Source organism: Dipteris shenzhenensis, chromosome 12, assembly GCF_047967505.1.
Source record: "Dipteris shenzhenensis isolate YYH24624 ecotype China chromosome 12, Dip_SZ_1.0, whole genome shotgun sequence".
NCBI classification, from domain to species: Eukaryota; Viridiplantae; Streptophyta; class Polypodiopsida; order Gleicheniales; family Dipteridaceae; genus Dipteris; species Dipteris shenzhenensis.
Genome location: NC_141607.1, coordinates 2,930,412 through 3,002,500, shown reverse-complemented (window position 1 = coordinate 3,002,500; position 72,089 = coordinate 2,930,412). Strand labels below are relative to the sequence as shown.

The window sequence follows — 72,089 nt, the reverse complement described above, 5'->3', positions numbered from 1 at the left end:
CTCATTTCATATTCCATTCAAACAATGTCGTCTCTAGAATTTTGACAATGTATGATTTTTGTGAGTTTTATGGGTTCACGCATTGTTATTTTTTCTTCAAATTATGGATTATCAAATGTACTATAACTAATTTTCTTTTTAATTTGTGGCTTGGTGAAGCCTTTTAATTTCTTCTCTATATTTATGTTGACACATCTATTGTTACTGTAATATGATATGTATTGTTATTGTAATATGATATGATAGGATGGCAGCGTCATTTACATTCACCACCGAGACAACTGTACAGGTAGCAGGTACATAATTGTGTAGTAGTCAGTTGCTAAGTTGACTTATTTAATAGTATAGTCATTTACCTTTAGGAATATACAGATCCCGATGGTTGGAGAGCTGGGGTGCGCGCCCAGCTATTGGTTGACATCTTGGAGTTGGAGAGCTTTATTGGGTAGATAACCTATATATATATTTATTTATTTATTATTTTTTTTCATATAGGTGAAAGCTACTTAGGTTACATATATAAGTGAATAAACATGATATTATTTTCCTTTAGGGCGGTTCCCGACTCAAGTTTTGCAATGAATCTCCTCGGTCCAGCGTATGATGGGGTGGAACGTCTCAATCTTGGATATTTTGCCGTGAGTTCTCAGCGTCTTGCTGGGAATAATAGTCCCCAGACCATCTATGTGCGCTTCATTGGGTACCTGGAGCCGATGGGAACAGATGTATTTTATCGAGGGGCGAACGGAGACTTTGTATATGCATTTATGTACCACATACACACTCCTGTGCGCCAGCGTAAGTATTCTAATTAATGTGGAGTATTATTAAGACACAATTCTAAATTTTCCTTGATTTAATGATTATAATTCTTAAATGACCTTTTTGCCTTGCGTAGGTCGACGCCGCGCACGTGTGGTGGTGCGTGGGGTGGGACATAGACGTAGTCTATTTTCTTAGGGGACCTGATATAGACACTCTGTATGTAGATATATGAATTTGTAAGATTTTGTAGTACTCTTTTATAGAGCGTATATTTTGTTAGGTATGCTAATTTTAAGTAAATCTTATTTTGTTGTGTTTATTGAAGCATGCACATATACGTTTATACTCAAACAAATTCATAAATTCTATTTATTTATACTCAAACACGTTTATTTCAAAAAAAATCATGAATTCTATTTATTTATACTCAAACTAATGTATCCCCATAGACCAAGATTGATTGTGTTACAATCTAGCACTACATTGGCATACAATGCATTACGCACATAATCTTGCAAAATTCCATATATGAAAGCAAAGAGGGGATATGCATACAAACATGTTTAATACAAACAAATTCATGAATTTTATTTATTTATACTTAAACTAATGTATCCCATAAACCAACATTCATTGTGTTGCAATCTAGCACTACATTGGCATACAATGCATTACGCACGTAATCTTGCAAAGTTCCATGTATGAAAGCAGAGAGAGGATATGCATACAAACGTGTTTAATTCAAATAAATTCATGAATTTTATTTATTTACACTGAAACTAATGTATCCCATAAACCAAAATTGATTGTGTTGCAATCTAGCACTACATTGGCATACAATGCATTACGCACGTAATCTTGCAAAATTCCATGTATGAAAGCAGAGAGGGGATATGCATACAAACATGTTTAATTCAAACAAATTCATGAATTTTATGCACTTAATCTTGCAAATTTTTATGTATGAAAGCAGAGAGGGGGTTTTAGGAAAGCTGTTCGACAAAATTACACTGAGTGAGCCAAGCCAAGCGGTTCCAGTGTTGGAACTTCAGAATTTCTCTTTTGAAATTAAAGATCCCACCTTGAGACCCAGCAGAGCGGGTCTCCAACCCGTCGTAGACGGGTCAGGCTACTCGTGTTTTCAAGGGACAGACAGACACACTGCAGCTCACAGACTGCGTCTCAGAAACCCAAGGGCAAGCACGTTGGATAAGAACAAGCCAGGATGATAGTCCTACGTGTAAATATCTTTTGAGGCGGTGGGCAGTGTGCCCTCCTATCTAATATCGACTCTTTTAAGGTAAGGATCAAATTTTTATTACTGACTTTAAGCACGCAGTTTGCCAAAATACCTCAAGATGCCAACATCGTCAAACACCTCTTCAAGAGTGAGGTGAGGTCTATCATCAAACACGTCTTCAAGAGTGAGGTCTCCATAAACTCCTTTGTCAATGGGACCCCGTAAAGGGGGCCCTAACGTTCCAAAAAGAAATTCAATTAATTAGTTTGGGGGACTCCCTCAAGGGGGATGGGGAGGCACGTAGGACATTTAAAATTGCATCATGTATATTTCTTCCATTTATGAAACCAGATTGTTGCGGATGAATAATTCTTCCAAGAATGAACTTTGTTCTGTTTGCCATGGTTTTGGCCATGATCTCGTATGCGCAATTCAGCATTGACAATGATCTCCACTAATGTGGCAGTAATTTATTTGGAGACTTTGGGATGAACTTGATTACACCAATGTTCATGCTGTAGGGAAGGCATCCTGCTAGACAACAAGCATTCAAAAATGTGATCAAGATCTGTCCCATAGATAGACTAGAAGTGCTAAAAAAATTCTATGGAGAAGTCGTCTTGCCCAGGAGCCTTATCCTTTGCAACGGCTCGTTAAGATTTGGGTATTGCACCTATATTGGGCATTTACGCGGGCATTTACGCTAGAGAACTCCCTCTGGAGAGAATGTAGCATTCCAAGGAAAATGATAAACCAAACTCCCTTTGAATCCAACAACACTCGACACCAATCAGTCATGCTTAGCCGAACAATTACCAGATTCTTGGTAGAAGCCTTTACCAATGAAACGGTAATCAACCAGCTTGCATTTTTCATGATATGTGCTTCTAAACCACATTGGGAATTTGTCTACTATTGGAATCTTGCCCATGAAGAGCATCTAGAGCCACAATCTTAGAGTCTGTTGTATTATTTGCAAAGGTCTCTTGGTTGAATATCAATTGCGACATGAACCACTACATCTGCTGCTTGAGCTTTTGGAGGTTGATCTTACGCAAATAATTCTCCAGACAAGCAACGTCCCAGCCACCTCCCTCTCTTATTGATTTGAATAGACCGCCTCAACCAATTAATTAAGCACTTTTAACTCACGTTAGTCAACATTAGAACACGTGCAATTACTTGAATTCAATTTTGGGAACATTAGAGAGATAAAACGCAGAAGGGGGGCAGAGGTTTAGTGGTAGGAATTTTACAAAGAAAATTAGGAGGCAATTGCAAGTGATTCGAGTTGAAGATCAATAGTAGTTATGAGCCAATATGTGAAATAGATCATAAGAAGGGCACCATTTTCTTCAAGAGTCGATATTAGATTTGAATGGTAGTGCGTAACTAAAGATGTGTAACTAAAGAGTAATGAGCTTGGAAGCACTAGGAATGAACTGAGCAAGGCTAGAGGGAGCTGAGTGTTCACGGGGGTTTTGCAAGCATGCTTGCCGATAAAAGGAGGTCACATTGCTCACAACATAGTTCTCTAATTGATGAGACTTATAGGAAGATGCTGAGAACATCTGACAGTGGCAAGGATCCAGAGATGCCAGAGATTTTTGACTCATATGCCGATGCAGTTAAAAGCGGTCATTTCAACATCATATTCACCTAGTACACTCAAAAATGGATGTTTCTAGAGTAGTATAGTATTATGCATATTCGACATAAAAAAATGAACTCATTGTCCCTTTTCCACTCGTTTTGACTACAAACATGACTACATTTTCAAATTTCTAGTGAAAGTTTTGATGAGAAAAGGGGAAGGTAAAAATTTGAGGGCCCTAGGTTATTATTAAAATATAACCAAAAATGACAAAGTCCAATCATAATGGACCTTGTGTTCTGTCTTGTGTCCATGATTTCCATTTGTTCTTTTTTTATTTAGAAAAAGACCTAGGTCGATTTTTGTGTATGCGGTTATGTTCTCCAAGGAAAAGTGGGGTTCATTCGATAATTGAATACAACAAGCTGCATATCTATCAAGTGCTACAAGTAAGAAGACATTGCAAAAAATTTACATGCTATGTAGACTCTCCATCAAAGATTCTAAATGAAAACTATGGCTTCCCTACCCACCCTATTTTAATATTTTTGGAGTGAGTCACCCAATCTCTTTTTTCATTAGATGTAGATCAATATATGCCCCTACTCCACGTTAATTCATATTTCCTATAGCTTCCCTTCCTTCAAATAAAATTTAATCAATTAACCTAACTTACAAGAGTCTCCAAATGATTAAATCAATTTAAGCTAAGTCAAAGTGTAAATTAGTAGATTAGATTAAACGCTTCCCCCTCCCCCTAGCCGACTTTCCTATATATGTCCCTACTCAAGTTTAATTCATATTTCCTATTAATTAGTTCCCTCCTTCCACAAAAGTTAATCAATTAACCTAACTTACAATAGGCCCCAAATAATTAAATCAAATTAAGCTAATTCAAAGGTAATTCAAATTTTATTTTTTGTGCATCAATGGGGTATTAAGTTCTCAATTGTGCTAGCTGTAACAAAGTCTAATGACTCTGAAAGGGATTTAGAGGCATAAGAGAAGATATCTTATGCGTCGTTTTCAAAAAATGGTGTATCTTTACACCACCTCTATAGTCCTACATGCAATTCCTCCATGTAGAGAGAGAAAGTCTTCCAATTCCTACATGCAGAGAGAGAATATATCCAAACTTGTATAGATATTCATTATGTAATGAAGCCAACAATCTTGGGGGAGTTATGGTCAGTTCAAATTTGGTGTTCTTGCGCAATTGCCTCCAAGTTCCCATGCTCCCTTGCACTATCAACATCCAATAGCATGTCCTACCCTTGTCTCCTACTCCCCCCTTCCAACCTTGCAACCCCTCCTCTCCCTCTCTTCCTCCCTTCTCCTTATTTCTCTTCCCAAACCCTTGCTCTTACACATTCCTTCTCTCCCACTCCTACCCTTCTTCTGAATCCTTACGATGTTGGACTAGTTTCTCAACCCTTATCCTCCAAGACCTATGAGGGAGATGAGTTCTCCACCATGTACTCTATTCTTAATCCTAGAACCTCTTTCTAAACCCTAAAACCTTCTTCCAAACCTTGGAACCTCCTTCTAAACCTTAAACTCACAATGGAGGTGAACGCCTTCATTACCCCAACCGTGTTGATGAATGATTCTATCATGCAAGCATGCACAACACCGACTTTACACAATTGAGCCTACATCTCTCACTGGGATACGACTCGAGGTACTCATATACTACAATGACAATGACACCAATATATCTGTAGGAGACAAAAATCCTCAGAACGAGGCATAGATGGGGGCACTCTGGCACTCGAGATGTGTGATGACATGCTAAGATGGCAATGCACGAGGAGGAGACATGGAAATCGAGACAGACGGATTACAAGGCTCGCATGGCGGGTGAGTTTTGATGGACTTCAATCCTAAAGGCTAAGTTCTCTTCACACTAAGTCTTAAATCTAAAGTCTTTTACATATAAACTTGAAAGCCCAAAAGACACTAATTGCACCCTAACTTTAACGAATCATAACTCACTCAATTAATCTTCAAACTGAATGTCGTTTTAACCCTCATTTCACCCACAAAAACACCATACTACAAGGTATTTTTCTAGCATATTATGCACTATTTCATCCCAAAAATAACTCGACTAATTTGCACTCCTATGTGAGCTATTTCACACTAAGTCACTCATAACTTTTGCTCAGGGCCTCCGATTCATGATCTGTTTGCACGCCCACATTCTCAAGGCAGATGATCTTGGGAATCCCTAATACACTAACATAGATCTAATACCACAAATAATACACAAAAGTTAACTTCTTAACATGAGGAGAAGTCCAATTGACCTCTCGACAAGCATGCATACAACTTGGCTGATGTCTATGACAATCTACTCCCCAAATTCCCCTCTTGTTATTAATTAATCTATCTTACTCCTCAATCTATAACATGTAAGAGCACCATTCGTGAGATGATGGTGGCCTTGAGCTAGAAGCATATGGAGACTACTTATATATCCTCCACAACTTCAATGAATTGCAAAGATGCTCCCTCTTGCAGTCCTAAGGTCGCTTGCCAAGCTCCTACTCCACTTAGGGTGCAAAAATATATGACAATAATTAAATACTACCAGACAAGGTTTGTGTTGTGTGAGCAAGCCGTATGAAGATGGGTGATAAATCAGTCAAGTGCAATGCAAATAGGATGGAAAGATGCAATACAATCCAAGTATGAAAATGTATTGCTCTAATCAAAAAATTCTGACGTTAATACAAATGGATCGTGGCTGCAGAACCAAAACACCAGACTCAATCGCTCATTCTCACTCACCTCAACTGAGGCATAAGACTCTATGATGAGTGCAATAACTCAGACTCAATCCACCTAGCCTCTACACCACAAGACTAGTCTAAGGTGAGAAAGAGCCTGTTACAAGTCACACTATCCTATATACTAAGACACTCTACTTAGATTGATGTGGTTGAGCTAACAATTTTCCTAATTTCTTCTACCAATTTTCTAAACAAGTCTTGATGATTTGCCCATTCTTCCTCGTGTCTCTAAGAAGCCTCGAGGCACACCTCGTGCCCATTGGTGTCTTCCAAATCCAAACATCACTTGCCTACATGGTCTTGACCCAAGCTAGCACAACTTGAGTCCTACTTACCTCACTAGAGTCAATTGTTAATTGGGGTTAACATACCCCTTGGTTAATAAGGTGTCAATGTCTTATGTACTATCTCAAGTTGTCACATTAACTCTTATATCACTTCATTGAGAAAATTTGTACCCCCTATCCTTCATCAATTAAATGGACACATAAAATAGAACTGATTTGCTCATATAGAAATGTAGCCACAACGTGGGCTAAGCATGTCATAGGAGCATGTCCCTTCACCTATTTGGTGACATTATCTATTGCCATTAGGATATGCTTATTTTCCTTCCTTGTGCTTTGGTTGATGAGGCCCATCAAGACATGTCCCTATCCATAAAAGGGTGGAATAGAATGAATGGTTGAGAGGGAGGAAATCCTACTTGCTATCTTCAAGAGCTCTATGTTGACATGCATTGCATCTGTGAACAAGTGAATGACAATTTTTGAGGAACGACCACCCCAATCTCATGACTTTCTTGGCTTTGGATTTAGAGCCACGTCCACCATACAAACCAATATGCAATCAACATGAAATGTGTGACTTGGATGATTCTCTTTTTTCCTTTAGTGGTTGACAACTCCTCTAAAAGGTGTCTTGTGGACAACAGTTGAACCACATCTTCATAACATGGTGGACAAAATTCCATAGAAAATAAGAATTCATCTAGATATATTGTGACCTTAAGCAAGTTTGCATGAGGTAACCCCATTTTTGCAACTATCTTTTTCTTTAAGTTTTAAAAAAACTTAGAGTTTTTTTTTTGGGGGGGGGTGAGTCAAGCAAGGAGCTTTTAAATATTCTCATATGTATAGCGATCATACAAACCCTTGTTCTTTGCATTCTAGATTTGCTCAATTTTAAATTTTTCATTTTGTACACATATATACTTTATATTTTTTCTACAATGTTACGACAAGGCTATGGAAATGGATATTCTTAACAACCCATGCACACTTTTATTAGAATCTATAAATAAGTACTAAAAAAGGTTCTCAATAGATTGCAAATATCGCTCATACATTGGGAAATCTCATAGAGTTTAACACAACTTCCCATAAAAGCTATGGTAGAGAATAGAAAAGCTCCAAGTCCCTCAAAGCACTCAGAGAGGAAACATTTCAACTATATGAGAGGGCATTGGTTGAAGCCTCTAATGGATAGATCATGCTCCAAGGAAAAGGTCATTAGAAGCATTGACATAGGGGTCAAGCAAAGATGCCCTCACAGCAACTCTTTTTGGTCTTTTTATTGGTAAACTAGAAGAACTAGAATAATGGAAGATAAGCTTTATTTTTGTCTTCTGGATCAAAGTCAAAATTGGTGCCATTTAGTCGTGGTGGAAGTCACTAATAGAGGGACAACTTTTTGTATTATGGGAGATAGGAAACTAGAGAAGCAACCTTTATATGTTGCAACAGTAGCTTCACCTTTGCCTAACACTTTGCAAAATGAGGTCATTCTTCTTCTACAATAGCAAGTTCTCCTTCTCAAAAAGAACATTGAGTTGAGGCACAAGTTCCAGGAGCTTGAAGAGAGAGTAAAAGTGGTTGAGAGTAAACTAGAAAAGGCAAGTCCCAATGTAGCTTTGAACAGGAGAAGCTCAAAGAAGTAAAGAGCTCTTTAGGTGAAAAGATGTCTACTCGCCTGCAAAAGGAAGTTAAAGAGCAAGCTTGTAGATTGTGCAACTCAAGAATGCTCATGATCGGAGGTTTACTAGACAAAATTGGTACATAGCTAAAGACTCTTACGAAGAGACTCATTATAAAATTAGCAAAGCTTTATTAGGAGTTAAATGGAAGATTCAGAGTTTAATATTGGTCAAGAAGGAGCCCATGCAATCCTTACTTTCAAGACAACAGCTAAAAGAACTCAAGTTGGAAAGGATTATGAGTGTGGATGGAAGAGGAACTAACAAAATCTCAGCTAAAGACTAAGACCTTGGAGCTTGCAAAGGTAAAGGCAAATCGGCCATCTTTCGAGATGGCAAGGCTTTGATCAAAGACTTCAAAGCCAAGTCCAAAGGCTCTCAGTCTATAACTGATGTATGATCTATGCTTTTTTTTTCCTTAGTTCTTTTTGTTAATCTTTATTAGTTGAACAAGTTGTATACACTAGAAGTAATATAATTCAACCTTCTTTCTTCATAAAAAATAAAATACTGGATGGGATTACATAGCAAATATCCTGTAAATAGGGAGTTCAGGTCACATAGTATGTCCTATTATCGCTCATTTGTGCAAATGACATAGCACTCTTTGCAAAAGATAAGAGGGTCATGCAAGAATGGTTGGTTACATTGAGCAGCTTTTGTGGATACTCCAGCATGATGCTTAACACTGCAAAAACCAAATTGATGGGGGTTTATGGAACTTGAAATAAATAGATATTCTTTACATTCAAAGAGGAGCTTTTGGAAGTAGTGACATCATACAAATACTTGGGGCTAAATTTTAAAGACAACTAGAAGTGGAATGCATGCGTAGAAAGGATAATAATCAGAGTTTTGAAAGGACTATACCACTTCCAAAATAAGTGCTACAAAGCACACCTATGGAATTGGGAAATAAGGAAGCTCTTGTACACCATGCTTGTGCAAACAATGGCCCTCTATGATGCCCACTTTGGACAATTGGGTTTCTACGATGGGGGTTTGCATAACTTCATGCTCTATCTTGAGCTCTTCTTATGCTATCTTTAGCTAACTTAAGCATTTGATTCATATCCTCAAGAAAGTCTTTGGCCACTTGAACCTTCTCTTTTTCAAGTCCCACTGTCATTGGGGCTCTAGGTTGAAATCCATACATCATCATGAATGGACTGAAACCTGTAGCTAAATGTTTGACACTGTTATATGCAAATTCTAATATGGGCAAATACTGCTCCCAATTAGTTTGCCGTTTACTTACATATGCTCGAAGCATATCCTCAATGATTTGATTGACCCTTTCAGTTTGACCATCACTCTGTGGATGATCCGCGGTGCTCATATTCAATGAAGTTTCCAACCTCTTAAACACAGCCCTCCAAAAATGGCTGTTAAATTTGCTATCCCGGTCACTAATAATACCAGTGGGTAGCCCATACAGTCCATAGCTAGTGTCATTGGTGTTGTGCTTGATTATTGTGCTTTGAGTGCGGTTATGTTGGGATCGGTTGATTTGGTGTATTTCCCCATCATATCAACATATATTTGGGCATACTTAATGGCTTCCTCAAAGGTTTTTGGAGAATTTCTTTTCACCTCAAACTTATAAGTGTCTTTGAGACCTCTCACGAAACCCCTTATCTTTTGGAATTCATCAATTCCCTTCAGCTTAAGGACTGCCTCCCTATAATTCGCTATGTACTGGACTAGAGTGTTTTTACCCATAATGCAATTGTCCCAAGCCTCCCATGCTCTTTCTAATTCATTTTCTAGTATAAACTCCTTTAGGAAGGCTTGTTCAAACTCAGTCCAATATCTAAGAATTTTATCACTCTCCCTGAGGCTCATCCACCATTTATAGGATTTATTTCCAAGGGAAAGACTTGCTTCCATGACTTGATTTTCAGGAGGTGTATTCCTGAGTCGATGAAAGTCTTGCCATTTTTGCAAGAACATATTAATCGCATCTTTATCACGCTCCTTTTCTTCCCCATTGAAAATTGGTGGTTTCAAGTCCTTAAGGATGTTCGAGGTTTCTCTAAGTCGAGAGGTAGACCTCTCAACTTGATTAGGAGGAATCGATGATTTTTCAGTAATAGATACCGATTGAGAATCAACTATCTTAGTTATAGCTTCAACTAGGGTTTTTAATGTTTCACTGATAACCCCTAACTGTGTTTCTATATTTTGCATTCGAGTTTCACGTTTAGTGAATTTCGCATACGGAATTCCATAATCACCATAATCAATATCCTCCATTTCTACATTATCCTCTTGAGTTTTAGTTTGTACCTCCTCATGTATTTCCTCTCCAACTATCGCTTTTCCCTTTCTAGCCCTTTCCTCGGCCTCCCTATTCATACCATCTCTTTCTGGAGTTGTCATTTTAAAAATGTATATTTTCTAGAAAATGTAAAGCAAAGCGCTTTATGTCAGAGAGAAAAATATGATGCCCACTTCCCTGGTATTTGTTCGATGGTCTTGAATTCGTCTTTACACTTTCTTCGATCCATGATTCTTCAATCCCGCTTCTTCCATTTCCCTCGATGTGGAAATTTGAAATCCTCGATACCTTCTTCTTCTTTCAATTTGGCAAGGCTAAGGAGTTTTGGAAGAAGAAGAGGGTGAAAAGACTTTGAAAAGAGGGTTTAGACTTTAGAAAGGGGTATAAAGAGAAAGGCGAGATGGTTTTTTTTTCTTTTTTAAAGAACCTTTGCATGATGTGACCTTCTCAAAACTCTGGCAAAGCTACAAGATAAAGATGATGAATGGACGAAACTATGGGCAGAGTCTTCTATCGAGTCGCTGAAGCCACGTGCGGTCTTCCAACCCATTCTAGTCTCTGTGCCATCACTTAGAACAAGAGGCTCTATGTAGTCCTCTAGAGCTCTAACTCTGATTCTGCAAGAATGATGACGACGATTAGCTCCCTCATGGTAATTACTTCAATTTCGTTTCAAGTCGCTTGGTTGCGTCGTTGCAATAACTGATAGCCACACAGCTCTCCACAGAAAGATCAAAACTCGCACCTGCATGACTCTGCACACTTTCACTTTCATATTCTATGCCACACAAAAATACGCTTCGCAAAGCGTGCGACCATCCATTTTGGCTGTCAGCTAAGTGTCGGTTCTTCATCAATTACGAATCTCAACTTGGCTCTGATACCAATTTGACACCACCGTAAAGAGGGCCCCATTCGAGTTCTCCACCCAGCCACGACTTTTTTTGAGTGCTCCCTTGTTTCTTATCTTTTCTTTTTGGAGCCTCTCTCTGGAAGCCTCCTCTGAACCCAGTGCATGCCATGTGGTCTTCCTATGATGCCAAGTGTCATTTCCAAGGTCCTCACCATTTTAACCCCTCTTGGCATCCCTCTTAATGCTAGATCTATTTTGCCTAGGCATTAATTTGTGTGTCCATCGTTGCACTATCAAGCCCTCTAGCTTCCCGCCTTATACCATGGTCACACAGTATTATAGTTGACGTAACAGTGAGCTATGTCAAGATTTCTTCTCAAAATTTTTTATTTTAAATAACCACTATGATTAAGAGTGGATAACAATCCCATGGATCTTCAAGGGTCTCAAAAATACTTCAATATGATCACCTCTCTCTCTCTCTCTCTCTCTCTCTCTCTCTCTCTCTCTCTCTCTCTCTCTCTCTCTAGCCGAGATCTCTCCACCATCAAGGCCACAAATGGTATCGTCTCACAAAAAATGAATAGAGAGGAGATAAAGAAATTAGCAAAGGGAAGGCTCCCTGCTCACAATGCCTAATACTGGAGATGTCAAAATGGGCCATATGGTTCTCAATGGGGAGGCTAGGCCTTGCCTTCTAATGAGACTATGGAGTTAATAGGTGGAAAGGATGGTATTATGGGAGGAGAAAGGCGAGTGGATGACAAGGACAATGAGACTATATAGAGCTTCATGAGAAGGCACCATGTATTAGGTAGGTAGGGACGTCAAAGGTAAAGTGTGTGATGCATGAGTAACAGCTCTACGAGATCTCTAGAGCTCTTGAAAATATTCGAATGGAGAGGCACACCACATGAGTAACTATGCAACCATTAGGGGAGAATTGGGGTCTCAAAAGGGCCTCATAAGGAATGGACTAGGGAATGCTTAGTGGGCTAATGCAAGGGGCTTGGAGGGTCCCAAAGAGGCCTAACCAGCCCAACCTAGGTGGGTTGAGCCCACCTCTCCCCCCATCAATGAGGGGAGGGGGCCACTTTTTGAAATTTGAATTTCAAATTTTGAATATCCCTTCCTCCCTCTCTCTCTCTCTCTCTCCCTCCCTCCCTCTCTCTCCCTCCCTCCCTACCTCCCTCCCTCCTCCTCCTCCCTCTCCCTCTCCCTCTCCCTCCCTCCCCCTCCCTCCTCCTCTCCCCTCCTCCGTCTTGCTCCTCCTCCTCCCTCCTCCCTCTCCCCTCCTCCTCCTTCTGGCTCCTCCTCCCTCCTTCCTCTCCCCTCCTTCTCCAGCCACCCAGGATCCCTCTCCTCTGCTCCTCCCTCTTGCAGAATCTCTCCCCTCCTCCTCCCTCTTGTAGCATCTCTCCCCTCCTCCTCCCTTCTACAGCAGCTCCTTCCCTCCCTTCTACACTTGTCGCCCTACTCTTCTTCTCCTTTTCCTCTTGCCCTCATCTGCTTCTCCTCCTCCCTCTTCCTTGCTACTCTCTCCCTCTCACTGCTCCATCTTTGCCAGCTCTCCCCTACATTTTAGCCTGCATCACTGATACCTCTCTTTAAGTACTCATGGCACCATTCGAGGACATATCCAACAAGTACCATGTGAACCTACAACTGGAGGCAGAATATGCAAGCACACATTCTTTGGGATATAGTGGAACTCCTCAAAGTGTGCTCCACAGTCTTCGATCACAAGGGAAGAAGCATCTTGACCTTTGGGTGGATGGAAACTTGTATCCTTTAGACCCTGCCACCCAAAAGAGTCCTCCTTTTCATACAGTGCATGATGTTGTTTGGTTTGTTGGCAAGGGACATGCTGGATTGCTCGGTTATTGCAATCAATTGAATCATTCTCAGACATTGGCTATGCAAGCAAGCGAGGTGCAGAGAGCCCAAGCAGAAGAACTTGCACATTTGGGAAATATTACTATTGTGGCAATGCATAATAGTATGCAGGATCTCCAATTGCAAAACAAAGAACTCAGTGACAAAGCATATGCACTGGACTATCTTCCACCCTCTATAGCGATTAAGAAAGGACATGTTATGTTATCCCTTCTAATTCCAGGGAAACATAAAGTCAAAAATTCTGATGAGCTTGCTGAAAGCAAACAAGATTTCGAAAGGTCTATCTATGGCCAAGTTCAACGTGCTATGGAGAAGGAACGAGAGAAGTCGATAGAACGAGTACAAAAGTTAAAGGGAACACCTTTGGGACTGAAGGAGAGGAAAAGACAATTGCAATCTATCGATGCATTGTCAACCAATAGTGGTGCCCAAAAGAGGAGAATATGGGCTGCAAGGTTAGTTCCCCAAATTTTCAATGAAATTTCTTACCCCAAAATATTTGTGGTATTGCATTCTTTCCACTAAGACTCATTTGTACTCTAAGAATTTCATGGAGGATGTGATGGGAACAATGGATATGGATGATAGTGATACTTCATATGTTCTAAGAAGTTTAATAAAGCCAAGTGATGTCATGGAAGTGTTGAAGGACCCTAGATAAAAAGGGCTACGTAAACAAGTTGCTAGAGAGGTAATGAAGGATTTCAAGGGCCTCGTCCAAGCAAAGGAGGTGCTTGGAGCTTGTGATGCTACTGGTGTAAGTCGTGAAGCTTACAACTCTATTTTTAAAATTCTCAAGTCTACTATGGAGGAAAAATATAAGATATCTACAATGCCATTGCCAACACCGTGGTCTGTAAGGCTTGCACGTCAAGAAACAAACCAATGTGCTAGAGAAAAGCTTGGAGGATACCATTGTGTAAGTGGCACAATGACTTGGAAGAGTAAAAAGAAATTTGGCATCCAAATGTTTGAGATGAATGCTTTCAATAATGTTTACGTGGATGTAGAGAGTTTGCAGAGCGCCATGGTCAAATTCTATGGGATGAGAGAAGAAGTTAAGAGAAATTCCCTCTTCACATTCAACTTTATTTCTTCTGATTTCTATATCCTTACTGAATTTCTCTTTCATTGTACAGATGGCAAGCTAGTATTTGTTATAAAAATGGATGAAAGCTCAATTGGTAAAAGAGCACAAGCTAGAGAGCGTGAGCATTTGTATTATGAACGACGCCTTGCATTTTGCTCAAGGGGATGAGGAAGTTGAGTAGGGTTTCTCAGTCCAATCTGAGAAGGACATATGGTGGCTTGTAGCCTTTGAGACCCCAAAGGAGTGCCACAAGACATTGAAGTGGGTTTTGGAGAGAACCAACATCCCGTCGATTATTCAAAGACAAGAGGCAAGGCAAACATTAATTGTGGATGGGCATGGAACGTTTCAAGTTGAATGGCATCTAGCTGGTGATTTGAAGACCCTCAAGTGCTTGTATGGTTGTGATACAGGTGCAGATGCAAAATGGACATGCTTGTATTGCACCCACTCTCAGAAGATGCAAAAGGGAAGCCTACAGTGGGAAAATGGCATCCTTTCTTGCAACCAAAGTGCAGCTCTTAATCGTCATAAAAAGGATCCTAAGTGGGACCCCATTCTACCAATTCCATTGGAGCACGTACACATGTGTACTTTGCATGTTGAACTACGTATACTTGATAAGTTTATCTCCATCTAGTTTATGCTTGGAATTTGAGGCCACAGCAAGTATCTGCACAATGCATTGCAAAAGCTGAAGAACTATTCTCACTAATGGGACTTCAGGAGGCAATGTGAAGCTTAAGCAGGACAAGAAACAATCAAGAAAGACACAAAATCTTCCTGCTAAAGTGTCCATGGGTGGAGGATTGTCCAACCACAATGCTGATAAAGAAAAACATACATTGGCTCAAAGCACCCTAGGTTGGGAGTACTGGAAAGATTTGTGTGAGTGCACCACAAATCAAGCTTCACATCCGCGAATTGCTACTTTGAGAGCAAAACTGTGGACAAAGCTTGATGCATTTATAAAGTTGCTTAGACAAGTCAAACAGATGAGCTTTATTATGAGAGATTCAGGACAGCATTGGAAGAATTCATATCATTGATGGTAGAAGCATGGGGGGAGTCACATATTACACATTACATGGTAATCCTCCTTAGGTTGAAATTTTGTGCTTTAAACTTGAGTCAGTTTATGTTTCTAATACAATGTTTTTCTTTACAGCATATTCTTTACGCACATGCACCATGGTTTGTGGAGCAATGGGGCCCTCTGTCCATTTGGAATACCCAAGGAATGGAGAAATCACACTACAGAGCAAAGGCAGCATACTTCAAGAATACAAGGCATGGGGGTGGGGTCCTCTTAGTCCTTCCACACAACTAATCGTGGAAGTAGAGAGGTCTCTCGAGAGGGGCAAAATAGTCCAATCAATCCTGATCAATTGCCCCTCCCTTCTCCGTGGGCTCCTGGCGTGGAGCATCTAGACCAACAAGGGGAGTAAGAAAGGCAAAGAGAGGAGATGGAGAGATTACAGGGGCCACAACAAGAGGAAGTATTTGGCGGGCTCACATATATAATGAACCTTGGCCCCAATCCTCCAACCAAGCAGACCACATGAAAGAGCATCATCAACCCTCTGTGCCTCGAGATGATCAAATATGAGGAGCCTCTAGTACGAGCTAAGTAAGAGCCTCAGCCCGCTGTCTCACAGCCTCATGAAAAGGAAAAGAGACCAAGGACAAAGCAGACCCCTAGGCGTGAGAGGCCACCTCGAATGACCCAGCAGACACAGGAAGAGGAGTTTGAAGAGGTGGTTGCAAGGGAGGAGAGGCGAAAGAAGTTCAAAGTAGACAAGCAACCATGGAGCCATGTCCAAAGGCCAGTGCAGGGTCCCCCAAAGATTAAGAGGTGCCAAAAATCATGAGTGAAGGCACTTCAGGAGATCCGCAAGTTCCAAACCACTTTGGACAATCTCATTCCCCGTGCACCCTTCTAGCGTGTTGTATGTGAAATAGCATAGCATTACAAGAGTGATGTGCATTTCACTTCAGGCGCTATGGAAGCAATTCAAGAGGCAACGGAGCAGATGACAATAGGTCTTTTTGAAGACACGAACTTATGTGCTATCCATGCCAAAAGAGTAACAATGATGGACAAGGACCTTGTACTCGCCAAGCGCATCCGCTCCGATCCCTCCCTTAGGCCCTAGATGTTGTTTAGGTTCATTTGGTGTAACCTGAATCATTTTGTAGATCTCTGCCCTTTGAGGCCAATGAATAAAAGATATTTTTATGTTCTATTACTGTTCCCATGTTATTATACATGTTGCGTGATGCTTTCCATCAGTTTATGCAAGTTTAGTGCAAATTTGAGTAGTCAAATGATGTTTTTTCACTGCGCGGCAGAAGGCAAATGTGTTCGGCATCACGGGGAGCCCAAGAATGGCAAAACCCGCTATGGCGCGTATGGGGCCTGCCAAGTCAAACAGGCCCCATACGCACCATAGCGGGTTTTGCCATTCTTAGGCTCCCCGCGCGATGCCGAACACATTTTCCTTCTATCACACGGTGAGATTCTTACTGGATTGCTCAGAAATGACCATTATAGTGCAAATATTTATCTGATTGCATGCTTTTGAATAGAATAGTGAATGAAAATATTAATGCCAAAGACAATGACGTCAAGGTACATGAGATGTGAAGATAGGCTGTAATGTGGATCTTCTCCCCAGTAATGAGATATAGAAGTTCTTATGCATTCTTGTGTATCCTCCCCCCTTTGCTCTTGCTTGTTCATGTGGTATCAGAGCAAGGTTTATTATTGGAATTTGCTAGTTAAGAGCAAGGTTGGTAGGCCTATGAGTGCCTAACAGTGAAGTTATAGCTTGAGACTCAATAAATGAGACCTCATTGTTGTCATTGAGTGTGAGAGTCATCTGTCTATCCCCATCTTCTCTGTTTCCATTACTTCTCCCCTCTTTACATGTATAATGTGGTGTGTTGTTGAAACCATACACTGGAGCTTAGCTTTTGTAAAAGGTTATTGGAGATGAAATTGTTAGTGCATCAACACAATAGGTAGAGTAGCATCCAAAAACTAAGCCACTCTATCATTAGAGTCTCAAATGATTGCACAAGACAATTAGCCAATGTTAGATGAAATCAGAGTGTGGCCAGAAGACAAGATCGAGTAGCAGTGAGCGTTGCTTCATCGATATGATTGTCCAATGTAGTGTTTACTACTTCTTACAATGTAGCTACTCAAAGATCGATATGATTGTCCAAATGACATGCAAGCTCACATACCAGTCATATAGTTGGTGTGTTTTGAATAAGATTTATCGTGCTACTTTGGTACTTTCTTATTTCACTTAGTGCAACCGTATTTACCCTCCATCTTGTCTTCTTAATGTTTCTTCTTACTTCTCATGTCTCTTCCCTCCTTTACCCAAGCTTCTCGATTTCTCTCTTTTGCTCAATTTCTCTCTTTTGATTTGGTGGGATCTTCTCTACCACCTATATCTTTAGAGGTTCTTTTCTTTCATTGATTTCATTTCTAGAGTTGTTTTCCTACTAGTTATCTTCACATCTTGCATTACATCTAGGTGATTATCCCAACACATGAAGTGTTCATATCCCTCTTTCCATCTTCTATGGGTCTTTTATGTAAAGCATCAAAGAGCTTGTGCCTAGAGATGCAACATCAATGATAGATTTAAGATGGTTAAGAATCACCTTAATATCCTCAAAGGATTTGAAAAAGGGACTAGATTTTCCATCTTTGAGTTCCTCTAGCACATCCATTGTAAAACCTTGGATAAAAAGATGAGTGACATGTGCTAAAGAGGGATATGAATTGTAGGCTTCCTCTTGGAAAGATATTATTGAGGAAAGAGATTTTCCAAATGATGGAAAGAGGGATATGAATTGTAGGCTTTCTCTTGGAAAGAGAATTTCCAAGTTGATGGAGGTAGAATCATACATATGATCAAATTTTGAACATGTTTTATGAATGGGAGGGGCTTTGATTTTGACGATTTGGGGGGTTTCAAGGATACTTCTTGTAGAGGTTACATTCTTTATATACAAAGTTTGTATATTTGAATTTAAATCCATCATGGTCTTTGAGAGACCAAATAACATTTTGTTTTATCCATGTCTATTATTTTGAGCATTTCATTCATTTTTTATGATTTCATTATTCGGTATCAATTGGATACCTTTGAGTACTACTTCGTGGGAGCTTAGGTCGTCGGCCTATGGTGGGGGGCCACTCGTTGTAGTAGATGGTCGTGGATGCTCGAGAGGTCGCCTTTCTGTTATTGTTGTTGGCAGAGTTTGTGGTTGTTACTGATCGATGCTGAGAGGTCACCTTTGCAAGAGTTTGAAGCTTTAGTTATACTGGAGCTAGAGCTAGGTGAAGGTTCTTGTTGAAGGCATCCTCTCTTTCATTGTAGGAGTTGGTTGCTGGCAGTTGGTGATAGGACCCCATGTCGTATGAATGTGAAGAGTCGTTTGGTCGGCCATCTAGCTGGTGGAGCGTTTGCTATTGAGGTCACAGCTCATTAGCTCGATTGCTAGGAGTATGCTTGTGGGAGGTCGATTACTTGCTAGTTGATGGAGGTCGCCTCGTGCAAGAGTTCATTGAATGGTAATAGTCCAACCTTTGTTGCATGTACTATAGCTATAGATGTTCTGAGCTTGCTGCTTATTGCTAGTAGTAGAGCTTTTGCCTTCTTTGTCGCCTTGCTTGCACCTTAGCTTTGCAAAGAATCTGTGTGTGTGTGTGTGTGTGTGTGTGTGTGTTAAAGAACCAGAGAGATTTCTCTCTCTCAATAGGAGAGGATTCTTACTCTCAGAACTAAGAAACATCTCTCTCTTGAAACTCTCAAGGATTTCAATCTCTCTCTCTTTCTATTTCTCACATAGAGTAGAGACTCTCTCCCTCAATCACTAAAATGAAATAAACTCACATACACTCGAGAGAAAGAACGGAAATCTCTCAAGAATGAACAAAGACCTCTCGATGGATGGATAAATCTCTCACATGAACGGAAGTGAATGGAAATTTTATGTCAAGGAAGAGATTACTCAAGAACTCTCGATCTCTCGATCTCTCACAAGAAGGATGGCGCCTCTATGGAAGGAACAACCATGCTCTGATACCATGAACAAATATGGAGAGAGGAGCAGAGAAGAATGGAGATAAGGAGATAGGGCACAGCTAGAGAGCACACCACAAATGACTAAATGTACACTATATTAGTTGTAAATGACGAATATATACAAACCCCTTTAGGGTTAGGGGTAGGGTTTCTAACCCTTTCCTTTATAGCACTCTATGTGTTACTGCTATGCACAATATCGAACACATGATGTTGAGATGGTTTCTCAACAGCCTTGCTAGTTCTTTTAGTTGGATGGGGTCTTAGTACCATTGGGGGGACATACTAGGTCTGTTTCATTCAAAAGTTCATAAGTTTGATGCAAAGCTTTGATGGGCTTGATTCCAAAGGCAATATATATTTTTTAAAACTGTAAAATTTTTACATGGTAATAAACAAAATGGAGGTCAAACTTCAAAATTGACATTAATTTAGGGCTGCTCCTTAACATTTAATAGCAATGCTTATTAGCCTACCCTAACCCTTATCTGACCTAGCGCTAAACTCAATCCCAACCTATACGTATCCAATACACCTAATCCTTATCTGACCTAGCCCTAACCTTAACCCAAACGTAACCGCCCATCGTCTCTCCTTCATCGCCCGTTGTCCCTACTGCTCACCCTCTACTCCCTCCTCCCCCAACCTCTTATCCTCGCAAAAAACCACCACTTAGCACCAAAATCCGATGCCAAACCTTCTCGACGGTTGGAGTTATCCAAGAGGTGCCAAGCAATCCATGAAGCCACAAAGTTGCTGCCAGGAGGTTCGCGAGCGGGCTAGGCAAGGGTAGGGTAGGGGGCAGCCACTAGGAACATTGGTGAAGAGGAGTCTTGAGGGGTCGGGAAGAGGAGTCATGTAGACACTTGCATTCCATTCTAGTTCTACCAACCTCTCCCTAATTAGCCCACTAACCTTATACCACTCCACCCAATTAATTCTTTGCAAAAAAAACAAGATTGAACCAGGTTCAATTGGCCTGCCCTGTAGTTTTTTTGTCAAGGCAGATGTTTTTTGAGGTACGGAGCACTATTGGGGGTTTTGTTGTCGGAAATGTCTCACATGAATGCATAAGCGGAGGCTGATGGGGCGAGTTATCCTCCAAAAGGGAACTCAAAAAATAAAGCCCCAAAAACAATTCTCTCTCTGGTTGGAGTCCTTCACTAAGGCCTGCAAACGGCAGGCCAAAAACTCTCACTTATTAAAACTCATAGTGTGGGGCGATTGGAGTCAATGTCTTTAGTATTCCACGTCTGTCAAGACGCATCACGTAGCGATAGAATTGATTTCAATTAGTGAAACGATAATTTCTTCTCAATACCTGCAAAAAGACGAAGCACACAAGCAGGGCACGATGAAGAGGAGCAAAAGTACGAGCTGAGGAAGGCACTCAGCGAATGCGCACTCAGGTAAAATTGTGAGTACGATCTTTTTTTTGGATGGGAAGCGGGTGGGGTTTTGGGAGGGAAGAGAAAGAGAGCGCTTAGGACTTCCGTCATGGCGCTCTCAGTCCTAGCAGTAACATAGAGACTATGGCGCTATTCCTCTGTTGCGTGTCTCCTCCTTTTATATTTGCATCTGGCATACCTCATGTTGCCATCAGGCCGTCGTTCCTGGAGACAACGCAAGTACACATGGTAGTATCTGTCACGCCTGCAAGCTGGAATGGCTTGGATAGTCTAGGCTTTTGGGCTAGGAGTATGAAATTAGACCTCAGGATTGTGGGATCTTTGCCTGTCCCAGTATTCAGGTGCAGGCCCACTGAGCTGCAGGGTCTGACGAGTCCCAAGTGCGCAGAAGAGGTGCTAAGCGAGCTGCAAACCAGCGAGGCCCGTCGTACATATACATTGGATGGGCACTCTCAGAGTGCCCTTCTGAGGAATGAAGACTACTGCCCAGAAAGCTTGACTGGGGAGATCATTGGTCAGCTGGGCCCAGATACAGATGCTGCTACCTATGCCTCGCTTTTGAAACGTTGCACCAGTGCCAAAGCGCTGTCTGCGGGTGAATGTGTGCATGAACACATGACCAGGTGTGGATATCCGGTCAACAGATTTTTAAGTAACCTTCTTGTTGAAATGTACAGTAAATGCGGGAACCTGGAATATGCTCGTGCTGTATTCGACAAAATCATCTCTCGAAATCTGTACTCTTGGAGTATAATAATCGCTGCATGTGCCCAGAATGGGCATGGCAAGGAGGCTCTACAGTTGTTTGGTGAAATGCAGGCAGAAGGTTTTGAACCAGACAGGGTCACCTGCATCTGTATTCTAGATGCATGTGCTAGCGTGGCAGCCTTAGAAGAGGGTCGAGAGATCCATGCTACTGTTGTTGGCAAGGGATGGGAATCGGATGTCGTTGTGGGAACAGCCCTCATCAATATGTATGGCAAGTGTGGGAGCCTGGATTATGCGAGGGCTGTGTTTGCAGAGATGCCATGGAGGAATGTAATCACCTGGAGTGCTATGATCTCAGCATGCGGTCAGAATAGGCATGGGGAGGAGGCCATACACTTGTTTCGTCAAATGCATGCCGAAGGCTTCAAGCCAAACAAGGTCACCTTCATCTGTGTTTTGGATGCCTGTGCCAGCATGACAGCCTTAGAAGATGGGCGAGATATTCATGCTAGTATAGTTAAGAATGGATGGGAGTTGGATGTTGTTGTGGCAAATGCCCTTGTCAATGTATATGGCAAGTGCGGGAGTCTGGACGATTCAAGGACTGTGTTCTTAGGGATGCCACTGCAGAATGTGGTCTCTTGGAATGCAATGGTCACAACATGTGTCCAAAATGGCCAGAGTATGGAGGGACTACAACTGTTGGGTCGAATGCAGGCTGAAGGCATCAAGCCAAACAAGATTACCTTCATCTGCTTTTTGAATGCATGTGCCAGCGTGGCAGCCCTAGAAGAAGGCCAAGACATCCATGCTGCTATTGTTGGCAATGGATGGGAACTGGATGTTGTTGTTGGGACAGCCCTTGTGGATATGTATGGCAAGTGTGGGTGTCTGAATGATTCGAGGGCTGTGTTTGAAGAAATGCCACTGCGGACTGTGGTCTCCTGGAGTGCGATGATTGCAGCATGTGCCCAGAATGGCTATGTCAAGGAGGCCCTGCATCTGTTTGGTCAACTGCAAGCTGAAGCCATTAAGCCAAACAATATCACCTTCACCTGTGTTGTGGGCTTGTGTGCCAATGTGGAAGCCCTAGAAGAGGGTCGGGAGATTCATGCTATCATTGCTGTCAATGGGTGGGAGTCAGATGTTGGTGTGGGAACAGCCCTCATTAATATGTATGGCAAGTGCAGGAGCCTGGACAATTCGAGGGCTGTGTTCGCAGAGATGCCGCTGTGGAATGTGGTCCCTTGGAATGCCATGATCACAGCGTGTGCCAAGAATGGGCACTGCAAGGAGGCCTCACAATTGTTTTCTCAAATGCAGGCTGGAGAAGTGGAGCCAAACCAGATCACTTTCATCTGCATTTTGGATGCATGCTCTAGTGTGGCAGACCTTGATGAGGGTCGAGCATTGCATGCGACTCTTGCTGGCAACGGATGGGGGTCAAATGATGTTGTGGGGACAGCCCTTGTCAATATGTATGGTAAGTGTGGGAACCTGGATGATTCAAGGGCTATGTTTGCAGAGATGCCACTGCGGAATGTGGTCTCCTGGAGTGCCATGATTGCAGTGTGTGCCCAGAACGGGCACAGCATGGAAGCTATACAACTGTTTGGTCAAATGCAGGCTGAAGGCATCAAGCCATGCAAGATTACCTTCATATGTGTTTTGGAAATGTGTGCTGGCGTGGCAGCCCTGGAGGAGGGTCAAGAAATCCATGCTTTTATTATTGGCAATGGATGGGAGTCGGATGATGTCACTGGAACGGCCCTCATCAATATGTATGGCAAGTGCAGGAGCCTGAATGATTCGAGGGCTGTGTTTGCAGTGATGCCACAGTGGGATGTGGTCTGCTGGAGTGCCATGATTGCAGCTTGTGCCCAGAATGAGCACTGCAAGGAGGCCCTGCATTTGTTTGGTCAAATGCAAGCTGAAGGCATGAAGCCAGACAAGATCACGTTTATCTGTGTTTTAGATGCATGTGCCAGTATGGCAGCCGTAGAAGAGGCTTGGAAGGCCCATGCTGCTGTTGTTGACACTGGATGGGAGGCAGATATTGTTACGGCGAATGCTCTGATCAATACGTATGGCAAGTGTGGGAGCCTAGATGATTCAAGGGCTGTATTTGCAGAGATGGTAGTATGGGATGTGAGCTCGTGGAACGCCATGACTGTAGCATGTGCCCAGAATGGGTGCAGCAAGGAGGCCCTGGAACTGTTTTTTCGACTGCAAGCTGAAGGCATCAAGCCAGACAAAGTTACTTTTGTCTGCATTTTGGATGCCTGTGCCAGGGTGGCAGTGCTTGGAGAGGGTCAAGAGATTCATGCTACTATTGTTTGCAATGGTTGGGAAAGGGATGACTTTGTGGGGAATGCCCTCGTCAATATGTATGGAAAGTGTGGGAACCTGGATGATTCAAGTGCTGTTTTTGTAGAGATGCCATTGCATGACATTGTCTCCTGGAGTACCATGATTGCAGCATGTGCACAGAATGGGCATGGCAAGGAGTCCCTACAACTCTTTGGTGAAATGCAGACCAAAGATGTAAAGCCGGATGAGATCACGTTTACCTGCGTTCTCACGGCATGCAGTCATGCAGGTCTGGTTGCTGATGGGAGGCGATACTTTACATCTATGAAGAGAGACCATGGCGTTGCCCCCTCTGTGGAACATTATTTGTGCATGGTTGATCTTCTTGGGCGGCAAGGACTATTGGAAGAGGCAGAGGACTTAATCAGTAGCATGCCATTCGAACATGTCAGTTCTGCTTGGTTGAGCTTGCTTTCATTTTGCAGGATCCACAGTGATGTGGAGCAGGCTATGCGTGCTGCAAGTTTTTTCATTGAGTTAGATCCAAAGAATCCTTTACCATATGTATTGCTAGCAAGCATTTTTGCTGCCGCAGGTAGGCCAGATGATGTATTGAAGGTGAGACGGGCAATGATTGATATTGGTATGCAGAAACTACCTGGTCCACACTTTTATGGAGATGAACTATGTGGTGCAGGAATTTTGTTGCTAGAGACACATAACATTCTCGAGAGGAGCAAGTACATTCTGAGTTATAAAGGTTAAGTATGTGCATAAAGGAAGCAGGATATGCAGTGCTGCATGAGGTAAACGAAGAAGATGAGCTTTAGTACCACTGTGGCATGCTGACCTACCTTTTGGGCTCATTTTGAACTGCCTCCCCATGGAAGGAGGCAGGATGTGTGCCCGACAAATGCAGGGCTTCATAATGTTGATGAAGGAGAGTTAGGAGCTGAGGTTTTGATGCTTCATAATGGGAAGCTGGCCAATGCTGTTGGGGCTAAGTGCAGAAAGCACATGAAAGGGTTTATTTGTTCAAGGGATTACATTCCAAAGCATTGGCCAAGAAGCTCGAATCTCTTAGCCTATGTTCTAGTATTATACAATTCTTAGCCACTTACCAAGGACAATGCTCAACCTTGAGAGGGAAGAGCAACAATCCAAATTTCTTTAGCCTTTGGCTGATGAAAGATACGGCCATGATGTTTCTCACAATTTTTTTGAGGTTTTTGTCTACGTGACCAAGGAAAAGACAATGGCCAGCCAGAGAAGCCAAACAGGACATTACCAAAGGTAGAATAAAAGGCTAAGTAGAAGCCATCAAAACTTTTCCTTGAAAAAGCATAAATCACTCTTTTTGGAAATTCAAAGTAGAATTGGACGTGTATCGATGTCGCCCATTGAGTGTTACTAACAAGGCCACCCTAAGTGTAAAGACGAAACTCACATAGGAATGGCTATTATTAAGGGAGAATTTGAGAAAGGAAGATCAAAGGAAAAAACTATCTACAAAACATAACGAAGGTTTGGGTCAACCATCAGCACCTCAATACTAGCAAACCTGCATGTTTCACCTTTACATCAAGAATCAAACTCAAGTAGTATCTATTGACAATCTCAATTGCCCTTAATAGTACTTTCAGCAAATTTTCCAAAAGAGACTCAAAGTAGTTGGATGGAAATCTGATCTTAATGTTATGTGTGTGTGTGCATGCTCCTTCCCCCCCGCCCGCCCTGCCCCAATTCCTTTATAGAGCATTGCAGTAATGCTCAAAATTTTTGATTGTGTGCTCACTCTTCTAGCTCCAATACTAAACCATTGCTCCACTTTTCCTATTGCTTTCCATCTTTTAAGTTCTTCACCTTGGATGGCCTAGCTTTGATTTTTCTTCAACCTTTGGAACCTCAACTGAAACTATAGATTTAATGGTATGAATGGGCTATAGCCCATCGCCTTCATAATTGTTGAATTCTTGATCAAGCCTATGACAATTTGGGAATCTTAGCTACAACAAGATGTAAGATGATCTTGTTCGAGACCTTCCTCCTTTGCCTTCCATTCTAAACTTCTTCCTCACTCTCTCAATGTTGACCTTGATTATCTCTACTAAATCTTGGTATAGAACAAGCGATTATTACTACTTTAGACATAGCAGTGATGCTTCCAATGGATTCTCCATCTATTTTATCCACGTCAATCCCATCCACCATAGATTGTTGAATCCGTCATCGATACACCATAGTTTTACATGTCAGACTAAATAAGCAACACTAGGTCTCTTTCATGACACCCTCCACTTTGTAAATCTTCACAAGGCGAATAGCCTATCAAAGAATGCCAAATTTGATGCATAAATGTTATGTTGTCATCCTTTTGAGAGGTGACTTCCATGATCATACATGGTTTAATGAATGGATGGACGTATATATGTCTCTTTATTCTAGTTGAATTAGTGTCTCTTATGTTCTTGCAAATGTAATGTAATACAAGATTTAAGGGTTAGAAAACTCCCTTAGTTGCCATGTGCATTTTGTTTGGTTGGTCCACAAATCCTCTGTGTATCCTCCTCCTTGTTCCATGTTGTGCTTATATTGCTAGTTGAAAGTCATGGATTTGCTGAGAGGTGCACCTTGTCTAAGTTCGATTGACTTGTGGCACCTTGTGCATGTTTCTTGCAAATCCAATCATGAAGATTCATGCAGGTCGAAGGTTCATAGGGTTACTTCATAGGGGCGTTGAGTGTTTCTCGTGGTTATTGCTCTCGACTGGAGTCCAGAGAGGATGGTCACTCCTAGTTAACGTCACTTCGAGTGTTCTCGTGGTTATTGCTCTCGACTGGAGTCCAGAGAGGATGGTCACTACTAGTTAACATCGCTTCCACTATATGTATGTTGGGTCATAGGGTTTCTTTTGTTCAGGTTGAGTGGACCATGTTCAAGTCACTTCTATTGCAACAGTTGCACCCATTGTGATGGGTTGGTAGGAGATATGCTAAGACTATCCTTTGTTTTATGTAGTCGTGAACATGATTGTGTTGATGCCATTTCATACCAACTAGGTCTATTATTCCCCTTCCTTATCCTTGGGCGTGTCAACGCATTCCTTTCTCATAGGGCCTTTGTAAGATGCCTTCAATCCTTCACCATTGCATTATAGTAAACAATTGCTTATCTAACTATCATAGATGATGCATGATGGTGCAACTTGATGAAGTTGCGGATTTTGTTTCTCTCTTGTTCATGATTTCCTATGAATGGGAAGATCCATGCTTCAGCTTGCATCAGAACTTGAATTCATTGGAAAAGCCCAGTGTAATACCCACTTTTTGGTAGAATTGTTGTAAGCCTACAAGGAATCACTCAACTTTGAGATCTATAAGTTTCTTGGACCTTGAAAGAAGTTTGGCCTTGTACAACAATGTTGTAGAAACGGACGGTTTTGAGTTTGTTGAACAGTATGGCAGGGAGAGATAGCAAGAAGGCTGCTACTGTTTGAGAAAGTACAACAAGAGGAAGAGGATGTTGTAAGGGAGGTCATTATCTGACCCATCTTAGATGATGACCTTATTGTGTCCCTTCCCAATCTTCGTTGCACCCTTGGGTGCTGATTCAGTTGCCTCCCTAGGCTGTGACGTGCTCGCTTTATCCCTTTTGGCTTGTTTGCGAAGCTCTTTATCAAGGGTTTAAGCTTGCAACCTCGTGATTACATTCAAGGATACTACTGACACTTGGCCTCTTTCAACGCTTAACAAGTTAAGGCTTGTGGCCTTAGATGGCCTTCTTATCGAGCAATCCTTAAAAAGATGGTCCACACCACACCCAATGCACAATGGCAATGGTGTATTCAAGATGTTGGTGCACATGTGATCGGCTAATTAGATTGCCCCTTATATGGACACTCATTGGCTAGGTGTGGCCCTTGACACATATAGCATGACATGAGAGCTATATTTTGGTTTGGAAGGCTCTAAAATTGAAAATTTGGACCTCCTATTCTATATCCTTGAAGCTTCATGTGTGTTGTGAATGCTTTGTGACAGAGCTTATGAATATGAGAGTGATTTTTATGAAACATTTTGCGAAACCCGTGAGTGTTTATTGATTGAATATAGAGAAGAGGGCTGTGATTTATTTTGAATGCTCAAACTTTACACTACATCATTTGTTATGTGGCCTTCAAGGAAGCTTCAGGTATGCCCATTTGCATGAAATTTGGAGCTCCATTGGAGCTAATGAAGGAAGCAAATCTTGACTAGAGGCTCAACTACATGTATAGCCAAAAACCAAGTACCAATATTTGGCATTTTTGGTAAGTTCTCAAGGAGTTCTATGGATCCCAAGTCCCAAATTCTCTCTCCCATTACTCACACCTGCATCAACCATTGTGTTGCATAGTTACTCATGTGGTGTCAATCTCCATTGGAGGTCTTTATGAGCTTTAGGGCTCTCATAAAGCTATTACTTATGCATTACACAATTTCCCTTTGACTACCCTACTTGTGCCTTCTCATGGAGCTCATGCACAATATCAAGATTTCATATTTTTGGTAAGTTCTCAAGGGGATCTATGGATCCCAAGTCCCAGATTCCCCTTCTCTAGTGACTTGCACCTGCATATCAACTAGTCATTAGGGGAGAATTGGGGTCTCCAAAGGGCCCCCAATTAGTGTTTCCTAATTTCAAGGGATTAGTGAGGCATTTGAGGTGTACCAATGGGAGTGCTCCTTTTTGTGGGGCAATGCCATGTTGAGGTAGAGGGTGGGCAGACTTGCAAACAGCCCCTATTGGCTACTCCTCTTACACCTAGGACCACTCAAACCATCCTCCCCCCCCCCCCCCCTCAACCAATGCTTGACCCTTCTACCATATGCACCTCCCCCAAACAAACCTACAAGTCATTCAAGAGGTGGTGGGCCCTTCTGGGCAAATTTTCCCCCCCTCTCAGCTTGTTACAGGCCTACCCCCTCCTCTTCTCTAGTCTAGCTCCATTCTCCCTCCATTTTTTAGATGTGGGAATGCATTTGGCATCTTCTCTGCCCCCTCCTGCTCTGCTGGTCCACTATGTTTCTCCCTCTCCAGCACCTCCTGTAGCAGCTGCTCATTCTCTCTCCACTCCTAGCTACATCACCTCCTATAGCAGCAGCTACTCATCCCCCTCTGCTCTTTCTTCCTCCATTCCTAGCTACAGTACCTCCTGTAGTGGTTGCTCATCCCCCTCTGCTCTTTCTCCCTCCATTCCTAGCTACAACACCTCCTGGACCAGCTGCTCATCCCCCTCTACTCTTTCTCCCTCCATTCCTAGCTACAGCACCTCTTGGAGCTTCTCTCAAGCTTCAGTTGCACCCTCTATACCTTCTCCCTCTCTCTCCCTCTATCGGAGCTGCTCTCTCCCTCTAATACAAGCATGGTGAGGAGACCATACATGTACTCTGTGTCCCACAGGAGCAAAAATGCACTGGGTGAATGGGTGCCTTGCACCTACAGCTTGAATGATTGGATAGTCATGAGAGGATCTGCCAAGGGTCCACATAAGCTCCAAGAGCAAAAGAGGTGATCTTTTGCATGAATGGAAGGGCCGCATCATGAAGTTCAAGCTTGGGAAGAAAGGATTGCTTGCAAAGGTGCAACACATCTACATGGGGAAGAACATGCACCTTCCTCTGTCAAGCAATCAATCGACAATACCATTGCATTGTAAGTCTGCATTTTGTGTAAGATTTTAAAGTGTAATGAGTCAGCTTGAAAATGTATTTTGAAATAGAACCAGTGTAATGAGTCAGTTTGAAATTGTATTTTGAAATAGCGCTTGTGCATAGCAGATGTATTTCCTTCAGACTTTGAGGAGTGGGAACCAGTCGAGTGCTTCTTAGGTAAGTTTACTACCATTCATGAGGATTTAGGAAGGAAAATGCATGTTGGAGAGAAGTCCTCTGCTTTGAAACAGAGAAATATCTATTGGTATAATGCCAAGTACAGTACTCCAAGGACGGCATCAGGCTATGGCCATCTTTAATGCATTGCAACACCACAACTTGAAGACATGGATTGCAGCATGGTGGACACAAGAACAATGCAATCATACAAGGAAAAGATTGCAAAGGATGTGGGCATGGCCATGAAGTTTACATTTGGCTCTAAATGGGTAAGGTTGTCTTGGTTTATGCCTCTGCACATTTTTGCTTCTTGTTTTCATAATATCCAAATGCACAGAACAAAAACCATGTGGTCATGCAAGTGCCTACATGAGAATGCCCTTGAGGAATTGCTTGGGGTGAATTGGGGAAGCAGGTCAGGTGAATAAAAGGGTGATTTGTTTCAATGCCATGTATGTAAGGACAATGTGATTGTCAAGTACCACATCTCTTGCCAAATGTTATATTTTGCTTTCCAATATAGGCGCTGGAAGAAAACAGGTGACAATTGGCTCCCCCTTGACTCTAACGATGATTATAATACAGGGGTAAGTTTATATATTGGTTCTCATTTAAGAGATGTTAAGAATGTGACTGTCATGTCATAGTGGACTCTCGGGGATGTGCGGGAACACCTATTGGTCATGGAGGATGGCATGTCTGAGTCCTTTCACTTTACCTTAAATGGTGAAAAGGTAGGAAAGCGTGCAGCGAAGCTTGTGCATAGTGCCACTTTTATCCCTCCTGCAATATTGAAGATTGTCTAGAAAATGTGGGGTGGAACAATTGTGGATTTTGACATTTTCCAATTAATAGTGGTGCAATTAATTTTGATGTTTTGAATGGTTTTGTTTCATGTCAATGTCAAGTTTTTCCCAAAATTTTTATAATTCTTTTTATTTTTTATATTTAGAACATTTGGGTATGTATAGGTTATAAAGTTACTTTAGTTTCAAAGTTTACACTATCATAGCCATAGTTCTCCTAGCTACCAAACTACCATGGATTTTGCTAGGTCTGCCTTCCACGATTTCATCTCCCATACTCCATTAATTGATAGAGAGGAGGAGTTATTTCCAGTCTTTGATAAGAGCATAGATGTCCTAGGCACCTACTTGGGAGCCCGAGATGATTTTGAAGAACTCATCAAGTACATGCAAGACTACATCGCGAGTTTTGCATATCAACTTGATGAGTCTACAAAAACATGGGTCCCAATGGATTATTTGAAGTACTTGTTCAATCAAGAACCCAAGTTCATGAAGCATTTAGATCGCTTTCGAGCCCAGCTCACACCCCTAGGGTTTAGGGAGGTGGACATTGATGACCTCCTAGCATGTGGAGTCATCGGAAACACAGGAAATAGGTTCCTATCCTTGGAAATTACCTTTATTTTCCTTCTCCAGGAGGGACAAATGGAAGAGGAGGCCTCGACAACCTCAAGCCTTGACCCTGACCCTGCCCCTGCCCTTTCTGATCCTCTTATTTCTATAGATGAGCCCAACATCTACAATGAAGAGCTCATAGATGAAGAAGGTGAGGAGCGGGAAGCTGCATTGGCCCTGGAAGTGCTCCAGCGACATCCTGAACCCCATTCTACTTCTCAAATTCCATCCACCTTGGGCACCACCTCTGTTGACCCCGCAACAATGATATGGTTTCTTGCTCCCCTTCTTGTCGATGGAGAACAATACCTCTTTCTCCATGACATAGAGGTTATGTTTGGTCTCCGAGAGGAGGAAGCTCTTGGTATCCTGTGTGGATATGAGGTGGACATGACTATGCAAGAACCTGGGTTTTTGGGAGCAGATGATTCAATAGAAGAGGTTCTTGCTTTAACACTGGCCCAAATAAAAGATGCACATACATCAATCTACTCCGACCTACCTGATGTTCCAAAAGAAGCCTCCACATCTCACTCCAGATATAGCAGGAGGCCTCTGGATCCATCCTCATTGACAAAGAGGAAGGGATTGAGCATGATGACTCCATAGTGGTAAGAAACTATAAGCTTTGAATTTCTTCTCTCTTTGTATACTTTTGCTTTAATGGAATTCTAATGTAATGTTGGATTGTTGCAGGAGGCATTTGAGGTCGACCTATTCTCATCTCGGCAATGCCTTGTTCACAGTAGCTTCGGTCGAGATCACTCGCTGGCACATTACCTTAGCCAAGCAAAAGGGCGCTTTGTGGTTATCCACAAAAAGTTTTCTCGACATGGCACTGATGACCTCCTGAAGTGCAAGGCCTTGTCAAGAGTGACTGGTCATGCTGACATCAATCGCAATGCTGACAAGGTCCTTTTGGTGAACCGCATGGCTGCCCTCAATGCCTTTGGAACCAATTTTCAAGGGAGTACTTCTCAGTTTGTATTTCCAAAACAAAAAAGCCCTGTCGAACACGTTTCCACCGCTTAGACAGACATGATTCTTCATCTCATCGGCTCCAAATGCACATAGAGCTTGACACCCGACTGGAGATCCTCTGCACTGACGTTCTTGGACACCATCTGGAAGTGTGGTTGCCCCATATCCTTCAAACAATATCCCACCATGCCATGAAAGGTATGCATGTTTTTTGTTGTCGTAACCCTCAGCACATGATCACAGCCCCTACATGCTGGATCACCTTGTTCATTGATTGCACACTCTTTGTAGCCACTCTACACAATCTGGAGATGCAAATGAAATAGAGACCCTCCTCTCTCCACTGAACAAAGGCTCGCGATGCAACACGTCTCCAAAAACGTCTCAACAACACCTAGCAGATTCGCATCGATGTTTGCACCACCTGTAACAATCATAACACTTAGAACGTTCAACACTTTTAAACCTCCTACAGAAATCCACAGCCTGCCTCTCCCCTTCTTCACCACCTACAACTTGCATAAAACCAGGCAATGTAAGGCTATCGACTCCATAACCCAAAAAAATTGCAACCAGAATACACCTCTGGACTCCCTCGAAATCTTCCTCGCCCATGGCGTGCACATCTAGCTCGCCTCGCTTCTCTACCGTGCGCGCGAGTTCCTTGACCCTCATCTCGTTCAGCTCCACCTTCCCTCTCTCGCCACCCTCCCTCTAAAACTCTACATCGCAACATGGGGGTAACTCGTAATGATCTAATGTGCATTTATCAATCCACTATGCGCTTCTCGTGCCTCTTACCAAAAATCTCCCTAATTAGACCACTAACCTTCCCCAATCAAGCTCTATTGGCCACTACCCCTATACCACTCGACCCCCTCAACTTTCACTAATAAATGAATAAAACTCATCGTGGGGGTCTATCCCTTGAGGCACTAAAAACTATTGTATTTGAGAAGTGCAAACTAGTAACAAAGACACCGAGAACTAGGAATGTATAGTGCACATAGCAAGGAGAAGGGGAGACATTGGAAGCGAGTTTCCAAGGTTATGGTATATTATGGTATCAAACAAAGATTGGATTGCTAAAGTACATTAGTATCCATAGCATCAAAAGAGAGCCCCTTCTAGCAAATGACCACCTCTGTTTAGCAATTTCAACATGTAATCCGTGCCTTTTGTTCATAGCTACACAAAAACTCACAAGATAAATCCTTCATCTTGTATTGTGATCCTAGATAAACAAATATTCTCTCTCTTTGCAAAAGCACACTACTAGATTTAAAATATCATTCGCATGAGTAAATTGCTTTTTTAGAATGCATCTACATATTTGCATAATTTTCAATGACATTGGTTTTGAGAATTCCAAACTTTCTTATGCATCAAGGGATTTTGAACCACATATACATTAAGAAAAGGGTTTTGAACCATCTCTACCTAATGATCGACATCAAAAAAAGGGTTGCTATGGTTTCAAAGGTAAATTTTGCACCCCTATCTCAAAAGATTGGCTCTATTCACAGATGGCCATCTTTGATTGGCTCTATTCATAGATGGCCATCTTTGATTGTTAGGACAATAAAGCAAGAGAGGCAGATTAAGATGGAACAGCCTATAGTCAATAATCTTGTTTCTTAGCACCAATGATAGATATCTCAAGAACAAAGCCCAAGTATAGTGTGTCAATCAAAAGGTACGGATACAAGTTGTGGCATTGGGACACCTTAAGGCACAATATTTGTGTCAATGAAGAAGTCCTCAAGACTATATATTATTGATTTTCGTGTCCTTGGCATCTCAAGTACATTTTGTTGGATCATAGCAAAACAGCATTACAAGCAATGCAAGAGCCATCACGCTACTGCAAACATCCCTGCTTTGCATATAGTCAAAACCCCATAAATGAAATGGCTTGGACAAAAAACCATCCCTGAAATGAATCCATAGCATACATACAAATTTCCAGATTCCACCACTTCTAGGCACATGCGAAGGACAATGGTTTTATTGCATTCATACAAAACTGATGCTTCAACCAAGTGACATGGCCTATGTCAACAATTTTATTGCAAACAAATTGTTCGATTTTGTCTCAAGCATCTTTAAACCCTCCCCAACACACAGAAAAATCCCAAATAGCTAATTTTTGTGTTGTGACAAAAACCCTGCGTTTTTCTCAAACCATTTCAATGTACCATGTCACAGAAGATTGTTTTGAGACTCTTAGCTCAAATCTGAGCAATGCAGATAATTACTCACCAAGAACATTGTTAGGCACCACTGATCACAACAAGATCTACTTCACAAGATTCCTGTTTGTAGTTTTACTTTAACCGTAGTTACGAGTCCCTACCAGACTTTTGACATTACACAAACATGATAGAGCAGTATTGGGACAAGGCATAAAGGACACCACTCAATTCCAAGTAATAACTTAAGCTACATTTAAAATCTTGACAGGCTACTCATGACAACACAACAAAGTAATAACTTAAGCTACCAGCAACATCTCTTTACTGCACTTGTTTAGAAAGTTCCCTTTCATCAAAATTTTCCTATTGTTTTGAACTCAACAAAAAAACCCCCCAAAAAAAAGTTTCTTGACTGAAGTAAAGACTCAAAAACTTAAGATTCGATAAGATAGGATCAATTTTCGACTATTTGTGAAGCCAAGACATCCAAGGTAAGGGGCAACGACCAACTAATCAATCCAATCATACTAAGAAACTAACTTGGTCATATGCAAACATGTAGTTGTTGCATCCTACCCTGCAGTTATCCACAATAGGCATGTCAGCTACCTTAAATATATTTTCCTACGAGAGATGCATTTTCACTTAAGTTGAAATGCTTTGTAAAAATATATCCAATCTACAAAAATTCTAGAAAATCCATGAAGCCTTTGAAATAGGAAGCGTTGTACAAGCTGAAGTTATTTAAACGATGAATCATCTAAAAACTAGTCTAAAGTCATTCACGAATCGCTTAAAATACAGTCTAAATTCATTGTTGAAGAAACCTGTCATCATTTTGTAGACTACGAGATCAAACATAAAACGTGACTAAAGATGCCCTATCCAGATCGGTCAGTGCCTGGGCACTATCTTGCCATGCACATCTACTCTAACCTTGGGTTGCGAGTTCAAATATATTCAGTGGATGATCAATCAACCGACCCGGTGAAGCACAGGATAAGGCTTTACAAGACTACCACCTTTGTTTTCATAAAAAGTACTTTCATTTCATAACTATAATGTAATAACTAACCAGTCATGTCCATTATATTGTACAAAGACACAAGCATCCTAGACCTCTTATAAGCACCCAGGGGCCTCGCGCATACTCTCCCAAGGTAAAAACATATAGATTACACAAAAGGTTACCAACTGTTTGTAGATGTGCTAGTCTCGTTTTATCTACACTACCCGATCAATCAGTGGATGATCAATCAACCGACCCGGTGAAGCACAGGATGAGGCTTTACAAGCCTACCACCTTTGTTTTCATAAAAAGTACTTTGATTTCATAACTATAATGTAATAACTAACCAATCATATATATAAATGTACCTTTATAAGACAGAATAAGTCCAATCATACAAATTTAGATTTTTTGTTGTTCTAAAGATAAAAAATCTACACATAAAATAAAAGAGAAAATAAAAGAGAATATGAAAGAGAAGAAAAAAGAGGTAAACAAAAACTTTTAAGAAAAACAAAAGGAAGACATACTTAGCAAGCAAAGCAACACTTATGTCATCATCAATGCCCAAGCATAAGCAGCTATACTGGGTTTCTAAAGACCCACGGAGTCTCTTGGGTAAACCCAGTGCTTATTAAAATACATCAAATAAACAAAAGAGAAAGAAAACAAGAAATAAACAAGAAAGGAAGCAAGTGACTAAGCAAAAATAAACAAGCAAGTCAAGAAACAAAATCTTCCAAAAAATTCGAATATCGCTCTCTCTCCTCTCTCTCACTCTCTCTCACTCTCACTCTCACTCTTATTTAAAACATAAAAAAGCTAAATGGTCCTTTACACTTATGTATTGTTTCCTATAAAGAGTCAAAAATACATTTCTAACTTAGAAAGCACAAGCATACTCAAACAAACTCTTTTTTCAAAACTAAAAGAAAAATGGGCTATTCAGCTCCCCACTTTTTGTTTTCAGCTTATGTTCAATCATTCTAAACATACCTAAGGCTGATACACCATAGATAAAAGACTTCATATCTAAGATTGTGCATACTTTTTTCATTATTTTCCTTGGATTATACCTCTTATGTAATAGTAAAGTGATCAAATTACTACATTGAGTGATAAAAGACTCCTTAGTTATATAAAGGCGGGAAAATCTATGGAATCGGGAAGAAATGACTCCATATTTTGCCAAATCAGAAATGTTTGAGTCAATGTGAGCCATCTTTACAATGTGTAAACCACTATATTCATGTTGTTGACATTTATCGTATATATTAACCTCTAATCCTACGGTAGATTGAGAAATTCTAAGGTCCAAGAAAACACAAGAATCCCCTCTTGAAGTGCAGCTCAGTTCACAAGAGTCACAAGGATAGATTCCTTCTCCAAAAGCACTAATGTCTTTGTACATAAAGTCTTGAAAGTTAGGAACACCTGGTACAAATAAATCATCTATAATACGCCTAGCTTGGCTAAGTTTATGTAAAATGATAGGGCAGGTATTGATAGAAATAAGACGTTGCATAAACTCAAATTCATAAGTGAAAAGATAAAAGTTTGCTAAAAAGATGGCACAATTAGTGCCCATGGGGATTCCTATAATTTGTTAAAACAAAGAATCACCTATTGTGATGTAAAGATTATCTAAAAGAAAATCTATCCAAGAGCAAACATCTTCCACACTTACTACCTTTGTGTATCTTTTCTTTTTAGAACCTATGTCGTGATCTTTATTTTTTAGCCACAAGAAGTCAAAGCATAAGGCTGTTTTCTCAACTTTTAGCACTTTGCATCTATCTTTGTCAAATCTTAGATTGAAAACTTCAGCCACTAGCTTTTTTATTCTAAACTTCAGGTCTTCCAGCTCAATCTTTGTGTAAAGCGTCGTAAAATCATAGGTTTGTGGGAGAATAGGAGACTCTTTTTCCTAAATGCTTCGAGAGGAATTAAAAAATTTTAGGAATCACTCCTACAGAGTCATTTAAAATCCAACTTGAGTGCGAGGGGACATCTGCCTCTTTTAATAAGTCCCTCCAAAGTTCATGGACACTAGGCAACATGGCTTTGAAGCAGTAGCTTAGCCATTTAGAGACATCCGTCAAAGTAGTCTCACAAGCAGCTGCAATAAATCTTTGCTTTTTGGGAGTTTTGTGAAAGTTCCAAGCAGCACAAAGAAAAGGTATACTTGGATTGCATACAAACCCATAAGACTTACAAAAACTCTGATGTTTTGAGATCAAATCCTTTTGAGAAACTAAGGCAGGGGCGTAAGTTTTGGCTAGTGAGTTCACTTCTCTCAAAAGACATTCTAAGTAAAACTTTTTGCAAATAAAAACAAAGTTATTGGATTGCAGACAAACCCATAAGACTTACAAAAACTCTGATGTTTTGAGATCAAATCCTTTTGAGAAACTAAGGCAGGGGCGTAAGTTTTGGCTAGTGAGTTCACTTCTCTCAAAAGACATTCTAAGTAAAACTTTTTACAAAAACTCTGATGTTTTGAGATCAAATTCTTTTGAGAAACTAAGGCAGGGGCGTAAGTTTTGGCTAGTGAGTTCACTTCTCTCAAAAGACATTCTAAGTAAAACTTTTTGCAAATAAAAACAAAGTTATTGGAACATTTGTCCATATAAGAAATGACAAAATTCCTATGGAATTTTCGAAGAAGAGTTTCATCTTCTTTAGAAAGATGGTTACTTTGCTTTGAGCAATTAACCGAAGGGACTTCTTCTAGCTTCAAAGAAACTTTCTTTAAAATCTTCCCTTTCCATTCTAATAAGATATTTTGAACTCCTAAACATTCTTCTAATTGCAAAATAAACTTTGAGATTCCCTTATCGATAGCTTTTAAAAGGTAAGACTCTTTAAAAGAGTACAATCGAAATTTCGTGCCTTTCATGAAAAGGTCTCATAAGTTACTAGAAGGCAAATTTGAGATATCAGCTATGACTACATGTCCTAAATCAGTATCAATAAAGCTTTGGAATCTCTTACTTTTACAACAACAAGGTTCTCTAAGGATAGAAGATTTTGAATGCTCTGAAAGCCTTTTACCTATCTCTCCATAGTTGAAAGCCTTTTGTCCTAAAGTTTTTACATACTTCCAAGCTGCTACTGGATGCTTCCAAATTCTTATCACAAAATGAGGGAGAGAATCCATCACTTCATGAGACTTCAAAATTGAGTTTAAGCCTATCTTGTCAAGTGAGGGAGAAGTAAAAATACAAATCAAGAGTTCCTTATTTAGATAGACTTCTTTGCTTTGAAAGGAAGCTTTTACTTTTAAGAAGCGATCCAACAAAGTTTTAAGTTGTATATAATGGAGCTTATTTAGATTTAAATCCTCAAAAGAGAAGTTTTCCAAGGTGTATTGAAGTTTAAAAAGAACTTTGACATTATATTTTTCAAAAACTTTTATTGAAAAAAGACCCAGAGACGTTAATCTATCTAGGTAGAGTAGTCTTCTTTTATAGTCTCGAGGAGCAAAAACTCTTGGAACTGAGGAAGTTAAAGGAACTAAAGGAGGGGGAAGTGGAGGAAGAGGAAGTGAGGGAGGCAACTCACGAACAACATGTGGGATTGCAGGAGAGCTAGGACAACCTCGTAACATAACTTTAGGTTTCCATACAATGTTAGGTGTATGACTATGTTGGTAATGAGGAATGTTAAAGGGCTTGATATGAGTTCTCCACATCAAAGGGGTTCTTTTTAGAGGTTCTGTTATTTTTATGAAAAGTTGATTTTCCTTCCAAATTAAAACCTCTTGGAAAGAAAGTGTGCAAAGTTCTCATCCAAAACAATTCACGAGGACAAGCAGCCTTGTAAAAATCCTTGGCATTATTAAAATGGCCCTCTATATGCTCAATGGGAAAGCAACGAAAAGATTCAAAACCAAACTTAGCCATTGCCGCATATAAGGGTTTTGAATTCTCAATTAAGGAATTCTTCCTATGAACTTTTCTAGCTTCCCTAACATGTTCTTGAAAACGAATAAAAGTTGTCCTATAAGTTTGTCCTACATAAAGCATATTACTACTATGTATGTTATGGACAACATAAATTACTTGTGTGGCATAAATAGGACTAATAGAAACAGAAGTCTTGAGATGCTTGTTTCTAAGACGTCTTAGTTTATTAAGAATTCTTATGTTATTATTAGTATAATGAGTGCTAACTAATAAAGCCTTAAAGTTAGACCAATTAATGTTACCTTTTCCAAAATCATGAAGATTATTCATGTTTGACCTAGCTAGAAAGTTAAACCTTTCTCTATATATGTTTCTTCTACATATTTTGTTTTGATTTTCCGAGCTAGACCCAACTAAATCACCTACCAAAGAGACAAGACCATCACTAGTATTTCCAATGTTGTTCGATGAGGTCAAACGATCCAACATTCGGAAACTTGCTTGCACTCTCCCTGCCCATCCCAAGGCAATTTCTCCCTTGCTATATCCCCTAATTCTAGTAGGAGCGAGACTAGTATTTAAGGGGAGGCTTGCTTGCACACTCGTTACGCGTCCCAAGGTAACTCCTCCCTTACTACTACAAGGGAATGTCACAGCAACCAGATGACATCCCAAGAGATCGCCCTGTTGGTTTCCAAAAGGCAAATTTATCATAGCATGTATCGCTAAGCCAATATACCCTAAACTGGCGATGACAGTTAGGGTTAGCCAATGCCCCAAGGCCACTGTAAGAGCTTAATCAACCTAGAAGCACCAAAGAAAGAGAAAGAAAAGGAAAGTTACCAATAATCTAAAAAATAAAATAAATAAAATAAAATGAAAAATAAAGCGATCATACAATGAAATAAACCAAGGAGAGCAACTAAAACAAAACTCAAAAGCACACTTTTTAAAGAAATAATTTTTTTAATTAAAAATAAGAGAATTAAAAATAAAAAATAAATTAAATTATTAAACAAAAAGAAAAGGATTAAAATAATAATAAGAAAAAATGAGAATAACTTTACCTATTGGGGCTTTTACACCCGCATAAGATAAAACAATGTAGTCGAACAGCTGATCACCACTTGGGCGAAAATTCACAAAATTTGCATGTCCGCTAAGGTGATAGAAAAATATACCTTTGTAAGACTAGAATAAGTCCAATCATACAAATTTAGATTTTTTGTTGTTCTAAAGATCAAAAATCTACACAGAAAATAAAAGAGAATATGAAAGAGAAGAAAAAAGAGGTAAACAAAAACTTTTAAGAAAAACAAAAGGAAGACATACTTAGCAAGCAAAGCAACACTTATGTCATCATCAATGCCCAAGCATACGCAGCTATACTGGGTTTCTAAAGACCCGCGGAGTCTCTTGGGCAAACCCAGTGCTTACTAAAATACGTCAAGTAAACAAAAGAGAAAGAAAACAAGAAATAAAGAAGAAAGGATGCAGGTGACTAAGAAAAAATAAACAAGCAAGTCAAGAAATAAAATCTTCCAAAAAACTGGAATATCGCTCTTTCTCTCTCACTCTAACTCACTCTTATTTAAAACATAAAAAGCTAAATGGTCCTTTACACTTATGTTTTGTTTCCTACAAAGAGTCAAAAATACATTTCTAACTTAGAAAGCACAAGCATACTCAAACAAACTCTTTTTTGAAACCAATCATGTCCATTATATTGTAAAAAGACACAAGCATCCTAGACTTCTTATAAGCACCCAGGGGGCCTCACGCATACTCTCCCCAAGTAAAAACATACAGATTACACAAAAGGTTAGATGTGCTAGTCCGGTTTCATCTACACTAAGTCAAATGGAAAAGAAAACTCGAATGCCTTAAATATAGAAAATAAGTTTCATGTTTGCAGGCAGCCTTTTTTCATTGTAATCATAGTTATGAAGTGCCCTTATTGATATAAAATAGATGTGATCAAAAGTTTCTCAGGACGAAGAGGCGTAAAAGACCAAGCAATTCCATTTTCCACACAAGCTGCTTTAAAACTCTTGCAGCCTACTCATGGCAACTCAATCAGTCAACCCATTTGAAGCGCAGGATAAAATCAGACAAAACTACCTCCTTTGTTGTAATATTTTTTCCATATCTACGATGTTAAACTGACTAATATGTCCATTAAATTGTGCATACTCTCCCAAGTTTGAAACGTACACACTACACGAGTTTACCAACTGTCTGTAGATGTGCTAGTCCCATTTCATCCTGACAAAGTCAATATTATCTCAAGCTTCAAGCAAATAATCCAGTTTTTACTATTCATCCATACTTTCACTTTCCAGAGAGCTTTCGAGTGTTCACAGAACAGTCTTTGCAATGGCTGTGAGCCACCACAACCCTCCTCTGTATTTGCACAAGCACCATCTCTGAAAGACTAACAGTCTAAATATGTCATTACTTTTTGCCACTTTTCTTCAGACCTGCCCCAGCAAATGTACCTTTACCTGCTGCCTTCGCTTTCAAATCCTTCAAAGCCTATTCACAACACATCAATAGTCATCCAATGACTGGGAACATTGCAAGACATGTTTGAGGAAAGCACATCATATACAAACAAGCGTGGAGCAATTCTCGCCAACCAACCTTCTCTTCGTCCTTTTTCTTCTGCAGGTGTGCCAGGTCAGCCTGAAAACACAGGAGCATAATGTCAGCAATGAGACCACCTTGGCATAAAATTGCCAAACGTTCAAAAAACACAGGAATATCACTACTGAGTCCTGCCCAGTGAGAGGAACTATCTAGAATTTGTGATTGAAATTTTTTTATCAAATGGCCTAGTAATTCCCCATTTACGTTCTGTCCGTGTGCTCTTCTCTGAACCTCATACACAAGATATCAAAAAAGTAAACCCAAAGAAGGAAATTGTTCAGAAATTAATACAGAAGATAGTACCTGACCACTGTATGTTCACTCCTGTAGATCAAAAAACATCTACAATGATTTACTTTTCACCGTGAAATATACACCTTTACAGGATTGGAATACATCCATTCTTACACCTTGGATTAGACTTTCCAGTATGAAAACATTCCTTTATAAAATATGAGATGCAATTATCCTTGGAGCATCTGCATGGTTGCTATCACATGGTTTTGAAGCAGTGATAACCTCTCAGGCTAGGCCACAGGAACTTCAGTTCCTACTTCATGAGGTGGCCATCAGCTTTATATATGTAATTAAGGGGGGAAGTAGGCTAAGCTGGTGGGTCAGCACCTCTCTCTCTCTCTCTCTCTCTCTCTCTCTCTCTCTCTCGTGCGTGCGCGCACGCGCACACACACACACACACAGAGAGTCATGGCCGATGGCCACTGTAGACACATATGCATACAAAAATGCATTCAAGGGCATCAAAGGCTGACGGCCAATTTACCCTTTTGTGGCTGAAGGAGGTGAAGTAGAAACCCCTTGAAGTTGGTGTAGTTATCCTAGGAAAAAATGGTGAATAGATGAACACATGGTTGGTGATCATGTGCCCAAACCCTGAAATCCCATGGATCTTGGACCTATACCTGCTTCGTGACCACTATCATTTTCTGTCCCCAATCCTCTGAACGGATAATGCATACAATGGGTACTTTTGCCTTTTCTGCCTGCCCATTGAAATTCCCAATAGCACTACTGGAAATCAACTCAACTGACGGCTGGTGCACTGCTGATTAAGTGCTGAGACACTATAAAGGCAAATTTCCCAAAAAATAAGGCCAATCACACCATATAGCTCTCTTTTCCAATATTAAACTCTTCTGATATTAGGAGATTTGAGCATAAACGGATCAAAAATCAGGCAGTCCTGGTAGAACTGAGTAGATACCATCCATAGTACCCTGCCAGTAGATCGCTGCGAATCAGTCTGCAAGCAGGATGATATATTGGCATGGCATGCGTTGCTCTAAATGAGTTCCAAATAAGATCTAGATATACATCCAGGTTCACAGCTCATCAAGAACATTCCATAGATGTCATTCTGAATACCTTCATGAAAAGCCACTTTTGAGGGGTGCCTTGGCAGCTGACAAACAGCAGCAATTCCCGCAAGAATATTTCGAAGATATGTAGCCCTAATCATGCTCCAACTTTCATTCAAAATGTTGAACCAGAACTGAATTAAAGAAACAGGAGTTACTACCAAGTGATTGACCACTACCAAACTTCACCAAGGTGAAGAGCAGCAGGTAAGGAAGAGGAAGAGGGTGCCCTGATACCAAAGCCAACCAACAAGAAAGGAGAAGAGAAGTGAAAAGAAAGATCCATGTTGAAACATGCAAAAGCAGCACATTATTTCCAAGGTGCGTTCATCAATGAGGTCCCCATCCCTAATCTTTTCTAGTGCTTTGCTTATGGGATAATCCTACTTACGACACATGGCATCCCAACATATAATACTTGTACATGGGACAATATCATGTGGCAGCCTAGCAATGTCCTAACCTTTATTAGCTTACATCTAGAGCTCTAGTGCTCAGATTTACACAAGTTAGCACTCTAGAGCCATCTAGAGAAAGAGATCTAGCTAGAACATCATCAGCTGCTACTGCTACATATAAATCATAATGTAGTGCAAAATGCAGTTTTGTAAATGTCTTCCGGAGCTATGTGTATCCGATGATACCCACTCTTAAGATCCACCTAGCTGAATACAGACACAGCGTTAAGATAAACCAAGACGTCATCTATACAAGTAAAAAAGAGTAGATTCTTGACAGTGATCTTATTTAAAGCTCTGTAATTGACACAGATTCTCAACACATCATCCTTCTTGGCAGAAAGAAGTACCAAAGTGCATAGCAAACGGAGGGCAAGTAGGTCTTACTAACCCATGTTCAACAAAGTATGGACTTGCCTTTAAATCTCTTCCTATTGTATATGGTAAGATGGATTATTAGAAGAACCACCCAATATTAAATCAATCTTAAGAGGTCTAATAGGTGGAATTAAAGGAAACATTGTCCATGCTGTCCTTGAAAATCACTCTTTCGCCAAGTTTCCTTTACTTTTTGGTGAATGTGAATCAAGAAAGTCTCTATGGAACCCCGAGCCACCTTAGAAACTTAACTTATCAAGATATTGGATGCACCCGCTTTGATGACAATGTGTGGGTGACGGGCTGCACATTGTAATCTAGAGTTGATTGGGTTTTGCAATGCCATGGGTAGACATTTATCTAATCAATAGTTATCAAATAGTGCTCATACCAAATGGGAGATGGTCAACACAATATGTTAGAGTTGAGGGAGTACTAAAGAAGTAACCCTACGCAATGCTGTAAACTTAAACCTCTCATTGAACTCTGTCAGTGGTGGTGCATAGACACAATGAACCCACAATTAGATCCTGCTAAAGTAATCGACCATGGCAGCCAAAGCTAAGACTCTGCATATGGTAGTCATCCTAGCTATAGAAGCAAATGTCTCCCCATAATCCACTTCCTCGGCTTGTGCATAGCCTTTTGCTTTATACTTATCCAAGATCCCATCGGATTTGTACGTGGCGCAAAAAACCCTCTTGGTTCAAATGATCTTCCTCTTTCGAGGTCTATCAACCAGGTCCCATGTATAGTTCTTCAGAATGGCCTCCATTTCTGCTTCCATGGGAGCCCGCCACTCTAGAATTTCCTTTTGCTTCCTCAAAGGTCCTTGGTACCATGATCTAATGAATCTAAACTATTAGAGCATAGTTCACAATCTAAGCTTTCCTTTGAGATCTCCTCATCTCCGACCTGCTCTCTAGAATGTCAACGACATTTACTCCTGGAGGATCTTCAAGAACCATCTTGGTAACTTTCTTTCCTTTGCCAAGATCTGTCTTGTTGTCTTAGGTGCCTCTCACTCTGACGTTGAATCTTCAATATCTAGATCCTTCACCTCCTTTTCTTGCATGATATTTGGGGCCTCTAGTGCTCTCTAGAGACTTGGCCACTCAACGCACTGAATGCCAACCCAACAGCCTTGGCCACTCTTTCATAGAAGAGCATCCCACTATCCGATCCCAGAAGGAGCCTCTCAATTTACACTCAACTAGAGCTAGCTCTTACCGTGGTTCGTTGTACAAGAATCTCTAGGCTCTCCCCTTTACATCCGCATGTACATCGTTACACATCTCTCTCTCTCTCTCTCTCTCTCTCTCTCTCCCCACAGATTTACATTAAAAACGGCGTACCTCATCGTATTCCTTTTTTTCAGCCTTTGGCGCCTTCAATGGCTTGGCCTTACCGCCTGCCAACGATAAAGTATCCAGTCAAAAAGGCTGAGCCACTGGTTCGTTAGTATAAAGAAACAGACTGAGAGTTTTCGGTAAAGATCGACAAAGGACTGTTAAGGAGCTCAACAATCAGACCTGAAATGTACTATGTAGAGGCCAGACAAACTTCGTTACGGAGAAAGCAGACAAAATATCCAAGCTCTATGCAGACAAAAGCATCAAAGCAACACTCGCAGCAGAAGTCATTAACTAAAACCCACGACAGAGACGGGGCGTAGATCAAACCCTGGATGATTAACCAAATCACAAAATCTGAGGGAAGAGCTCACAAAAGGGCGAAGGCTGAAATAAAAAAGCTGAAGGTGAGAGAGTCTTACCCTGCTTACTCGACATTTTCGAGAGGGGTGTGATGCTTGCGATGAGTTCCGAGCAATTCTCTGCGTGTGCACACGCCTACAAGGCCAGAAACGTGACGCCCGCAGCCAGCGCTTCAATGAATGGCTTTCTTCACACTCCCACTTCCTTTTCTCTTAGGGGGTCCACCCACTCACATTTCGTGAGGGGCATTTTTCACCATAGATACCTCAAGTCTTTATTAATTAGAGGAGTTTCACACCTGGCCCCGAACGCATCCGCAACGCACGACACAACAATACAGTGTATGACACGTGGCAGTCCACGTAATGGTGGAACCACGGCACTGCTGCTTGTGCGCTCTGGCTGACAACTTTACAACCACCACACTTGTTCACGAAGAGAGATACTTAGGCTATTTAAAACTAGTGTGGTGGTCTCTGGAGCTTTGTTATAGCTATTTTAGTGCAAAGAAGTAAACAAAGCATTTTATCTTATGAGGTACCAAACTTCCCTTGAAGCTAATGAAAGCGTTTTGAAGCAAATGAAAGTGTCCGTCCATTGACCATTTCACAAGAGGCAGACAAGATTTTGATGTATCATACATACAGCGCCGTCATGTCACCAAGTAGAGCTTGTCTATTCATCCATCCACTCGCATGTGAAAGCCAACCAACAGCATTTCGATTTGGTAGGACATCTGTGAAGCATATGGATGGGTGTAACCATGCCTAGCTTCATGCCTCAAATTTGAAGGATAGCCTAGAATTTCTTTTTCAAGGGTCATCATTCTAGTTAACATGTTTTCGATCATTTTTGAAGGGCGCTACAACAAATTTTTGCCGATGTGGCAATTCTTTTTTAAGGTTCATTTTTCTCTTGCCCTTCTTGGGAAAGGCAAAACCCACTTTGAAGGGCATTGCAGTCTTTAACTTTAGGGATTGCAGGCTTAGCTTACTTGGACAATCAAGAAGGGTTATATACTTTCTTGCATGGGATATATGAGTACCTAACCCATGCTTTACATGGGCAAAGATTTGCCAAAATCAAGGAAACGGATTAACCAAAATCTAATTGAGAAATGGCCAAGGCCAAAACAAATGCATGTTTTAAACACTCAAAGCTCCTTAAATTGCTAATCAATTTACCTTGTGTCCTCTTCAAGATTTCATTTAGCCATGATGCGTGCTATCGATCGTCAAAAACTTGGATTGGCTTTTGAAATTCTGGCTAAGCTTAACCCATGGCTATGAGACCTTCCATCTCCTTCTTTCATTCCATTGCCCTCCATCTCCTCCTTTCTCCCAAAGCTAAACTTCCATCTCCTCCATTCCATTGACCTTCTATCTCCTCCTTCCTCCCAAAGCTGCCTCTTGTCTTTCCACCTCCTCCCCACTCTAAGCATGCCTCTTGTCTTTCCACCTCCTCCCCTCTCCAAGCCTCCATCCAAGAGCTCCTTCTTTGTGACACATGGCAAGCTCTTCTCCTCCAAGCTACCGCGTGTCCTCATTTTTTTTCCCCCATGTCTGTGGTTGATAGGTTAAAGATTAAAGATAAAGATACTTTCTTTTTACTTAGGTTGCAATACTAAATTTTTTCAAATGTTGGTTGAATGGATAGTTTGCATAGATATTGGGTTCTTCCATGTTTGATATGCATTGAGCAAGAAACTCGATAACTTGGAGTGCATGATAAACATGATTCATGCTAAACATCAAGACTATCTTTCCCTGACACATAATGATGATCATGATTCCAAAGCTAGCTTTTTTTTTAAAATGGCTATAAAAATCATAGGCTAGAAAACCAGTTCTATCTACAACTTCAAATCTTACATTAATTCACATTGCATGTATAAGCGCAAAGCTGAGGAGGGAGTTAATAATTCGCGTAGGGGGGGGAATTAGCCTTGCTTTTTTTTTTGAGAGAGAAAAAACACTAGAGAGAAAAGGAGAATACAAAATGTGGCCATTAGCAAAGGGGCAAAAGTCCTGTGGCCTACACTACAAGCAGCAGTACTAAACCACCCAAGGGGGGTAAACACTTAGACTCCCAACATCACTGATAACTCAAGTAGGGTCTGCCCAATCAGGGTATTATGCTTCTTGATCACCCTTCCGGCATTCTGCAGACCAGACTAAACATTCCTTACAACTAAAGACTCCTTGTACCCTACTGAAATTCCGGCACCAAAGCCGTACATACCGAATAGCACTAGTTACAACATCCTGGATATAAGGCCAACAAGCCCCCAATGTAGATGGTAGACCCGTTGTATCACCCAACAATACCAACATCCAATTAGCAGCTAAATAAAATTGAGCCATGAGGCCCGAATTGTGAACAATGACCTCCAACTTTGACCAAGCCCCACGCGCTATAGGATAGTTCCATCACAGATGCCTTACCACCTTAGTAGTTCTGCCACAAAGTGGGCGATTCGGATTGACATCAAACCTTTTAGTTGGTTTGTCTCTCATCAGGATCCAATGATGCATCATCTTCCATAGGAGGAAGCTCCATCTTCCCATGTAACACCCTCTCCAGACCTCCCGACAACGGGCTTTCCACCAGCTTGGAGACCTGTGGAGGCTGCATTTACAGTTGAGGCCACCATATTAATGTGGGATGATTACCACCATTAGATGCTTCAACACAATTTGATGGCCACGATTGGGGAATTATGTTTAAGACCGCCGTCATCAACCCCCTTTCCCTAGGGGTTAACATAAAACAGGCAAAAATTTTCTAGACACCATACCACTTCCCCTTGGACTAGTCCCAAATATGAGACAACGTCTGCAATCCTTTCTGGAACATCTTGTGAGCAATCCTATCAAATCGAGCCATAGGCATTCCATTAGAATTCATAGTGTCTTCCCCTCCAGATGCTTTCATCCAAGCTGTCATCCCCATGCAGGCCAACCTTCCCCTTCCAAATCATTTTGAAGTAGCATGCCTTCCAAGACATAACCAGGCCCGCTACCAAATCCGAGTTCAAACCTTCAATGGAAACTCAGAGAATAACCTATGATACGAAGACAGCCCTCCCCATGCACCAACCCCGACTCGACGCCCTCTCTCCATAAACCATTTCACCATTCCTCACCCCACGGTGCCACTCACTTTAAATGAGCCTGCAAAACTTAGATGAGGACAAATGTTGGTTGTTGAATTTAAATGGAATATCCAAAGGCTGCCCAACCACCACTGGCATACTAAATGACCATAGCAAAGGGAGATTATCGGAGAGACCGCACTGTATGATATATTGCCCCCTAAGGTGAGTAGCCATCCACCAACCTTCAACTGACATGTATATCCTATCCAACCTTCCTGCACAAAAATCTTCACCTAGACACCTATTCAACTAGGAAAAGCCGTTAAGCCTTGAGGAATCTAGTTCCACATAATCTATGAGGCCGTGAGACAAACATAGCTCTTCCCATGCCTCCAACTCTGAGGGAGAAACTAAAACACCTGGGTGAGATATGTCCTCCAACTTTGTAAAATTCTATTCCCCTTCGAGCAACCAACACTCCCTAGAAATCTTGGAAAAAGACACCAACACTCACATTCAACACAAAGATCTGGACATAAACACTAACAACTCAAAAGACACTCCCGACACTAGATTGGGAAGCAACTATAAATCATCCCTCTGAATCCCAAAAAAGTTCCTAAACTACGAAAGATAATTTAGCTAGAACTGCAAACACCCCCCCCTTCCCCTAGTTGGACAGTTAATAAACCTTCAAACCCAAACTGTCGAAGAAGAAACTAGAGTCTATTGTTCTCATTGCACTTAAACTCTTGAAGTGTAAAACATCCTAAGAATTGAAACCAGGCCTCATTGCTTTGTGGGACTACAGCACCCTCATACATTCCATAAGAGAATTGAAAACTGATGAATCTTGCTATCCCTACCTGAATCTCGAACATCCTTAGCTAGCCAATGTTTTATAAGCATCTCAGAGGAAATGGAAATGGTTCTCCTTACCTTGACCAGCACTACGGGCCCCATCTTTCATGTGCTTTGACATCGATCTATTAGTCTGTGATAACGGCACCTGTCCCCTTCTTGGGGAGTCGACCCGCCATCACATCCTCAGTCTTCCCGGAAACTTTAGGATGAACTTGAGATCCTTTAGACTTTGCCTCTCCCACGATCACCTTCTTTATCGTGCTTCTTCCTTGCACCTTCGCTCGAGGCATGCTAAGGTTCTCTTGAGTAGCTCGCCTACTACATACCTTGGAAGGAGGACAATGGATGATCCTTCAATTGCAAAATTTGGCCACTATCATCATGCATGTTGGAGATGAGCTTCCCCTTTTGTCCCATGACCTTCCAGGTATCTTGCCCCACCTTCAATGCAGCCTCACTCATCCATCAAGCTTTGTATTCTCTTGCATGTCACTCTAGAACTTTGAGCCCGAGCGATCATGCATAGGGTGACAAAACATGTGTGCCTCAGGATCTATGGAGCACTCTAATATGGATGGAACCTATGTGAAGACATGATGAAGAGAGTGCTCATAACATGTACCTCAAGTCAATTAGGTTCCAAGATAGATTAGCTTGGACTCATAAAGAGAATCTTGAGATAGTGCAAAGTGCTTGATTGATATTACTTCAAATGAACCTCCCTTTTATAGGTGAGGGTACTTACATCCATATGCTTGCTCACATGTGGGATATCTCCTCCATGCCATGTGGCAGCTTGCCCTTTACTCATACCTTTGCTCTACATGTGCTCATGGCACCACAACTCTCAACACCTCCCCTTGGTCCCATGATCCTTTGGCTATTGCAAGGTGGTCAAATGTGAGTTACAAGATCAAATCCTCACCTGGGTGCTTACATAGCTACTCTCAGGTGGTCAGGTTTGATTTACAAAATATAGGCAAGGTTGGCAAGCTTTTTGTTTCTCAATACATACCATTGCTGTCACCTTTTGGCTCATGGCTTGATGATGATGCTGTGTAGTTGACTTGCTGGTTCTTCAATCTTCAATCTTCTTCCTTGTATAGCTTCATGCATGATGCTTTGTTCTTCCATGTGCCTTAATGCTTCGTGTGTGGATGCCATGCTTTGTACTATGGTCCTCTCATGCACTTGAGCTTTTGGCATGCTTTTTGCATTCATGTGTTCCTTTTCCAATTGTTGCAAAGGTCTTACCATGAGCTTTATTTTGCTTCAATGGCAGTGTCTGTCTAATTGTGCTAACAATGATTTTGAACTGATAGGCGCGTAGAGTAAAAAAATCGGTTATTTTTCCTTTTTGGAGTGTGTGCAAATTCCTCTTGGATTGCAAGTTATGCCTTGTCGAAGTTTGTGTGAAGAAGATGGGGCCTTGATGATGTGGCTTGGCTGTTCACATGCTGCTTAAAGGACTGTGCTTGGGAGGGGCTGTGTGCTTAGGTGGCACTTAACTAACCCTGAACGTAAGAATAACCATGGTTTAGTGTGAGTTACTTGACCATGGTTTCTTTTGGGTTGCTTGACCATTGACCAAGGTTGAACTTGAGAGTGCTCTCAACGGAAGTAAGAACGGAAGAAGGAGAGAGAGAGAGACAGAGAGTCACAAGTTTTGGTGGGTGCAGAACCACCCTAATCTTCTTTTTCATTCATTTATATATGTGTTTGAGTATTGTACATAACCGGGGTAAAGGCACAGTGACCTTTAACCCCCACAACCTCCCACTTAAAGGACAATGTGCCTTTAAGGGAGAACAACCAGTGAGCATACTATCCAATGCCCATCAATACACGACAATACTCAAACCGTTGACTAGGTAGACTCTTCGTCAGCATATCTACAGGGTTATCATATGTATGAACCTTGACAAGCTCTATGCACTTGTCCTCAAGTACCTTCCTGATGAAATTATACCTGACCTCAATGTGTTTGGTCTTTGCATGAAAGATTGGATTCCGTGCTAGCTGAATAGCACTCATGGAATCACTATGCAATGTCGGTACACCTGTATGAATCCCCAAATCTCCCACTAGCCGATCAAGCCATATAGCCTCCTTGCAACCCTCTGTGGCTACAACATACTCAGCCTCTGTGGTAGACAAAGCAACACACTTCTGTGCGCGAGACATCCACGACACTGCACTACCTGCAAAGGTGAACACATAACCAAAAGTGGATCTCCTACTATCCACATGCCGTGCATAATCTGAATCTATGTACCCAAGTACACACATGTCTCCTCTACCAAAGCAGATGCACATCTCCTTGGTACCCTTCATGTACCTCATGATGCACTTAACTGCCTCCCAATGCCTCTTTCCTGGATTAGCCATATACCGGCTAACAACTCCCACTGCAAATGCAATGTCTGGTCTAGTAGCTATCATAGCACACATAAGACTCCCAACTGCTGATGCATAAGGAACCTTGGCCATCATGGCCCTCTCCTCATCTGATTTGGGACTATCTATATGACTCAGTTTCACATATGGAGGCAATGGAGTACTCACTGCCTTCCCCCCCTCCATATTGAAATGCTGCAATACTTTTGTATACTCTTTTTGTGAAAGCCAAAGGAGTTTCCTACTCCGATCACGCGTGATGCGCATACGAAGAATATGACCTACAAATCCCAAATCCTTCATATCAAAGGCCTCATGCAACTTGGCCTTTAATGCATCTAGCTCATAAGTATTCTTGCTAGCCAATAGCATATCATCCACATATAGTGCCAAGATTATTAGGCTATTATCCTTAGCCCTTTTAGTGTAGAGGCAGTGATCAATTTCACTCCTTCTAAAACCCTGGGACCAAATGAAAGCATCAAACTTCTGATACCATTCTCTAGGTGCTTGCTTAAGACCATAGAGGCTCTTCTTCAGCTTGCAAACTAAATGCTCTTTGCCCTTTTCTTCAAAGCCTTCAGGCTGCACCATGTAAATTTCCTCATGCAAATCCCCATGCAAGAAAGCTATCTTGACATCCATCTGCATAAGCTCCATATCCTCTAATGCCACTAGTCCAAGCATGAATCTAAGTGTGGTCATCTTCACAACCGGAGAGAATATCTCATCAAAGTCCACACCCTTCTCTTGCTTGAACCCTTTAGCAACCAAACGGGCCTTGTACCTAGGCACATCATCACTTGTGACCTTCATTTTGTAGACCCATTTACATGGCAATGCTTTCTTTCCATGTGGCAAAGAAACCAAGTCCCAAGTCTTATTCTTCATAAGTGAACTCATCTCTGATTGCATAGCATACTCCCACTTGCGTTGATCCTCACGCATCATAGCCTCTTTGTAGCAAGAACGCTCCCTGCAATCATCACATAGTCTACCCCTGGAACAAACTTATCAGGTGGTCTAGACACTCTAGAAGATCTTCTCAAGGGCATTTCAGCTTGCTGTCCCACTTGCATATCAGCCACATTTGGCTCATCATTTCCACCAATAGATGATCCATCATCTACTCTTGATTGTATACCTATGGGAGTACTTGGTGGTACCATTTCTTGCACGTTTGGTGCATGGACAGCTTGCTATCTATCAACATATGCAGGTGGATTCACATCCTGGAAAGTGATTCTCCTCATTTCCACATCCCTCATGGGTGCCTTATGCATCTTCTTCTCATGCACATCATGGCTGCGTATGATCTTCTTTGCTTCTGGATCCCAGAGACGATAGCTCATCTCTCCACTTTCACCATAACCCAGAAAGATGCATTTCCTAGACTTAGGATCTAGCTTCTTTCGAAGCTCTTTTGGCACATGTGCATATGCCTCACACCCAAATATATGCAAATGAGAGTAAGAGGGCTCCTTGCCACTCCATGCCTCTTCAGGAATACCACCATCCAAACTCTTACTAGGTGATCTATTGATTACATGCATTGCAGTCTTCATTGCCTCAGCCCAAAAACCACCATAAAGACTTGCATTGGAAAGCATGCATTGCAACCTTTCTTGAATGGTACGGTTCATCTTTTCTGCAACTGGATTTTGCTTTGGAGTACGAGGGGATGTGAGCTCCCTCTTAATCCCATGTGTATCACAAAAATGCTGAAAGTCATGAGAGAGATACTCTCCACCATTGTCAATCCGTAGGCATTTAAGTGTTCTACCTGACTGATTCTCAACCAAGGCTAGCCATTTCTGAAATACCTAGAACACATCATTCTTCTGAGCTATAGCATAAGTCCACACTTTCCTAGTTGCATCATCAATGAATGTCACATAATATTCAGCCCCGCCTAATGACCGTGTAGGCATGGGACCACATACGTCTAAATGCACCAAATCAAGCTTTTCAAACTCTTTTCTTTCCCCTTCTTTTATGGGCTGATTTAGTCTGCTTCCCATAGAGACAGTGCTCACAAAATTCAAAATCAGAGAAACTCAAATGCGGTACATAACCCAAACGGCATAAGAGTTTCATTCCATTCTGGCTCATGTGCCCCAACCTGTAATGCCACAAAGAAGTGCTTGGCTGCTCGGTTATTGCAACAACATGATCAAATACCCCTGATACATGTAAGGGATACAAAGTCCCACACTTGGCACCCTTGGCCAAAAGCATAGAGCCCTTTTGAATTTTCTGAAAGCCAAAAGTGGTGTGAAAGCCAGCATCATCTAGCTGACCTACTGAAATAAGACTCTTGGTCAGCTTAGGCACATGTCTCACATGTTTCAAAACAAATGCAGACCCATTTGCAAAAGAAAACTTTATGTCACGTGCTCCCACTATGTCACATGCATAGTCATTTCCAAGATGCACACAACCTGTCTTTCCACTGTCATAAGTGGAGAACCATTCCCTATGGGGAGTAACATGGAATGAAGCACCAGAATCCAAAATCCAATCCTAGGAATATGCATCATCTGAAGTGGTAAGCAACTCTGTAGATAAACTAGGCATGAAGAGAACGTAATTGTCACTATCATGTGTGATTGCATTGATCTCCTCGATCTTCACTTTTCCTTTGTCCTCCCTTGGACTCTCTTCCTTTTGATTTGCACCCCAATTTGCATTCTTTTTCTTATCCTTTTGCTCTCTTTTCAGCTTGTAGCAATCCTTTTTCATATCGCCCTTCTTGCCACAATAGTAACACTCAATGTTCCGTGCCCTGGATTTGCTACGAGACTTCCCTCTTTCTTGGGACTTCCCCCTGAACTGTGATCTACCCCTTTGCACATTTAAGGCTGCATCCTGCTTGTTGCCATCCATAGACTTTCATCTAATCTCCTCCGCCGACAAGCTACCCACAACATCATCAAATTTCAGTACTCCACTAGGTGCAGAGTTATTGACAGCTGTACGGAAGGTATCCCATGAGGATGGCAATGAACATAAGAGAAATATTGCCTTAGTCTCCACATCAAAATTCATCTTCTGAGCCTGAAGCTGGCTGAAAATAATATTGAATTCATTCAAGTGAGAAGCAATGGAGACCCCTTCCTTCATCTGCAGCTCAAACAACCTCTTCATGAGGTAAACTTTATTAGAGGCAGTTTTCTTCTCATAAGTGGCACACAATTTCTTTCACATATCTTCCGTAGCCTGCTCATTTGCTACTATGAAATAAACTGACTCTGCAAGATGAAGTCTAATAGTAGACTTTGCTAATGCATCCAACTCATTCCAATCATCCTCAGACATAACTGCACGCTTAGCTTCAATCCCTGCCAAGGGTTTAATCTGCTTCTTTTGAATAAGCACATCCCTTATTTGTTCTTTCCACAAAGAAAAGTTTGTCCCATCAAACTTTTTAATGCTGAAAAACTCCTTTTCAGACATCGAAGAGGATGCCATGATGCAAATAAAGCAAAATCCCAAATGCTAGTGCCTCAAGAGAGAATCACACCAAATACTAGGTGCACCCAAATGTGTATGCCACAATAGAGTGAAATATCACCAAAACTCAAAGCTCAAAGCATCGAAAGATGCATCTGACTCATGTGCATATACTATGCATCCATATGAGCAAATCTGGCCCAAAAGAAAATGCCAATAAGTGCCAAATGACTCAAGCATAAACACCGTCCACTGGCATATACATCAATAATATCTCATCCAAGAGAGCATAGCACTATCAGTGCATCACCTGCAATGTGTCAAAGCTGTCCCTCAGCATAAAATAGCATCCATGTGCAAAGCATCCATAAAAAATAGCATCCCACAAGGCAATTTGGGCCTATCAGCACATCTAACAAGGACCGTAATGCATCCAAATGGCCTATAAATCATCCACTGCAACCCAATGCATACCACGAATGAGCGCACACTGCTCAAACTGCAACTAGAGTGATCTGCATAAGGTATGCTCAAGAAATCATGGTCCCACGATAATGACCGCTACTGAAAATAGAACCTGAGATGCCTCAAAACATGGGCACCATTGCATAATTGGACTCAGCAAGAAAATCTGCAAATATCTCTCTTCTGTCGGAACTCCAAAATCCCAACCGATGAGTGAGAAATGAGAGTCAACACTTATCCACTGCCATGTGGCATAAATCTAAGGTTTCAAAACCTTAGAATGAAAAGTGCATAATAGAGAGACGAAATCGAATACACAGAGATCTATAACTCTGAAAATACTCCACCGAATCATGCAAGAACTGATAGGTAGGGGTTTTTGGGCGTCCGAAATGCAATGGGACAGACGGTTTTGGAAACCATGGTCTCAATCACTGGGTCCAACACATGGGCTGAAAAAGGTTTTTGGAAATAGAGCTGTTTGTAAACTCCACCAGAGTGCGAATGATGAGCAACATAGAAGTTTTAGGACCTCCTGAGTCCACCGGAACTGACAGATCTACAAATGGTTGCTCCAAACTTGAGTTTCAACACCCGGGCAAAAAATGCAGAAACTGACACAGTGAGTCAAAAATCCAATGAAATGATCCCAGATTCAAGAATGAAGGTGTTTCCAAGTCCTGAAGTGAAGTGGACACCAAAAGCAAGCAATAGTTGCCTCTACAAGTCAATATGGAGTCTTTGTCAAATGGAACAGGGAAAAGCTCAAAAAATGACTTTTTCTTTGAAAACACTTAACAGGCTCTCAAAACCACTTCGCAAAACCAAAGTAACTTTTCCAAAGGTTCCTCCAAGGTCTCTGCACACTCGGATGCAAGTAAAGGTGCCCACATAGCTTCTCCTTCCTCCCACAGAGGTGCTGAGCTTCAAGCATTCACGCATGCTCAGCTAGATCACCCGAGCTCTGATACCAGTTGAGAGTGCTCTCAACGGAAGCAAGAATGGAAGAAGGAGAGAGAGAGAGAGACAGAGAGCCACAAGTTTTGGTGGGTGCAGAACCACCCTAATCTTCTTTTTCATTCATTTATATATGTGTTTGAGTATTGTACATAACCGGGGTAAAGGCACAGTGACCTTTAACCCCCACATAACTAACCCTAGTGACTAGAGACTCAACCATAGTTACATCTTATCCTATGCCACATGGCATTTTTCAAGCACCTTACAAAGAAACCTTTGATCCTATAGAGATCTTGGGTGACGATGGCGTCGTGGTTTTAGAGGCCTGTGGCATGCTAGAAGGTCGCAAGCTGCTCGATGGAGATTGGAGCTGCTATGAGCGAGGTAGTTGGAGGCAGTGCTCGCTTTAGAGCTATTTGGTTGCATGGCTACTGCTTTCGTTTTCGATTTCCCACAATTGTATAGCTAGGCAAGACTTGCTAGGTCAACAATCACAAAGTTGTAGACTCATTGGACTGCTGCGGGCTAGTCAGCAAAGATCGTTTGGAGGATGGCGTTGGAGGCGCACAGCTTTGGAGCTGGCTCATGGGTTTTGTAGAGCTGCTCGTTGCAGTGTTAGAACGATGGTCGGGTCATTGTAGAGGAGCGTCGGTGAGCTGATTCCGTCGACTGAGTATTGAAGGAGAAGGCTGTCTGATGTGGTCTTGGCTATTGCTTGTAGGGGCTTTGGAGTGCAAAGAGACGTAGTCTCGGCCTGCTTGCATCAACCTCATCGTCACGTAGAGTCTTTTGTAGAATTGGCTGTGAGGAGCTTCGGCTACTGGAGAGACACAGTAGGATAGGAGTCATCCGTCTCTGAGTTTGTTGGAATGGAGGAGTCGCCTGCTGTGTGGATGTCGAGCTCGGGGCTCCGTGTGCTACTTCGATGGGCCTGTGCTAAGTCCTCATAGCTTCTGAGGACTACTGAGGAGACTGGGGCTCATTGGAGGTTGCTGGCTGTCAAGAGCCATTGGCACATAGGAGATTGATTCGCACCTGGAAGGTGCATTGTGTAGCTACTGGCTCTATGGCTGCTTGTTGTGAGCATGGAACTTTGAGGGACTCCGTCGCTACACAAAGCAAGGAGGTGAGGATTTTCTTTCCTCATGGAAGCCCAACAAATTGGCCACAATAGGATTGGATTTGATAATGAACCAGCCCCAAAAAATTGCAAGACGTCCTTCTCTCTCTCTCATAAATCTTTCAAGAGAAGAATGTTATCTCTCACAAACACTCAAGAAGAGTCCCTCAATGAATGGAAATGCATGACGGAAATTTCTTTTAAAGAACTCTCAATCCAAACTAAAACTAATCTAGGAGAAAAAAAAAAGTGCTCCTAAGGCAAGCCTACAACTAATCTAGGAGACTTGACCTAAGCTCTGATACCATGACAAAACATGTGTGCCTCAGGATCTATGGAGCACTCTAAGGTGGATGGAACCTATGTGGAGACATGATGAAGAGAGTGCTAATGACATGTACCTCAAGTCAATTAGGTTCCAAGATAGATTAGATTGGACTTATAAAGAGAATCTTGAGATAGTGCAAAGTGCTTAATTGATATTACTTCAAATGAACCTCCCTTTTATAGGTGAGGGTACTTACATCCATATGCTTGCTCACATGTGGGATATCTCCTCCATGCCATGTGCCAGCTTGCCCTTTACTCATACCTTTGCTCTACATGTGCTCATGGCACCACAACTCTCAACATAGGGATTTAGGATTTCGACAGGCTTCCGTTTGTAGGAGCCTTTGCATCTTTAGTCTTATTTCTAGTAGCCAACTTAGCATTCGCAGCCTTTTGAGGGCAGTTCTTTGCAAAATGCCCCATCTCTTGACATACAAAGCAAGAATTAGGAAACATGCCAAACCGTACTTGCTAAGCCACCACCACATCATCAGATAGTTCAATCTTGATGGAATTCGAAGTCTCCTGGCTATGATCCCACATGATCCATGCCTCCTTGAGACCTACCCATGATCGACTTGACAGAGGGATAAGAAGGACTCTCCCCAAAGAAGTTGCCAATCTTTCAATAGTCTCCCTAAATATAGACAAAAGATTTGGAGATTGGCTCATACCAGGCACTCATGATACAAAAAATCATTAATTGTGAACGTTGGACTCCATGAAAAAATAAGAACCACAGCACCAAAAAAAACAAAGGAGTGACCAACCAATTCATCTCCCAACATCTCTTAAATGCATCAAAAAAAAAAAAAACACCTTTCCCCAAATACTTGGCCGAGTATCCTGACCAAGGAACATCACACTCATACAAGAGAAACTTCCACAAGCTCCCCAAATAATGGAACACGACCCAAAAGAAGAAATTGAGCCGTCCTTTAGCCAGTTGAAACGACTCTAACTAAATGTCCTCAAGCTAGAAATGACACACAGTGCATGTTTCCTTCCAAATTAATACCAAGGTTTCTAAGCAACTTCCTAAGCTCAACATCTTGCCTCAGCAAGCAATACCTTCTTGGCAATATCATCATCTAGATCAAAGAACCCTCCCATAAGCAGCTTCGCCAACACATCTACAAGGAAGGGGCATCCTACACCTAACTAGTGTGTACATGTACCTTCTCCAAAGGAGCTTTCCCCTCACACACCCTCCTTGTCTCATCTACAACCCTTTCAAACATTAAATGCTCCTTGATATCCTTGCCCTCTACATTCAAACATTAAATGCTCCTTGATCTCCTTGCCCTCTACATTCTCCACATACAGGCGCTTTGCTCACACTCTAGAGCACCTCCACCAACAATCAGAACACTCATACATAGGCTCGACTCTCAAGATAAAGCTCTCCTCCCAACATTGCTTAATTTTAATTCTGGGGGCCATACTAACATAGAATAATTGATCCAAATTCATGGGCAGCGGGGATGACTAGCTAATTGGAATTTGAATAAAAGTTGACCATGGGCGCATATTAAGAATGTTGTAGGTCTTTTGACTCTATCTTTTCATATCTTTGAATCAATGGTTTGGATGCAAAGAAGTGAGCAAAAGGTGCATAAAGCTATTTTGTATCGGTATTGGCAAATCCCTTTTATGTGGGATTTTGGGAAGCTTTCTTAATGCCGTAAATTGAGCAAATTGTAGTTATCGTTTGGGAGATATGGGCCTTTGAATAGGACTCCAAAACAAAAAAACTATTCAAGAAAAGTGGCATTATTTCTAGAGATCAACTTATGAAAAGGAAATGAATTTTGGAAAAGCTACTTTTGGGAAAAGCAAGCTAATTTTGAAGTCTCTCTCTCGTGTTCACACACATTTGTTAAAAACCATGGTGGGAGTGGGAGAGAGAGAGAGAGAGAGAGAGAGATGCATCAAGGTGGTTGAAGACAAAGAACATATTCAAGGTGTGGATTGCAAAGGGGCAAACTTTGCAAGGAAAGATGAGATATACAAAAAAGAGCCAAGTTAATATAATCGTCAATAACACCTCCTCAACGCTCTCCAAGAATTCAGCCTCTCACCATCGACAAGCAGCATGGAGGACCTAAGGATTGAAGAAGAAATAGATAACGAACAATCTGCATCCCGCAGATTACTTTGGTCAACAACGCAATTGCAACAACAACAACAATGGCAGAAGAAACTTTGGCAAATTGGAAATGGAGTGGAAATGCCAAAGTACAATGGATGAGGGGATCCCGTCAAGTTCCTTCAACTCTTCGACGCAACATGTTGTGCTGGAGGCAATCAGTCAAAATGAAACCAAAGCAGTCTGGTTTCCTATGGCCTTAACCGATGAGGCCTCGAAATGGTACCTCGACCTTCTCATAGAAGAAAGAGCCACATGGGCACTGCTATCTGAACACACACACACACACACACACACATCTCTCTCTCTCTCTCTCTCTCTCTCTCTCTCTCTCTCTCTCTCTCTCTTTCTCTCTCTCTCTCTCTCTCTCTCCCCCCCTCCCTCTGTCCCTCCCTCCCCCCCCCCCCTCTCTCTCTCTCTCCCCCCCTCCCCCTCTCCCATCTCTCTCTCTCTCTCTCTCTCTCTCTCTCTCTCTCTCTCTCCCCCCCTCTCCCATCTCTCTCTCTCTCTCTCTCTCTCTCTCTCTCTCTCTCTCTCTCTCTCTCTCTCTCTCTCCTCCCCCTCCATCTTTCTCTTTTTTGTCTTGTAATGAGGGTTTTTGTGCCATGAATGTAGGTCTTGCAAACCCCAACTTTGTACCGCATCCTCAATCTGCATCCTAGCAAGAATGACATCACTCATATTCAAGTGAGATGACATCGTCATCTTGTATGATGACAATCTCAGGCGTGCATTCGTCAGACACATGAGTCAAAAGGCATTTGATCCGACGATGCTGATGTCATCATTTTGTGCATGTATGATAAGGCCCCATTGAAAGGAATCAACAAGGATGGGTCTGAAGTGGACCTCAAAGAGAATGCGTTACTTGTGTGGCCCATCAAACAAGTGGTGTCAAAGAAGAGGAGGAGGAGGAAAACGATGATAATTCCTCCAGCAAGCATAGTGAAAGTGTGAGCACACCCTCTTCCCAAGGGCGACATAGCAAAGGCAGAGGTCGACATGCACCAAAGTGACTGGCCAGAGAGGAGTTCGAGGACGATGATGAGGAGGGTGTCCTTGGAGAGATGGAATTGAGTGCCTGCTGCGATAAGACAATCGTGCGGGAGTGCATTGAGGACCAGATACAATCATTCAATGTGAGTAGTTTGGTCTTTTGAAGGTCTATAATCTCAAGGCATAGAGTGAGAACGAATGTTTGGGCTAAATTAAAAATTTTCCTTTGTAGGTGGAAAAAAATATCCCTCTGCCCCCAATCCCCCTGTGTCGATTGCTCCCAATGCCCACTATCCGCGAGATCACATCCCCCACCCAAGAGATGCATGAAACATTCTTCTCAAGTGGGTACTTGCTGGGGTTGGGTGGCTTCATCGTGTCCACCGCCACACCAAAGATGCAAAAGAGAGACATGGATGAGGATGTGAAAAGGGAGTGGAATGCTCACTGGCTTCGGAAGCACGAAGAATTCGAGGAAGAAATTAGGAACACAAAGTGGGCATTCTTGTCCAATTCCTTATTTTACATTTGGGATGGGAACCATTGCCACATAGGGTGGATGACCGAGATAAGGACATGTAAGTATTGCAGTCCCTTGATTTGGGTGATTCAACATTAGTAGCCACGTTTCATTTGTTTTCAACTCATGAATTCCTTTTTTTATTTTGAGTGCCAGCCTTTCCTAATGACAAGCATTGGCATATACGCGTCCAATGCCGTTTAGTGGAGGTGCCCTCGAAAGATGAAGGAGAGTTGTCTGCATTATCAAGGACGAACAAGCGAGTTCGATGATTCCTGATGAACGCACTATCTTTAGCTGCCTCGTCCTCGTTGAAGGATCATTTAATATATTGATTTCAACTCCAAGCTAGCATAGAAGGGGGTTGTCACACCACTTTTCTCATTTGCGAGGCCAAAGTGCTGGGTGTTGTATCAAATGTGGCAATCCACCAAAGATTGTCAACTGAGCAAAAAGAGTGGTTGGATGCCCACAGGAAGAAGGCAGCTACAAAAGTGCATTGGTACAAAAACCCTCTTCCAGTCATCGCACAAGTGATGTGGAAGGTAAGGATAAATAAAGGGACACTTTTTCCTTTCCTTCTCTAGTTTTCGTAATATGTTTGATGATAAGGCAACGGATGCATGTGCAGGACACGTATGACAAACACTTGTGTCTAGTCATGCACAGCCGCAACGAGTTGTCGGATGTTGACTTTCGAAAGAAATGGAGCGAAGCATACTATAGTGTGAACGACAAGCTCTTGAAGTGTACGCGTTGACTCCTGAAGTTGGCTGCACTAGGGACAAGATGATACAAGTAAGTGAATTGTGGGAATTACATGTGGAATGGAAACGATTAGATGACAAGCTTGCATTTGAAGTGATTGTTTACTGAAACCACTTTTGGTTTGCAGGACTATCACCACTCTAGACTAGGGGATGAATCCCCCGACGGGGGCGATCAACGAGGAGGGGCTGTATAGCCTCGTAATGTTGGGGTTGATCAAGGACGATAAAGTAAGGCCTATGGAAGCTCTGGCAAGCGATGACAAGGGGATGCATGTCATGATGGGCATTCCTGAGTGTATGCTTCAGCACACCCTAAACCCACGATGAATAGGCTACTTTGATTTTGAATCGTGTTGTCATTGCTCAATTGATGAACACTTGTTTTGAGCACTTTTCTGCAGATGGAAGTGTGGTTTCTAGGACCTGGCTGAGATGGGAGACATTGTTGTCCAAAATGCATGAAGCTGGACTCCACATTTTATGGCACTAGAGAAATTTCTACTCAATTGAGTGCGACAAGAATAAGTTCTTCAGACACATGCAAGAAACCAAGCGCAAACATAGGAAACGCCTCTTCATGCATGTCCAGAAAAACTTCAAGCCCGGTATTGCCTTGATAGCCCAGGAAGGTGCAAAGCTCACAAGCTAGAGGCATGTGTATTGGTATGCTTTCATGACACACGTTTTTTTGTGAGATGTATTTGTGTTTCATAGTGGAGAGACTAACCTGGTGGGCTTGGCCTTTTGGATGTGCCAATTTCATGTCTACAGAAGTGGCAAACCAGACCGTGAGCCATTGCTGAGCGAGTGCAAGGATTGGGCCACGATAAATGATCCCGAACGCATCAATGTATGAGGAGTTCCAGTTGGATCAAAAGTGGCTGGAGGATGTGTCCAAGAAGTGCTCGCTATTCTTGGATTACCTTAAAGGGGAGCACCCACCAGAGGAGAAAGAAATGTACATGACGTACAGCAAACTAAGGGGGGCCAAAGAACCACAATAGCCTGCAATGACAACTCAAGTGTCCCCCAAAAGATTTCTCTTCCAAGTTATTTTATGTACTTACAAAGGACTCTACACTACAGGAAAGTGAAGCAAGCAAGGTGGGGACACCTACATCTACTAGAGCGGGCAAGAAAGTAGCTAAAAGAATGAGGGGACAGAAAAAGAGATCGGGAGGCCAGATAAACCTATAAGAAAACAATACAATATCTGTGCTCAACAGATAACAAGATCTCGTATGCAAGAGAGAAAAGCAGATAGTATGGAGAATCAAAAAATTTGATTACTGTAAAACTGATACAATAGATGGCGCTGCCTCCCTGCTGTGCACTCCTATGAGAGAAGCTTCGATGGTGTGCTGGAAACAGTAGAGGACAGAGGTTGGATGCTAAACAATCAGGGTTGCTGTAGCCAGTGATGATAATGGGCTTCACGGGCTTGCTCTTATATAGCCACCAGTCGTAGTCGGTTAGACCCAATTGGTGACCGACCCAGTCTGCCCAAAACGATCGACTGGGGGTCGGTCCCGAAATAGGCCACTGACCACATGATAGAAGCGTGGTGTAAAATAGAGCAACTAACCACCGTCTCCGTTTGGCCCAGAGCCATCCGGGATCATCTGGGGCTCCAAACGGGCCCCACAACCCGAGAGTGGACTGCCCTGGGAAATGCTCCATCTACCCTCAGTGCGGTCAGTCGTGGGATGCCTTCCTGCACTTGCATGTAGCCTAGTTGGCAGTGTGCCAACTCTATTTGAAGCCGTCCAGCCATCAGGCCACACATGGCCCCCATCTGGTGTCCAAACCAGGACCTACCGGATAACCGAGCTACTCAAATGCCTTTTCCTCATATAGGGGGCTTACAAGTAGAGTTAGCTGGTTCCTACGTAGTTACACGAGAGTGGAGCATTGATATCTAACAAAACCCAATAAACTTGGACAGTCCTGCACCTAAAGGTACGAGACAAGATTGTGACAAAAATCGAGTTGGATTAAGAGTCGCATGGACGTTGTTTTTTATTTTTTAGAGGGCCTCAAATAATTGGCAATGTATTAGCTTCTATAGAAATGGAGCCACTAGCTGCACAAGTTGGAAGTACCCGAATAGGACCTGTAGGGGGAAAAGCTCAATGTGGAGATCAAGGTGAGGAGGAGCTTCATGTGGCAGAATTCCTAAATGCAAAAAGGAAGGCGCTTGACGAATTACCAACACAAAGTAGTCAATTGGGACCACTGCCAGTTGGCCCTCAATCCACTAGTGCAGGTGGGGGTACAACTGCGTCCAGACATCCAACCCAAACACGCAAGTAGCCTACTCCCTTTTTTTTAATTATTATCCTAAATAGCATTCTAAAACATAATTTTCATTAGCTGCTGTAGCCACAGTTGATGTGGCCACAACTGCAAACATACAAGCATCAGGTGGACGCAAAGAGAACGAGGAGGACTTGCCAAGAGAGTGCAAAACAATTCAATTGTAAGTAGGGTCTAGAAGCAACACGATCCATGCAAATCAATAATCCATTGTTGAGGCACTTGTAACTGTGAGTTTCTTGAGCACAGCTAGGGGCGAGGAGGTCCGAGAGAGGCATCTTGATGTTGCATGTGAGATGTCTATGTGCATAGAGACATCCACTGAGCACATTCCACCGAAATGACAGGTTGTTATAAGCAATCCATTCCAGGCAAGAAGTTCACTTCGAAACGAGAGGAATTATGAGAACTTCAACTGGTTATTGGAGTCTCTAGAGGAGGTAAACCACGGGAAGTGTTCAGAGGTAGATGGTCAGTGCACAGATAGCTCATGCAAAATCATGGTGGTTCGCCTCCCTGATGTATCATCGATATTTGGACTAGGGGATGTCGTTCAGTGGTGGAACAGTTTTGGACAGAATGCTTGCAACTCATTTGATCTTGCAGATCAAGTGCTTGCAGACAATGGTGTCCTTATATTGATAGGGACAATGAAAGGATTGGAGGCCCTTCTCATAAAGATCGGGGAGGATAGGCGTCTGCGTGAAGAAACAGGACGCCAGAAGTGGATGTTTTTTTGCTCGTAGGTGGTGCACTCAGAAACCACAATATGTGTGTAGGGAAAGAGAGAGGTACGTGCTGTAATCATGAAAGGGTTTTCCAAGACATGATCACATGATGCATATGTCACACATATTCTGATTTGTTCATGTATGTGTTATATGTGCATGTAATGGTGTATGTACGCCAAGTTAAGGAGCATACCACCCCCTTGGATGACTTCGTGGAGGATGAGATCAGCACTGCAGAATGGGTGCGTGATGCGAATGATATCCCTGTGTGAGGTACTACTTAGCAATTGTGTAATAGCTTTGGCGAAGTTCGAAACACAAGCTGGGCTTGCATTGACTTTTAGTGTTATGGTAGGTAGCATGCAACGTGGACGATTGTTTTGGATGAGGTTGTTGCACACCTTCTCAGAGCAGGGAGACACGCTCCTCGATTGCAATGCAGGGTGTAGAGATTTGGCAGAACCCACAATGCAAGAGGGGCGGAGAGTCTTGTCCCTCACCACAAAGGGAGGGGAAGCACGATTTCTAAGAGGTAGAGTATGGATTCGAGTTTGACATTTGCATGAATGTTTGTTGAAATTCATCTATGTATGATTTGGTTTTTCCTTTATGCACTATTGCACTTTTGTAATCTCATCGAGCTTGTGGCTATGAACAGTAACTGCTTCGAGGAAGCTAGTGATTTTTTATTTGAATGGGGTGTTGCTACATAGGAGGCTAAAGAATCAGAGTGCCTTGCCGGCCAAGGTGTTAGAGCTATGGAGCCACTGGGTCTTGTTAAGACCTGCTGTGGCCGAGTTCCTACATGAGGTGGGGAGGCAGTTTGATGTGGCTATTTGGACCTCGGTACAACAGGACAATCCGCAAAGATTGTCGAGCTTGCTAAAGGGAAAATGTCGGCAAGCCACTGGCTACACACCCTTCTTTGTGTTTGAGTATAGCCAGGATAAATGTACCATACAGGCCACAGGTGTAGGAAGAGGACAAGGGCGTGCGAATCCCAAGTTTGGGAAGCGCTTGGTCTACATCAATTGGCAACACTTTGACCCTTTGGCAAAGTTGTTTGTGGATGACAATGCAGAGAATCCCACAAACACATACATTATCCCACCCACTTTTATGGGGGATTGCATGGATACAGTTCTCCACTCAAGTCTCTTGCCCTATCTACACTGATTGGCAAACCATGCCGAGACAGTTGAGGATTTTGTGTCCAAAAACCCCTTCCATGTGCCGCCCATGGAAGAATAAACAGAATTGTAATGCAGCTTTGAAATATTAGTATAATTCATGTGCTCAGGTTTAACAATCACGAATTCATGTCTATTGCATCCAACTAAGGTGAGAGAGAGAGAGAGAGAGAGAGAGAGAGAGAGAGAAGAGAGAGAGAGAGAGAGAGAGAGAGAGGTGTCACAAGTGGAATAGGTGGAACAAAATGTGGTGGTTGCCAAAAAAAACTCGCTTCAAAACTCGTTGCTTACCCATCCCTTGCCTGGATGTTCCTCTCTCATTTTTGGTGTTGACTCATTCACTACATTCTGTACTTAACGTTTGTCGTTGTTAGCAAAAGCAAAAAATGAATAAACTTTAGTGAGGTAAGGACACTAACAAAAGGGCTTCTCTTCAACAAAGGGCAGTGCATCACGATGTAAATGTAACAGACCTATGTACAGTGCATGTCACCAGACTGTAGTGACGTAAGGACACTAACAAAAGGGCTTCTCTTAGACAATGGGTAGTGCATCATGATGTAAATGTAACAGACCTTTGTACAATGCATGTCACCAGATAGCCCAATAGAATTTGCTCTTCGCCTCAACCACAAAAAAGCCATATTTCTCAATAACACTTCGATTACTTGATAGGTTTTGAGAGTGGCCTTTGTTACTTGATAGGTTTCGAGACCTACAGAGGCTCCAAGCTCACATTTTGAAGAATTAGCTAGCCGAGCAGTGCGACAGAAGGAGATTCAAAGGGAGGGGTGGGAGATTGGGGATAGGGGAGCGATAATTGTATCCTCTCCTGGGTGAGAATGGAGAAAACATCATGGCGGCTTGTCTTATTGTTGATATGCCCACTTTTTTATTTTTCTTTAAGTATAGAGCTTGACTGGCAGAGAGGATCCTCATAGTATAAACACATAGACATGAAGTGAAATTCCCTAGTGAAAGGAAATAATTTCACATTAGCATACTAATTGTTTCATCCCTAACTCGCCATTCCATCCCTCTCCGTAGATTTCATTGTCAACGATGACAAGCCACATCGAATGAAGGAGCAACCAAAAACATTGCGAATTTAGTAAACTTCACACGATTGAAAAGAAGCAAGCAAAAGTACCTAAGATGGCATCCAATCGCTCCGACCTGACCTCAAATAAGATGGCAGATGCAAATTCAGTACAGTACGCAATTCTGCTCGATTGAGGAGCCTACTTCTGATTTTTTAGCATCTGCGTTAAACTATTTGTGAAACTTTGATTCCTGGCGAGGGAATGGCTTAGGTTTCTTAGGAAGGGCATTGATCCTCAAGGCAGCAGCAGCAAGGTCTCCCTCACAATAGGATAGAGAGACCCAAACGAGGGCCTTGGGGGTCCATGATCGCCTTGAGAAGAAATCTGGTGAATTTTCAGAAGACATCCAAGTTTCAGGATCTTTGGATTTGGAAGCCACAACGCTAAAATGAAAATGTACCAAGAGAGCAACACAAAAACATCCGTGAACTACTTTGCAGCCAGCTAGATCGCCCACCCAAGAAGAGAGAGAGCATCTATAACCCTTCAACCTTGGATTAGTGTAAATTCAAGGTTGATAAAGTAGACATGTGGCTCAACCACAAGCTAGAATTTCTTTTCATTCCACAATGCCACTTGCCTAATGATGTGATATCAACTTACAATGATGTGATAAGGCACAACACCTTCAAAGTTGGACTAGGGGGTTAGTCTTAAGGACAATTCTAATGCTAGTGTGCAAATGTGTTTCAATAATTTGCTTCTCCTGAGATAAGAGATGGACCTCTCCTTTTGCAGTGACTCCCAACACTACGAATAGTGTAGTAGCCCTCAGCCACCTTTTGCTGTGACTGCCCATGAACAACTTTGTTCAATTGACCCGAAGTCAAGTACATTTCCAACGAGGAGCCAAGGAAATCGATGTCAACTCGTATCTTCAAAAAGCCTCCATGGAACTCCACTCTTGCAGTAACCTGACGGAAGTGAAGAGAGGGTAGAGAGCATTCCCTCTGCAAACCAACTTATGGCTACGAACCACTATGACAGGTCCTTGGTGCAAGGGGTGCACGCGAGAAGTAGATAATTTTGTATAATAGAAGGTTGGTGATCAATTAGCTAGTGAGTCAAGTGAGCATGCAAGCATGCTAATGGGATCCCACATGGCATCTGTATCCCTTCCCCAAGGAAGGGGAACCCTGCATACAACAGACAATTGAAAAAAAAAGTGCAAGCTTTTTGTCATTGGACAAAGGCAAGGAAGGGGAACCTCCATACAACAAACAATCGAAAAAAAAAGATGCAAGCTTTCTATCATTAGACAAAGGCAGGGAAGGGGAACCCTCCATACAACAGATAGTCAAAAAAAAGAGATGCAAGCTTTCTATCATCAGACAAAGGCATAATGGTAAAACAAGACAAAATCTAATAGGACACAAAAGGGAAGAAGATCCTTTAAGACTATCACACCTTTGAAATCGCTATTTAGATGCTGCCTGACCTTGAGGCTTCGATAACCAATGTCTACCCAACCGTGATTCACAATGCACCAGCTCTAGTTCTCTAGTTCGAAATTGTGTTTCGTTGCTTCATCAGAATAAGTAGTCCCCTCTATTGATTGTAAAAGACATTGCCCCATGAAAAAGTGTGCTTGACGAAACATTCAATGATGAAATCAAAATAGCAAGAGCGAAGCCCATAGCTACAAGCCAAAAGGAAACTTCCAATGAATAAATGAGAAAAGTGCAAAATGGACGTGGCAGGAGACAAATGGACGTGTCATGAGGGAGAGGAAAAAATAGAATCGTTGTGCAAAGCCATGCTCTCCAATTTCGTGGACATGTGGAATGAGCATTGCAAAATGATGCTATATCACTACCTAGGCTAGACAGTGCTAACAGAATTACCCTCATGTTCACCATGTTTCACTGATGTCATATGTGTTTGCCCACCTCACTACTTGCACCACGAAGGGTGGATGCACACCACTTAGTGGCCGCTTAAGTGAGAGAAGGGGTGGCTAGTGTGTCGTTACACAGATAGTGATAAAAAAAAGTAAAAAAGGCTGGCCCATGTGGTTGAGGAACCCTTGGGGGGAAAATGGTTGTCCAACCTTCAAGTTTAATTGGATGGCTAGCAGGGGCGCTCCTTTTACACATAAGTGCACCCATGCTATCCAATTGTTACCGCATTCATTGTGGGTTTGCAGTGCAGGGAGCTTGAAGTGATAAACATGGGAAACCACATCATGACTATGATTGGCTACCATTAGTAGTGCACGTGATGGATAGCCAAACTTGGCTGCCCACCTCGGGAGTTTTGAATTGAGGTAGGACATGGCATCCACGTGGGCTCATGAAAGTGCCTGCTAATTTTCTGTGTAAAGATGTGCCCGCTTGCTATGAATGAGTGCCCATGCTTGCACCCTTTGTGCCTAAGGCTCACTGTGATTCCCCGACCATTTAGATGTAAAGATGTTGAGTGTCGTGGCCATGTCAATACTTGGTGCGGTGGAGGTGTGGGGATCGGTTGGTGACCGATAACCATCCATAATGGAGATGTCGACGCGTAGAGTAGACCAAGAGAGCAGAGCAAAGCCGAGCCTTAGGCGTGCAGGACCGATTAGAGCAAAGCAGAGGGGACCTCACGTGGAGACATGGCGCCAGGCGCACAAGCACATGTGCGATGGTGGCTAGGGACTTGCACCGGGAGCCCCACGTGTGAACCGGGAGCGTGGCGGACCGTGCAGTAGGATGCGTGCACGTGCTAAAGGCCGCCCTAATTGCTCTGATTAGGTACTGTCTTGGACATTCGTTCTCCTCTTCTTTTTCATTGAGGTTAAGGTGGACAACGCACAGCGGGCTTTCCAAGAGGACACGCCTATGGAGCTCGACAGAAGTTCCTTGGAGGAGCTCGGAATTCAACAAGTCGAGCAGAGCGATGTGGTCAACCAGTCCCTCCAGGATCCAACGGAGCCTAGGGCTCAAAACGCTCCCTTCAGGTTTTCTCTTGCAAAGGCTAAACCTTCCGTTCCTCGACCGCCTCTCTTTCCAGCTTCGAAGCTAGATAGACCCGACGATGTTGAGTATGTCACCGAGTTTGATGGGAAGGGGAGAAAAGCTAGCGAGGCTACGATCAGAATCATTCCCAAGCTGGAAAATTCGTGGCGTCCTGAGAAAAAAATGAGGAATATCATGGTGGAAGCCGACCTGAGCGCAGTGGCTGAGGATAGGTTCGAGACGGACACGCTTTCAGCTGGACCGCAGCCCAATGTGCAGTATGGTCTCAACGTCAAAGTGAAGCAACAGGATCCAGCCAACCAAGGTGAGACCATAGAAGCCAACGGGTTTGAACCGCAACAATCGTTTGCAGAAATTGAACTGCAGAGGTTAAGGGAAGATATTCAAGTATTGCCAGAGGATACCTCGCTACATGCATATGAAAATGTTCCAGTGGAAGAGTTTGCAGAGGCCCTGCTACGAGGGATGGGCTGGGAAAAAGGCAAGCCCATTGGGCGTAATTCCAAAACAGTGGTTGCGCCCATGGAGCCTGTGAAGAGAATAGGACGGGAGGGCCTTGGTGCTATTCCTGCTCCCAAGCCAGACAAAGTTAAACATTTTATTAAGCCTGGGGAAACAAGGGTCAGAAAGCCCACGGTCGGGAAGATAATGTCAATTATCGCAGGAGTGCATGCA

The 72,089-nt window shown here is 42.1% G+C and overlaps 4 protein-coding genes across 4 annotated transcripts in view; 2 read left to right on the top strand and 2 right to left on the bottom strand.

Annotated features, from left to right (window-relative positions):
• The first annotated feature begins 20,741 nt into the window (after positions 1-20,741).
• LOC147895683 (pentatricopeptide repeat-containing protein At2g39620-like) lies at positions 20,742-25,368 on the top strand. The gene is made up of 2 exons (XM_087382763.1): positions 20,742-21,012; positions 21,690-25,368. Exon 2 carries the CDS (start codon positions 21,826-21,828, stop codon positions 24,793-24,795), a length of 2,970 nt encoding a protein of 989 aa, XP_087238889.1. The 5' UTR covers positions 20,742-21,012; positions 21,690-21,825; the 3' UTR covers positions 24,796-25,368.
• An 11,069-nt stretch (positions 25,369-36,437) lies between these two features.
• LOC147895682 (uncharacterized) lies at positions 36,438-37,337 on the bottom strand. Its single transcript, XM_087382810.1, has one exon. The coding sequence runs from the start codon at positions 37,098-37,100 to the stop codon at positions 36,438-36,440; it is 663 nt and encodes a 220-aa protein (XP_087238936.1). The 5' UTR covers positions 37,101-37,337.
• Positions 37,338-41,522: 4,185 nt separating this feature from the next.
• On the bottom strand, positions 41,523-46,207 carry LOC147895681 (uncharacterized). Its single transcript, XM_087383176.1, has 4 exons — positions 46,056-46,207; positions 45,637-45,692; positions 42,064-42,105; positions 41,523-41,955 (listed from the first exon to the last, which is right to left on the bottom strand). The coding sequence occupies exons 1-4, from the start codon at positions 46,069-46,071 to the stop codon at positions 41,875-41,877; spliced, it is 195 nt and encodes a 64-aa protein (XP_087239302.1). The 5' UTR covers positions 46,072-46,207; the 3' UTR covers positions 41,523-41,874.
• A 24,995-nt stretch (positions 46,208-71,202) lies between these two features.
• The window catches only part of LOC147895680 (protein MOS2-like), a 2,034-nt gene continuing 1,147 nt past the window's right edge, over positions 71,203-72,089 (top strand). Inside the window, exon 1 of the mRNA XM_087383118.1 lies at positions 71,203-72,089. This exon is cut by the window's right edge and continues 1,147 nt beyond it. Within this exon, the coding sequence (XP_087239244.1) occupies positions 71,277-72,089 (813 nt within the window). The 5' untranslated portion in view covers positions 71,203-71,276.

Bases quoted from the DNA above. Each gene is read 5' to 3' on its own strand.
- LOC147895683 (XM_087382763.1), top strand. From the start codon at position 21,826: ATGCAGGCAGAAGGTTTTGAACCAGACAGGGTCACCTGCATCTGTATT.
- LOC147895682 (XM_087382810.1), bottom strand. From the start codon at position 37,100: ATGGGCACTAATTGTGCCATCTTTTTAGCAAACTTTTATCTTTTCACT.
- LOC147895681 (XM_087383176.1), bottom strand. The intron at 42,106-45,636 runs GTACGCCGTTTT...CTGTGTTTTCAG, and splicing joins AAAAAAAGGAATACGATGAG to GCTGACCTGGCACACCTGCA. The intron at 41,956-42,063 runs GTTGGTTGGCGA...TGTTGTGAATAG, and splicing joins AGAAAAAGGACGAAGAGAAG to GCTTTGAAGGATTTGAAAGC.